Source organism: Adiantum capillus-veneris, chromosome 3 (genome assembly GCF_014529385.1).
Source record: "Adiantum capillus-veneris isolate H3 chromosome 3, ASM1452938v2, whole genome shotgun sequence".
Taxonomy (NCBI): domain Eukaryota; kingdom Viridiplantae; phylum Streptophyta; class Polypodiopsida; order Polypodiales; family Pteridaceae; genus Adiantum; species Adiantum capillus-veneris.
The window spans coordinates 60,476,667-60,548,755 of NC_140933.1; the positions used below are offsets into that span (position 1 = coordinate 60,476,667).

The 72,089-nt window shown below is 40.1% G+C and overlaps 1 protein-coding gene across 1 annotated transcript; it reads left to right on the forward strand.

Annotated features, from left to right (window-relative positions):
* The first annotated feature begins 33,982 nt into the window (after positions 1–33,982).
* Positions 33,983–37,532, forward strand: LOC147460997 (pentatricopeptide repeat-containing protein At3g09040, mitochondrial-like). Its single transcript, XM_086508656.1, has one exon. It carries the CDS (start codon positions 34,460–34,462, stop codon positions 36,098–36,100), a length of 1,641 nt encoding a protein of 546 aa, XP_086364782.1. The 5' UTR covers positions 33,983–34,459; the 3' UTR covers positions 36,101–37,532.
* Positions 37,533–72,089: the final 34,557 nt, after the last annotated feature.

Consider the following 72,089-nt stretch of genomic DNA (forward strand, 5'->3'; position numbering starts at 1 on the left):
GAAGAGTTAGATGCAGAAGGGGTCCACGTGAATACAAAATACAAAACAAAAGCAAAGAAGGTCAAACCAGTGGCCATTCTGTTGCCAAAAGAGAGTGATATAGTTATGGAGAAAGCGTCTATGCAACCTATCCTTCGAGATCCAGGTAAAATTGGGAACTCATTTACTGAAGAAACTCTACAAGAATTGAAGATTAATGATGGAGATTTTCTAAATCGATAAGAGATAGAATGTTTTTGAGAAATGTTAAAGAATCATGGGAAGACGTTTTCTTTCCAACCGGGGGAGATCGGTTGTGTTGATCCTAGTGTTGTAGCTCCCATGGTAAAGATTAATGTTTTACATTTGCCTTGGAATCTACGGACTATTCTAGTTCCAAAGGCTCATCTTCCTAAATTGGTTGATCTGTTAAATGAGAAGATTAAGATGGACATTTTGGAGCCCTCTTGTGATCCTTACTCTAACAGGTGGTTTATGGCTCCCAAGAAGAATGGTACATTGAGGTTTATACAGGATATGTAGCTGGTAAACAAGGTAACTATCAAAAATGTGGGAACAGGTCCAGTGGTTAATGATTTTTCAGAGGCTTTTGCAGGAAGAGCCATCTATTCTATGGGAGATTTGTATTTGGGCTATGATCAATTTCAACTGGCTATGGAAAGTAGGGATCTAACAACCATGCGTACTCCTTTGTGATTAGTAAGAATGTGTACCTTGCCATAGGGTGCAACCAATTCAGTTGCTCACATGATGAATGGGATGAATAAAGTGTTGAGGGATTTCATTCCTCACGTTACCATGCCTTTTATTGACAATGTACCAATAAAAGGGTGTGAAGAGGGTGAAAAAGATGAAGCCAAAGATAAGAGGGGGTGCAAACAGTTTTTGGCTAACCATTGTGATAGGATATTATCAAGGCTTGAAGAGGTCAACCTTACACTCTCAGGCTAAAAGTCTATGTTTGGGGTAAAAGAAGTCTTGATTGTGGGACACTTATGTGGACCATTTGGTAGAATGCCCAACCTTGTCAAAGTGGATGCTTTTCAAAATATGAAAGAGACATGCAATTCAATTACAGAAGTGTGAAGATTTTTGGGTGTGTGTGTTTTCTACCTGATATGGTTACCCCATTTTTCACATGTTGCAGAGATGTTATACCAATTGCTCAGAAAGGGACAAAAATTCATTTGGAAAGAAGAACACTCGAAGGCTATTCGTAAACTGAAGAAGATGTTACAAGAGGCTCCCACATTAAGGAAACCAGACAACAAAAGCGAGAAGACAATCATTGTGACGGTTGACACGAGTCCCATAGGAATTGGGTGGGCTATTGGACAAGATGACAAGGACGGGAAAAGGTATGCTATCAGACTTGGTGCCAAATTATTAAGTGCTCGGCAGAGAGCATATCCGCAAGTAAAAAGGGAACTTTGGGGCATAGCAACTTCCCTAAGGCGCAACAAGGAGTACTTTATTGGTGCTTCTATAATAGTGGAGACATGTTGCTTGCCATTACTCGGGATGATCACAAGTTTTTTTACACGAGATATAGCTACGTTGGATTGCATATATTAAGTCAATAAATCCTGAGTTTCATCACATTGCTGATATGTTTTCCAGGGCCAGATTTGAGGATGAAGAAACTATAATTTCAAAAGATGAAGACGTGGGCTTGAGGTTCTTCACCTCTCAAAACTGCATGTAGAATGTAAAAGCATCAAGTTTGCATTAAAATCTTTTGCAGAAGACAAATATGAAGGGGATTGTTGCTAATTTGGAAATATTTGAGTACACTAAAGAGGCAAGAATATTGGACCAAACAAGAGTTTAAGCGAATCCGTAAGAAGGCTTATGGATATTTCTTACAAGATGGGCTTTTATGGAAACATCCAAAGAAGCAAAGAGGAACCCCTGAACGAGTGGTTTGTGATCTGGTAACACAACTCCAAGTACTTAAAGGATTCCACGAGTCATTATGGGCAGGTCAGAGGGGAGTTTGGGCCACTTTTGCTAAAATCAAAAATCGATATTGGTGGAAGGGAATGTATAAAGATGTGGTACACTTCGTTGAAACTTGTAATGTCTGTCAAATGTACTCAAATTGTAAAGCACCACGATGGGTTACACCCAACATATCCAGTGTGTATGCATATCAAATGGGTAGTCGATTTGATCACAATGCCTACAGGGTTATGGCAAATGAGGTATATTGTGATTGCCAGGGAAGATTTGACAAACCAAGTTGAAGGGAGGGCTTTACGAACCAAAGCTACAAGTGCGGTATGCAAGTTCTACTTGAAGATGTAATATGCAGATATGGAAGTGTTGGAAAAATTATTGCGGATAGAGGGGAACTTGATGCTAATGAGGCCAGAGTTTTTTTTTATCGCCTAGGTATTAAGTTATCTCTCACTACGGCATATAACCCGGAAGTGAGAGGGGACATCCCCCCCTTATCAAGGCATTGGCTAAAGCATGCAAAGAGAATATTGGTGATTGGCCTTGATTGCTACCATATGCTTTATGGGCTCATCGTACCACACACAGTACTCTTACAAGGTTCATGCCATCAGAGTTAATGTATGTCAAAAACCTGTTATGCCTCTTGAGGAGACAGTAGCTACATGGAGTATATTGCCTTGGGATACGGAGATGAGCAGAGAAGGTCTACTTGCTTTGAGGATTCAACAACTCGAAAGGAGAAATGAGGATGTGGAGACTGCAAGGAAAAAACTGAGAGATGCTCGTTCAAATAACAAGGATGCTTTTGACAAACGACACAAGCTGAGACCGAGCCCTATTCAAGAAGGGGATTGGGTTCTTGTTTATGATAGTAGTTTAGATAATCAATATATAGCTATGCGCAAAATGGTTAAACGGTGGTTTGGCCCTTATGTGGTCAAACATGCTTGGCACAAAGTAAAAGGTTCCAATTGCTGGAAAATGTGTCAAAATGTATAAGAAAAGGGATGCAGAGCTTCTAATTGGAGATGGAGAATTCAATTTATCTGAAGATAGAGATTTCAATGATGAAGATGCATCTTCTGATGATGATGTTGCCTTGGAGAACTTCTAATGGTTGGCACATACCAGAGGATGTGCAGGTTCAAAGGGGGTGGATGTCGTGCCACTTTGCGGGCAAGATGAAAGATATAAATCTACATGAAATTTTAATTTTTGCCAAACTTGTGAACATTAATAGCAGTTGTTATGTCAGCAAGAGATCGGAGATGTATGCTTTATATGGGTTTCTAGACCAAGATGGAGTCCAGAAAAGGCCAGACAGGTTGAAAGATCTGCAATCAGAGCTTTGGATGCCAAGTTATCAGCAATTGAAGTTTCGTCGAGACTAGTACCAATGAGACCAGTACTAATGAGACTCATACCAATATTACCAGTACCATAATATTCGTACCAGTATTACCAATATCAATGAGACCAGTACCAGTGAGCCCGATACCAGTATTACCAGTACCAATGAAACCAGTCCTAGTATGACCAGTACCAATATTACCAGTACTACAATGACACCAGTACCGGTGATACTCATACCGATATTACTAGTACCATTCATATCCATACCAGCATTACCACTACCAATGAGACCAATACCAGTGAGGCCGCTACCGGTATTACCAGTACCAATGAGACTAGTCCCAGTATGACCAGTATCAGTATCAATGAGACCAGTATCGATGACCAGTATTTCCAATACCAGTACTTACCAGTACCAACGAGACCAGTATTAGTGAGACCGGTACCAGTATTACCAGTACCAATGAGACCAATCCCTGTATTAGCCGTACCAGTATTATTAGTACCAGAAATACCCGTATCAGTACTAGAAGCACCAATGAGACCAATACCAGTGAGACCAGTACCAAGATTCCAAGTTATCAGCTGTTGAAGTTTTGTTGAGGCCAAGTTTGTGTCGGGTTAGCCGCCAATATAGCAAAATAGTTGCACCAGTATCCGTAGAACACTGAAAATCTGAGACCAGTACCAACTCACAAGTATTGAGTCGTGGAGCTTTAAGACAAGCTAATAACAACATCTATAAAAAAGGGGTAGTGCACATGAGAAGGGTCCAAAAAATAGGGAAAAGCAAGGATTACACACGCCATGGAATAGCTAAATAAAGATGGGGGGGCTAAAAATAAGAGGTCTCACGTGCCCTAAGGGGGTAGTTTCTTTTGGGGATAGTTATGGTTATTGGGCTAGAGATTTTTGGAGAAGGAAAAAGGAAGAAGAAGAAGTGTACGATAGGGCTTAGGAGGTGAAAATTTATCTGGTCGAAGGAAGGAAGGATTCTTGGTGGAAACTCACGCTCGATCTCAGTGTAGAAAAGTTCACAAGGGAGAGCTGAAAAAGGAAGTTTTTTTTTAATAAAACCAGAGCTCGGAAGAGATCAAGGGAGGAAGAAAGGAAAAGGGAAGGATACCAGAGGGAGAATCAACAGGGAAGAGTTTTGAAGGCGATCACAGGTGCAAAGGGGTGGATTTTGAAGCTTGGATCACGGCCAACTTGTGATCATTGCGAGCTCGGGTGCATGCCGTCAACGCCGGCTTGAGCATGTGACGGGCAAAAACCGAACTTATGGTCGGTTGGAGGGCCAAGCAACGAGGTTTTTTTTCTTTGAAATTTGTTAGGCGGAAGAGCTATACAGTGTGAAATTTACTTGGCGATTATGGATTGTTTCCACCTAGGGTTGATTATCTGAACAAGGGTTTTCAAATCAACAGGCATACTGATGACAACGTATGCAACCGATTTGTATTAGGGGTTTCAGATACCAAATCAATGGAAGCATTTGTTGATTGCCAACGTCAATTAAGTGCCAATATCTTGTCTAAGTTGGATTTTAGCCATTAATTTTGTTTTGATCTGTGATATTATTCTTGCAATTGCTCTATAAGCATCTCTATATTGTCTTACTAACACTAAATCGTCCCTAACTGCACTGGTTTCCCTTGGTTTAAGGCTACACTGACTATCCATCTCAGCCAAAAGCCCGACGCTTTCCCTGTCGACCTCAAAGAGACGCGCACTTCACCCATCGTAAGCCAACCCACCTCGTGGAGGTCGGTGCAACTCTTGCGAGAGCAAACATTTCAAAAAAAGATGCCCTATCCTTCGCGCTCAACTAACGCATATCAGACCTACTCTGGCTTCTTCCTCGGCACTTAGCTCTCCTCTCGTTTGCCTCCAATCTAGTACACATCCCCCCCCCCCCAAAAAAAAAAAACCAAATTAACTTCCCAAATCAATAAAGGAAATTTTTTCCCTTTCCTTTTCTCCTTCTCTTACTATTTAAAAAGACACGGGTACATCCTTTGGCTCCGTTTTAAAACAAATGTTTTAATTTTTTTAAAGATTCGGAAGTTTACTAAGGTTTTGGGGGAGATTGAGGGCCTAGAGGGGATAGAACTAAAGAAACGCAACACTCACGGGTAGCCCGAAGTGAGGGCCTCACGCCGGGGGGGGGGGAGCTGGGCTGCTGCTGAAGGAGGGGGTGCATGTGCTAGCTCCACATCATATGTATCTCTTTCAATTCACATTAGAACTTTCCAATTGGAAATAGTGCAAGCTTGTACCCACTGGTTCTTCCCATGCAAAACGATCCTCCCCATTGAGGATCAATGATCCATGTCAAAAGGCAGACATTCATCTATAACATCGGATCGTGGATGGACACAGTTGTGATCTCCACTTGTGATGTGATTACAATGTGATCTTGTTATAATCGCAATGTGATCCTCATGTGAGCCACACATGGGGTGTAATCATAATTCGATCCCTATTTGAACCTCATAAACGACAAAAATCACCATTTACTTTATATTCTCTAGTCATCATACCTCTATCAAGTCGCAAGCAATAGCTTACTCGTAAGGTGATTGCATACTAGCCTTGTAATGGCGAGTTCGAGCCGGATGGCATTTTTACCTTTCGAAGGGACCAATAATTTCATTGTGATTCTCAAATCATTCCCCTTGCCCATCCAATGGCTTTGGATGCACCTTATGGAACTGCTTGTGTGAAACACACACACACACACACACACACACGCACACACGGACACACGCACGCACCACAAAGAGAGAGAGAGAGAGAGAGAGAGAGAGAGAGAGAGAGAGAGAGAGAGAGAGAGAGAGAAAGAGAGAGAGCTCTGGTGAGACTCAACACCCCCGACTTGAGAGGTTGAGCCGTGTAGACATGCTCCCTGCTTGGTACAGAGAGAGAGAGAGAGAGAGAGAGAGAGAGAGAGAGAGAGAGAGAGAGAGAGAGAGAGAGAGAGAGACCTGCATCGCTTTGATGACACAATGAGAAGCGAGGGAGCTCAAAGCTGCCCCGCATCTTGACACACACGCACACGTGCACACACACACACACACACACATATATATATATATAGGCACTTATGTCATCCACAATGCTACGGCTATGCCAGCACATAGTGACTGAAAAAAAGCGTAAGAATAATGGAATACATAGGAAGATTCTACTTTAGTGGAATACCCATGTTCACTCTAGTGGAATACGCATGTCCACTTTTACTTTGGTGAAATAACACATTTCATTTTGCGGAATGAGCACTATATGAAGCTTGTAGAGGAAGCCACCCAATCTCCTATAAAATAGAGACTCCCCTTCATTGTAAATTATCTCGAATGAGTCTAAGTAATCTCATAGTGAGCGCAAGAACTCTTATATGGGAATATATGATATCTCAAGAGAAGCCTAGCCTTATCTTGTAATTCCTATATTGATCCCTTGCACACCTTGTCCATACTTTGTATGTTGAATACATCTTAATATACTCCTTCCGCTTGCAGTCTTTATAGTGTGAGTATTTTGGTATCAGAGCCTAGTTAATCTCTTGTTTAATCTTTTATTAAGTTCATTGAAGGTTATATTTTTTTACTACCAAGAAGGTTAGCAAAGCCTTTTTCTCTTTTACAACGCCTACCAAAGAATCAATTGGTGTTTCCGGTATCGTGTCGTGAGGCAAGGTCGCGTGGTCCAACGGTCGTCGCAGGCATTTGAGAGTATAGCCACAGGCAACAAATCCTTGATAAAATCCTGCAATAAAGTCCCGCAAAAATTCCCGCAGTAAACTCCTATCGCTCAACTCAATTTCAAGTAAACTTCAATGGCATTCTTGAACAGATCTTTGTCAAAGTGACCAAGTCTTTTGCACACCTCTCTATGGCAGTAGAAGAAGACGAACCTTCTGCTCAATGAAAAATCCCACAACTTAAACCCGATCAAGTATAGAAAAATAAAAACTTATTTAAGCTTACAGCCTCCACTGTCTATCTAGATAATAGGCCAATTGCATCTATACCCTTAGACAATCAAATGCATTTTATTAAGCTTACTGAGATCCTCCAACATGACAAAGCAGAAGCCCTAAAAAAGGGTTATCACTTTGTTCATCTTGGCTGTGTACAAATAGGTATAAATCCTCTTTTTAGAGTGGGCCTAGATGTATCATGTCTAGTAATGATTTTAAACACCAAACACAAAAATTCGCAAGATCAATTCCTTGGCGGAATCGAAAGAAACCTTGTAGACAGACCAATCTATTCTCAAGTTCGCCCAAACTATAATGTGTCCCTAGACAACCCCTATTTTGGCGGAGCCTTAACTCTTGCAATAAAAAATGTTGGTTGTGATCTAAAGCATCTAACTCCCAATGTTGAAATAGCTTTCTCTGTTTTAGGGAGAGCAATTAACTCCGAGTTACCAGCAATATATAAAGGTAAATTAACAGCAAGTGAGAAAAAAGATCATAAAGGGCAGAGCATTATTATGCGCTCAAATGATCATTCTCAGATGCTTTGCTATGATCAAATTGTTTGGTCCGAAGTAAAACTACCAAAAAACTGGGTAGTAGATATATAGCCTACATTACATAAAGAACTTATAAATAGAGTTCTATGCATAGATAGTATAGATTCCTCTAATTATTTAATTAGTTCACAAAAGCTCATTTCTTTTGTTATTGTACATAAAGCCCCTACAAAGTCTAGAGCTATGCGACTTAAGGATTTCCAACATTTGGAAACCTTTGAAAATAAAGATAAAACCTTTTGCAGGCATTGTTTAAGACTAATTAGAAGATTAAACTCTTCCTCTTCTGCTTTTACTATCCAGTTTTGCATGATCAAAGGAAAAGATTTTATTGTCTCTAACACTCATAAAATCTCTATAGCTCCTTATGTAACTATGCCTGGTCAAGCAAAACCTCACCCTAAATTGCTTCAAAGCAATTACCATACTGTCAAGTTGCATTTCCTTGAAAAGCAATTGAATGATTTGCATAAGTTAGTTACTGAGTCTACTCATAAACTTGCTCATATGCAAATTCAATTACAAAAATTGCTTGACACATCTCCTTCCTCTGCACATAGAGATTTGATTTTCCCCTCTTCTCTAGAGCTACCTTACTTCTCTTTCTATAAACCCTCATATCGTCGCTCTGGTCACTCTGGCAAAAATATGTCCTTTAATTCTCTTGAATGTTGACCAAGAACAGGATGGTTCTTCCGACATTGAACCGGGGTGGGAATACTTGAAAGCTGTGGAGTAGCTTTATCACCAGCCACAAAGGGGCTTATCTGATGAAGATGATAGATATCTTTACACTCTTGCTTGTTGCCACAAAAATCACAACAACCTAATTGATAATGCAAGTAAACCGCCATCCATAAAACACAAAGGTGTAACCATAGAATCCATCGACTAAAAATGGACTGAAGACCAACTCAAGCTAACATGGGATATGTCAATGGTAGAACATAGAGTTGTATTTAAACATTATGGTCTTGCATTTATCCATGGTGACTGGGATCAGTTTGATTCTTTCTATGATGAAACAATTTACAATGGTCTTAAAGCAAAAATCATTCCTGACAACCTTCCATCTCCTTCAATAGAATTTGATAGCCCTTTTTCTCAGGAAGAGTCAGAAATTGATGATTCACAAGCCGCAATCCCTCTGGTGCCATTACACATGGAAAAAGATGAACCTATGGATGAAGCCTCAACAAGTGCAGCCCAAGCTCCTAAACATCCCCAATTTGTGCGAGATATAAAAAAGGTAGGTGATTACCTTTTATAACATTGATATTTTAGAACAGAGGACATCATTCTTGTTCTAGAATATATACATAATTGGATCTATCAGCAAATGTTATTTGGGCAAATGCGACAACAAACTACAGTAGAAGCTGCAGTTAATGGTTTTATAGGTATCCTAAAACGGTGGTGGAAAATGTTACCTCCAGAGATCAAAAAGTCTATCTTATGAGCTGTTGGTAATACATTGCCTCTCTTACTACTAATAGAGAGCATCTACAAAGAATTCATGGGACATCAAGAGGATCAAGCAACACTGGCCTTACAAGCCTTTCATGAGGCTTAGATCTGTAACTTCTCCTCTATCTGGGATTTTTGTATTTATTGCAGGAACCTGATATACAAAGCAGGAAAATACCATTCTAGGGAAATCAAAGCAGAATTTGTGCATAAACTACCAAAAGCCATTACAAAGCTCCTTATTGAGAAGCTGGATAACCAAAATTAAAATCTCCAAACAACAACTCTTGGAGATATAATCCAAGCTCTACAGGTGGTCATACAAGAACTCTGTATTCAAAAGCAGGCACAAAAAGAATTGAAGGACTCCAAACCTTCGAAGAAATTCTGCAAACAAAATTACTACTCCAGAGATTTTGGATGTGCAGACAATAAGAAAAAATATTCCTGCAAGCAATTAAAGAAGGGAAAGAAGGAGAAGAATTATAAAAAGAAAACCAAGCACAGGGTTTTCAAAAAATGTAAGTCCACATCTTCAAAGAATGATAATAAATGTTTTATTTGTGGTAAACAAGGTCATTGGGCTTCAAAATGTCTAAAGAAAGAAAAATCAATAGCATTCAAGAATATTATTCTTGAAGATGGATATAGCTACTCTAAGATATCTTCCTCAAATATCTCTGATTTCGAGTTCAGTATTGCTCAACTTGAAAGCAAAATTCCTTCAACAAAAGAAAGTAGTTACGACTCCGATTCAAGCTTTTAGGATTGCCCTAAAGCAATGAATGTCATGAACTTGGAAGACTTCATGCCTACTCCCTTCAACCTGCAGCAATGGAAAAGGCTTCCCAAAGGAAAACAAAAATTCCATCAGATGAATCTGCTTCAGGCAATTCAGATTCTTTGTTAGAATCTAAAAAACCAGGTAAAAAGACCTTCTCTCAACAAAAGTCTAAAGAAGCATCTACTTACCAAAAGCAGCTCAGACATGCTCTACGTGAAGCTGACAAACCTAAAGCACCATCTTTAGAATGAATGATCATTCCAGTTTGGCCACTAAAATGAAACTAAAACAAATCAAAGCAAGTCAGACTCTCTTTGATCACAACTTCATCAGCAATCTGGTCTCAAGCAAAGTCAAAGCTTGACCTTTCCGAGAATTGTTGCCAGGAAGAACACCCTCCAATTCCTCTAGTTCTTGATGAAGAAGCTTCTGATTTTCCTCAAGATATTCCATCAACATCCCGACATAAATAGGATCACTCTTATGAAGAATTTTGTCAAAAAGTGCAGGAATTGCACCAACACGAGCTTATGCTAGAAAAACAGCAAGCTCTCCTTAGATGGGAAGCTGATATAACTGCGTGACGAGAAACCATTTTCCTTTCTCGAGGGAGGGGTTGAGACTTCTCAGTTCTCTCGAATATCCCAATTCCATGGGATATCTTGCTACCAAAAGAACAAATAGCTGAGCCAACTTTAATAGGTAGCCAACTATTCGTAGAGGATATTCAAAATCTTAAAGATATCCTACCTTCAAAAGTAGACATCATGTTGATTGGCAAAGCCCCTTTCAAAATAAAATTACCCCCCAGCTTCTTTGTCTAAAGATACATGATCAAGCTCTTCATCAACTAAAGGTAAAGAGTCTACAACTAAAAACAATGTCTCTATTACAGTTCAAGAAATTAGTGAAGAACAGAGATAATATATCTTGGAATCTCCAGCAATAAGTATTGATAGTATTCATGCAGAAGATCTACCATTTCTAACTGATGTAGAAAAGGTAGACTCCTCTATCTATTATTCCCACAAAAAAGAAGAAACCATTCTAGATCCAGAATACCCTCTCGGACCTCAGGCCAATAAAGATAAGACCAAATGGATCAATACCAAAGTGGCCATACTTAGATCATCATGGTATGGAGACTGGAGAAAGTTTTATGTTAACTATGCAGAGTTGGATTTCGAAGCCGAAATCTCTGAAGAAGCCGACCCTCCAAAGCAATTGGATGCTAAACAAATCAATCCAATTAACCTTGAAGCCATAAAGAAAGCATGGATCAATCCAATCGATGGACAGGTTCAGCAATGGATTAATGATCCTACAACAGAGCTTCAAATCTTTGCTCAAATAATAGATGATAAGAATACCCATGAGAAAATCTGAGAAGAATCATCTATACAGAGAAATAAAAAAGATAAGCAACCATTAGAAGAATGGTTCTACCCAACAAACGCCCAATCAAAAACCTCTGGCCACTCAAGTTTAGTTCTCTCTAAACTTGACAAACTTATAGAAGACATTGATGACATCCACACCACCATGTGTCACAACACAAGCTTGATTTTGAATAATCATCAAAGTCTTACCAAGATCACCAAACGGGTAAAGGAGTTCATCTCTTCACAACAAGAAGAAATTCAGGAACCACTAAATGGAGATAACAATCTCTCACCACTAAAAGGAGTCTCCATTACTATAATTTTGAATACCAAATTTCAAAATTGTCTCAATGCTATATTAGATATAGTTGCCTCTCCTAAACAAAAGGTTTATTCCTAAAAAATACTGGGAGAAATTATATGAACCATTTCTGATTAAATGTGCTAACAAATCTGAAGAGCCGATAAAAAATCAGGTAAAATTATGGTTACTGCTTGGAAAGCCAAAATATCTATCTTTGCCTATCTCTGTTCTCAGCCAAGTCATGATATGATCATTGGCAATGATATTTTGAATAGATTGCAGCCTATCACCTTCAACCACAAGTATTTCAAATTATGATGGAAGGCAAAAGGTCATCATGTAACTATCCTACAACAACTTCAGTACACCATTCCTTCACATGAATGGCTAAATGTATATCTTAACGAGTTTAACCTAACTCAAGCAACCTCTCCAACTAAATCTGCAACCCTACTACAAGCAAATTACTATCTGGCTAACGGAAGCACATTCTGACCCGACAACAACCAACACCTATTCTGACAAACCCCCTGGTGTGCCAAGTTGGACTACAAGTAAGAACACATCAAAGGGGCCTGCAACGTCCTCGCTAACATCCTCAGTCGTCTCATCCCACCGGCCAGGTGGAATAATATTATTTCCCCTCCACTAACTCCTAGTGACCTAAGCATTGATGTCATCCACAATGCTATGGCTGTGCTAGCACATAGTGAGTGGAAAAAAGCGTGAGCATAATGGATTACATAGGAAGATTCTACTTTAGTGGAATACACATGTTCACTCTTGTGGAATACACATGTCCACTTTAACTTTAGTGGAATAACACATGTTCACTTTGTGGAATGTGCACTACATGAAGCTTGTAGAGGAAGCCACCCAATCATTTATAAAAGGGAGACTCCCCTTCATTGTAAATTATCTCGAGTGAATCTAAGTAATCTCATAGTAAGTCTAAGTCATCTCATAGTGAACGCAAGAACTTTCATATGTGAATATATGAGTGTAAAGATCTCTATCATCTTCATCAGATAAGCCACTTCGTGGCTGGTAATAAAGCTGCGTGAACATGTGTTATTCCACTAAAGTGAAAGTGGACATGTGTATTCCGCGTCTAGAGTGAACATGTGTACTCCACTAAAGTAGAATCTTCCTATGCATTCCATCATGCTCACGGTTTTTTCCAGTCACTATGTGTTGGCACAGCCATAGCATTGTGGATGACATCAGTGTTGAGGTCACTAGGAGTTAGTGGAGAGGAAATAATATTATGCCACCCGGCTTGTGGGATGAGACGGCTTAGGATGTCAGCGAGGACATTGCGGGTGCCTTTGATGTGTTTGTACTTGTAGTCCCACTTGGCATAGCAAGAGGCCCATCGGATAAGGTGTTTATCATCGCTGTCATTTTTTGAAGTAAGAACTCCAGGGAAGTTATTGAGATCCATTCGAAGAATGAAAATGCGTCCTAAAAGAAATAGCCTGAATTTCTTGATGCTTAATTTTGCAACAAGAATCTCTCTTTGAGCAAAGGTATAATTTTGTTCTGCTTTCAGGAAGGAATCACCTGCAGACCATTATTTCTTTGTTGTTAATTTCTTCACAAAGGACTGCTCCCCATGCTTCGAGAGAGGCTTTGGTGTAGAGGATAAGTTGTCCATCACCAGGTAGCTTTAATGGGGGTAGTTGATTGCAGATCATCTTAATTAATTTGATGGTTTTGCTATGCGAAACCTCCCATTGTTTAGAATTGTTTTTCTGCAAAAGCACCTTAATTTTCTTTGTGGGGTGGCAAGGTAAGGGATATTCAAATTGATCCAATTTAGGCATCCAAGAAACTGTTGGAGCTCGGTGATATTTTTCAACTAATTTGGAGTATTAGCAATTTTGGCTAATACATGCTCCTGTGACTTTATACATCCATTACAGATGGTCATGCCTAAAAAGTCTACTTCTTCTTGAGCAAAGCTGCACTTTGTGTAGGATAAAACAAGACCTGTTTTTCTCAGCAACTCATACAATTCCCTTAGATGTTCTATGTGCTCTTTCATGGTTTTGGAGTATATAAGGATGTCATCTAGATATACCAAACAAAATTTCTTAATAGGGCCAAATATCATTTCAACTCTGAGTTGGCATTCTGAAGGCGCATTTGCTAATCCCATGGGCATCGATATCCATTCATACATTCCTTGGGGTACCACAAAAGCTGTTTTGTACCTATCTTTGGGATGCACCTTAAATTTCCAGAATCCTCTTTTAAGGTCAAATTTGGAGAAGCCTTTTCCGCCATTTATTCTTCTAATCAAGTCTTCCTGAAGAGGGATAGGAAAATTATTTGGAACTAAGAATTTGTTCAGAGTCATCTGATTGGAATTGTTGTTTTCCTTTGGAAAACCTTTTCCATTGTTGCGGGTTGAAGGGAGTAGGCATGAAGTCTTCCAGGCTCATGATATTCATTGCAATAGGGCAATCTTGAAAGCTTAAGTCGGAGTCGTAACTGCTTTCTTCTGTCGAAGGCATTTTGCTTTCAAGTTGAGCAATACTAAACTTGAAATCAGAGATATGTGAGGAAGATATCTCAGAGTAGCTATATCCATCTTCAAGAATAATATTCTTGGATGCTACTGATTTTCCTTCTTTGGACATTCTAAAGCCCAATGACCTTGTTTACCACAAATAGAACATTTATTATCATTCTTTGAAGATGTGGACTTACGTTTTTTTTTCTTTTTGTCTGCACATCCAAAATCTGTGGAGTAGTAATTATGTTTGGAGAATTTCTTCGAAGGTTTGGAATCCTTCAATTCTTTTTGTGCCTACTTTTCAATACAGAGTTCTTATATGACCACCTATAGAGCTTGGATTATATCTCCAAGAGTTGTTGTTTGGAGATTTAGATTTTGGTTATCCAGCTTCTCAATAAGGAGCTTTGTAATGGCTTTTGGTAGTTTATGCACAAATTCTGCTTTGATTTCCCCAGAATGATATTTTTCTGCTTTGTATATCAGGTTTTTGCAATAAATACAAAAATCCCAAATAGAGGAGCAGTAACAGATCTGAGCCTCATGAAACGCTTGTGAGGCCAGTGTTGCTTGATCCTCTTGATGTCCAATGAATTCTGTGTAGATTCTCTCTATCAGTAGTAAGAGAGGCGACACAGTACTAGCAGGTCGTAAGATAGAGTTTTTAATCTCTGGAGGTAACATTTTCCACCACTGTTTTAGGATACCTGTAAAACCATTAACTGCAGCTTCTACTGCTATTTGTTATCGCATTCTCCCAAATAAAAAGAATGATGTCCTCTTGTTATAAACTATCAATGTTATAAAAGGTAATGTCATCTACCTTTTTTATACCTTGCACAAATTGGGGATTTTTAGGAGCTTGGGCTCCACTTGTTGAGGCTTCATCCATAGGTTCATCTTTTTCCATGTGTAATGGCACCAAAGGGATTTCGGCTTGTGAATCATCAATTTCTGACTCTTCCTGAGAAAAGGGGCTATCAAATTCTATTGGAGGAGATGGAAGGTTGTCAGGAATGATTTCTGCTTGAAGACCATTGTAAATTCTTTCATCATAGAAAGAATCAAATTGATCCCAGTCACCATGGATAAATGCAGGACCATAATCTTTAATTCCAACTCTGTGTTTTGCCATTGACATATCCCATATTGGCTCGAGTTGGTCTTTAGTCCATTTGTAGTCAATGGATTCTATGGTTACACCTTTGGGTTTTATGGATGGCGGTTTACCTGCGTTATCAATTAGTTTGTTGCGATTTTTGTGGCAACAAGCAAGAATGTAAAGATCTCTATCATCTTCATCAGATAAGTCACTTCATGGCTGGTAATAAAGCTGCTCCGCAGCTTTCCAGTCTCCCCACCCGGTTCAATGTCGGAAGAACTATCCTGTTCTTGGTCAACATTCAAGACATTAAAGGACAAATTTTTGCCAGAGTGACCAGAGCAACGATGCAATGAGGGTTTATAGAAAGAGAAGTAAGTAGCTTTAGAGAAGAAGGGACAATTAGTTCTATATGTGCAAAGGAGGGAGATGTGTCAAGCAGTTTTTGTAATTGAATTTGCATATGAGCAAGTTTATGAGTAGACTCAATAACTAACTTATGCAAATCATTCAATTTCTTTTCAAGGAAATGCAACTTGACAGTATAGTAATTGCTTTGAAGCAATTTAGGGCGAAGTTTTTCTTGATCAGGCATAGTTACATAAGGAGCTATAAAAATTCTATCAATGTTAGAGACAATAAAATATTTTCCTTCGACCATGCAAAACTGGATAGTAAAAGCAGATGAGGAAGAGTCTAATCTTCCAATTAGTCTTAAGCAATGCCTGCAAAAGGTTTTATCTATATTTTCAAAGGTTTCCAAATGTTGGCAATCCTTTACTCGTATAGCTCTAGACTTTATAGGGGCTTTATGCAAAATAGCAGAATAAATGGGCTTTTGTGAACTAATTAATAATTAGAGGAATCTATACTATCTACACTTAGAACTCTATTTAGAAGTGTTGTTTGTAGTGTAGGCTGTATATCAACTGCCCAACTTTCTGGTAGTTTTACTTCGGACCAAGCAATTTGATCATTCACAGCGAAGCATCTGAGAATGATCATTTGAGCGCATGATAATGTTTTTCCCTTCATGATCTTTTTTCTCACTTACTGTTAATTGCTCTCCCTAAAACAGAGAAAGCTATTTCAACATTGGGAGTTAGATGCTTTAGATCACAGCCAATAATTTTTATTGCAAGAATTAGGGATTCACCAAAATAGGGGTCGTCTAGCGACACATTATAGTTTGGGTGAACTTGCAAATAGACTGGTTCGTCTGCAAGGTTGCTGCCAAGGAATTGATCTTGCAAATTTTTGTGTCTGGTGTCTAAAATCATTACTAAACATGATACAGCTAGGCCTGCTCTAAAAAGAGGATTTACACCTATTTGTACACAGCCAAGATGAACAAAGTGATAACCCTTTTTTAGGGCTTATGCTTTGTCATGTTGGAGGATCTCAGTAAGCTTAATAAAATGCATTTGATTGTCTGAGGGTATAGATGCAACTGGCCTATTATCTAGATAGACAGTGGAGGCTGTAAGCTTAAATAAGTTTTTATGTTTATATACTTGATCGGGTTTAAGTTCTGGGATTTTTCATTGAGCAGAAGGTTCGTCTTCTTCTACTGCCATAGAGAGGTGTGCAAAAGACTTGATCACTTTTGACAAAGATCTGTTCAAGAATGCCATTGAAGTTTACCTGAAATTGAGTCGAGCGGTAGGAGTTTATTGTGGGAGTTTATTGAGGATTTGTTGCATGTGGCAATATGTTAGGTAAAGGCCGTGCTTTGCCCGTGTCTGCCAGCCACTGTCTGGCTGCCCACATTTATCTCCTTATTCTTTACACATACAAAGAATAAGGAGCTCTCACTCACATTCTCACATGGTGCTCACACAGTGAGATTTGGGAGCTCCACCCCACATCTTGTGTCGTGCTCTCTCTCTCTCTCCCTCTCTTCCCTTCACACTCTCTATGCACGCGCACCGCATACGCGTACTCACAATTGGTATCAGAGCTTTGGCTTCGCGACAGATGGAGTGCTACAAAGAAGTGAGCGCTATGGTGAGCTTGTTTTCGATGGAAGCTTGAGATCAGTGAGCAACCACCAGATCTGTGCTCATGGAAGCTTGAGAGACATTCCCAAGCTTGAGGGAAGAGTGTGTTGCAAGTGTGTATGGTTATTTGCAGCCATACTTGCAGGAAGAATGCAGATTTTCATTTCCGCAGGTCATTTTTCGGGCTCCAAATCAGTATTTTTTGCATAACTTTTGCATATGGATTGCAATTTATGCAAGGTCAGGGTATAACCTGGGGTTTTGGCATGCTCCGGACACAATGGTAATGTCCATTTGAGCTGATTTTGACCTCTGGAATTTCTACAGCAGCAGCAAGTTTTTGCTGCGTTTTTGGGTCGAAAACAGTGTTTTTGGCACATCTTGCACACTCGGACTCAGATCTATATGATCTAGGGGTCTACCCTAGGGTTTGTCGACGTTCCGAATGCAATGGTGATATTAGAGTTTTAAAATTCTGATCTTTGAATTTTCTACAGCAACCTGCCGTTTTTGAGACACAAAAGATTTGACAGTTAAGGGCTTGTATACTGCAAATTGTTGTGTAGATTGCGTCTGGGGATATGTACGTCACATTGTGGAGTCCATTGGGTGCTGATTTAACTTGAAATTGTTGATGTGGTTCTTGGACTAAGGCACACCGTATGCAGTTTCTCGACACATGGTTTTGTGCTGATGTATGCTCTATGTGGGAACAGATGTGGAGATGTGGAGCCATCATGGCTAAGTATTTTGGATGCATGGTTGATGCTCGTAGTTGAGCACTTGTTTATGCGCATCCATTGAAGCTTGTTTATGCAAACAGGTTGACAGGTTTTGTCAATATTCCGTTGAGTGGTACTCCGACTAGAGCATGCTTGCTCTTTTTATGACTTTGTGAGGTGATTCCGGACGACTACATTCCCGGATTTGGCCATTTGGCCATTTTGTGTTGTCTCCATTTGCGGTTTACTGTTGAGTTTTTGCTCCAGTTACAAGGGAGACTCTGCCAAAATTTTGTCAAATTTGTTTGCCTATTGTAGAGGCTTGTGAGCTTAATAGTTTCTCACTTTGTCTGCTTGAGATAGTGATTTGCTCTCAGGTGGGAGAGTTTTGTGATCTCGAGCATTATTTGCCATTGTTTGGCATGGCCATGAGAGGCGATTTTTGTTCACAGCGACTGACATGTTGGTATTGTGGCCATAAGGGGCATATTAGGCGTCGTTGCTTCAGGCGTATGAGGCAGCAGAAGAGGCAGATGCATGGTGCTACTATGAGGACAAATGCTAGAGTGTATGCATGTGACGGACATGTCACTTTTGAGTCTAGCTTGCCTTCAGACTACTTTGTGTCTTGGGATAGCATATTGTCTACTCGTTTTTTACTAAACGAGCACGCAGTTTTTCACATGACACCACGTCGTGATTTGTTTTGCTCTTGTCTAGTGGGAGACTTGATTGTGTGCAGTTTGCTGATGGTTCAACATATGACATAGAGGGTGTTGGAGATGTATGCATGTCTTTACCTAGCGGTGCATTGCTTACGCTACGAGATGTACGTTATGTATCAGGACTTAGTTAGAGTCTCATTTCAATGCATCAGTTGCAGAGTAGTGGACATTGTGTACTACTTGGAGAGCAGTCATTTTAGATGCATAGGGGATCATTGGTGATAGCGAGAGGTGCTAGCAGTGGTCTGGTATACCCTTTGCATATTTCTGACACACGAGGCGGTGTAGTCTCAGTGTATTTGCAGCCATGTTTGGAGTGAGAGACGAGGTGTGTCTGTTTTGCGGATGTGCTGCATGGAGAGCAGGTTGTGCATTTGTCTTGTGGTGATGTTCACGCAGACAGTGGTATCTCTGGGGATACACAGCTTTGTCAGTCATCAGTTGAGGTGACATCAATTGAGCCAGAGATCGATGCATTGTTCTATGATGTGTCAGATACATTTGAGGGAAACAATGTCCTTCAGAAAGCTGTATGTGATTGTAGTGGTGCTGATTTTTTTGTTTTGCAATCATTCTCAGCAGGTATGCCTTTGCTAGAGGATGTTGACATGGTGATGCATAGTCAGGTGGTTCCTGATGAGGACGCATATGGCACTAAGGTTGCTGACAGGGATAGGTTGGCACACATAGTGCATGTTTTGTCGGCTTTTTCGGGTCTCTCATGTCTGACCTTTTGGTCTCTAGACCTGATCTTGCTTATGTAGTTGGTGCATTTGCAGTGAAAGTTGTCAGTCGTACGATGACTGACACTGGCATTGTGCATTGTGGAGCCATGCAGGCCGTCACTCGATACCTGCATCATGAGTGTCATCGTAGATCTAGCCCTAGTGATATGCATGTTGCATCTACACTAAAGGAGGTTTGGAGTGAGCCAGTGGGCATAGGTTGAGAGTCGTCTTCTCTCACCTCTTGTATATACTAGTTGTAGGCTAGTCTTCTCGCTACTTATCAGCACACAACCTTTTGTGGGAGAATGTTAGATAAAGGCAATGTGTCTCACCGTGCTTTTCTCATGTCCGTCGGCCACTATCTGGCTGCCCACATATATCTCCTTATTCTTTATACATACAAAGATAAGGAGCTCTCACTCACATTCTCACATGGTGCTCACACAGTGAGATTTGGGAGCTCCACCCCACATCTTGTGTCGTGCTCTCTCTCTCTCCCTCTCTTCCCTTAGCACTCTCTGCACACGCGCACCACATCCGCACACTCACACTATACTCTCAAATGCCTGCAGCGACCGTCGAACCACGCGACCTTGCCTCACGACACAATTTTGGAAACACCAACTGATTCTTTGGTAGACGTTGTAAAAGAGAAAAAGGCTTTGCTAACCTTCTTGGTAGTAACAAAAGATAACCTTCAATGAACTTAATAAAAGATTAAACAAGAGATTAACTAGGCTCTGATTATGGATCTGATACCAAAATACACACGCTATAAAGATTGCAAGAGAAAGGAGTATATTAAGATGTATTCGACATACAAAGTATGGACAAGGTGTGCAAGGGATCGATATAGGAATTACAAGATAAGGGTAGGCTTCTCTTGAGATATCATATATTCACATATAAGAGTTCTTGGGCTCACTATGAGATGACTTAGACTTTGTATGAGATAATTGACAATGAAGGGGAGTCTCCCTTTTATAGGAGAGTGGGTGGCTTCCTCTACAAGTTTCATCTAGTGCTCATTCCACAAAGTGAACATGTGTTATTCCACTAAAGTAAAAGTGGACATGTGTATTCCACTAGAGTGAACATGTGTATTCCACTAAAGTAGAATCTTTGTATGTGCTCCATTATGCTCACACTTTTTCATATTATTTCCTCTCCACCAACTCCTAGTGACCTAAGCATTGATGTCATCCACAATGCTACGGCTATGCTAGCACATAGTGACTGAAAAAAAGTGTGAGCATAATGGAATACATAGGAAGATTCTACTTTAGTGGAATACACATGTTCACTCTAGTGGAATACACATGTCCACTTTTACTTTAGTGAAATAACACATGTTCACTTTGTGGAATGCGCACTACATGAAGCTTGTAGAGGAAGCCACCCAATCTCCTATAAAAGGGAGACTTCCCTTCATTGTAAATAACATCGAGTGAGTCTAAGAAATCTCATAGTAAGTCTACGTCATCTCATAATGAGCGCAAGAACTCTTATATGTGAATATATGATATCTCAAGAGAAGCATAGCCTTATCTTGTAATTCCTATATCGATCCCTTGCACACCTTGTCCATACTTTGTATGTCGAATACATCTTAATATACTCCTTCCGCTTGCAATCTTTATAGTGTGCGTATTTTGGTATCAGAGCCTAGTTAATCTCTTGTTTAATCTTTTAGTAAGTTCATTGAAGGTTATCTTTTGTTACTACCAAGAAGGTTAGCAAAGTATTTTTCTCTTTTACAACGTTTGCCAAAGAATCAGTTGGTGTTTTTGAAATCGTGTCGTGAGGCAAGGTCGCATGGTCGCGTGGTCCGACGATCACCGCAGGCATTTGAGAGTATAGCCACAGGCAACAAATCCTCAATAAACTCCAGTAGTGAATTCCCGCAGAAATTCGCGCAGTAAACTCCTACCGCTCGACTCAATTTAGGTAAAATTCAATGGCATTCTTGAACAGATCCTTGTCAAAAGTGACCAAGTCTTTCGCACACCTCTCTATGACAATAGAAGAAGCCAAACATTCTGCTTAATGGCAAATCCCAGAACTTAAACCCGATCAAGTATATAAATATAAAAACTTATTTAAGCTTAGAGCCTCCACTGTCTATCTAGATAATAGGTCAGTTGCATCTATTCCCTCAGACAATCAGATGCATTTCATTAAGCTTACTGAGAGCCTCCACTGTCTATCTAGATAATAGGTCACTTGCATCTACTCCCTCAGACAATCAGATGCATTTCATTAAGCTTACTGAGATCCTCCAACATGACAAAGTAGAAGCCCTAAAAAAGGGTTACCACTTTGCTCATCTTGGTTGTATACAAATAGGTGTAAATCCTCTTTTTAGAGCAGGCCTAGATGTATCATGTTTAGTAATGATTTTAGACACCAGACACAAAAATTTACAAGATCGATTCCTTGGCGGAATCGAAAGCAACCTTGTAGATGGAGCGGTCCATTTGCAAGTTTGCCCAAACTATAGTGTGTCACTAGACGACCCCTATTTTGGCGAAGCCTTAACTCTTGCAACAAAAGTTGTTGGTGGTGATCTAAAGCATCTAACTCCCAATGTTGAAATAGATTTCTCTGTTTTAGGGAGAGCAATTAACTCCGGGTTACCAGCAATATATGAAGGTGAATTAACAACAAGTGAGAAAAAAGATCATAAAGGACAAAACATTATTATGCGCTCAAATGATCATTCTCAGATGCTTTGTTGTGATCAAATTGCTTGGTCCGAAGTAAAACTACCAGAAAATTGGGCAGTTGATATACAACTTGCACTACAAACAGAACTTATAGATAGAGTTCTAAGCTTAGATAGTATAGATTCCTCTAATTATTTAATTAGTTCACAAAAGCCCATTTCTTCTGCTATTGTGCATAAAATCCCTACAAAGTCTAGAGCTATGCAAGTAAAGGATTGCCAACATTTGGAAACCTTTGAAAATAAAGATAAAACCTTTTGCAAGCATTGCTTAAGACTAATTGCAAGATTAGACTCTTCCTCATCTGCTTTTACTATCCAGTTTTGCATGATCGAAGGAGAAGATTTTATTGTCTCTGACACTGATAAAATCTTTTTAGCTCCTTATGTAACTATGCCTGGCCAAGCAAAACCTCGCCCTGAATTGCTTTGAAGCAATTACCATACTGTCAAGTTGCATTTTCTTGAAAAGCAATTGAAATGATTTGCATAAGTTAGTTACTGAGTCTACTCATAAACTTGCTCATATGAAAATTCAATTACAAAAACTGCTTGACACATCTCCCTCCTCTGCACATACAGATTTAATTGTCCCCTCTTCTCTAGAGCTACCTTACTTCTCTTTCCCTCATTGCATCATCGCTCTGGTCACTCTGGCAAAATGTCCCTTAATGTCTTGAATGTTGACCAAGAGCAGGATAGTTCTTTTGATATTGAACCGGGGTGGGAAGACTGAAAGCTGCGGAGCAGCTTTATTATCAGCCATGAAGTGGCTTATCTGATGAAGATGATAGAGATCTTTACACTCTTGCTTGTTGCCACAAAAAGCGCAACAAACTAATTGATAACGCAGGTAAACCGCCATCATAAAACACAAAGGTGTAACCATAGAATCCATCGACTACAAATGGACTGAAGAGCAATTTGAGCCAATATGGGATATGTCAATGGCAGAACATAGAGTTGGAATTAAAGATTATGGTCTGCATTTATCCATGGTGAATGGAACCAGTTTGATTCTTTCTATGATGAAAGAATTTACAATGGTCTTCAAGCAGAAATCATTACTGACAACCTTCCATCTCCTCCGATAGAATTTGATAGCCCTTTTTCACAGGAAGAGTCAGAAAATTGACGCTCTGGTGCCATTACACATGGAACAAGATGAACCTATGGATGAAGCCTCAACAAGTGCAGCCCAAGCTCCTAAACATCCCCAATTTGTGCAAGGTATATAAAAGGTAGGTGACATTACCTTTTATAACATTGATAGTTTAGAACAAGAGGACATCATCTTGTTCTAGAATACATGCATAATTGGATCTATCAACAAATGTTATTTGGGAAAATGTGACAGCACACTACAGTAGAAGGTGCAATTAATGGTTTTACAGGTATCCTAAAACGGTGTGGGAAATGTTACCTTCATAGATCAAAAACTCCGACCTGTTCGTAATGCATCACCTCTCTTACTACTGATAGAGAGCATCTACAAAGAACTCATTGGACATCAAGAGGATCAAGCAACACTAACCTTACAAGCCTTTCATGAGGCTCAGATCTGTAACTTCTCCTCTATCTGGAATTTCTGTATTTATTGCAGAAACCTGATATACAAAGCAGAAAAATACCATTCTGGGAAAATCAAAGCAGAATTTGTGCATAAACTACCAAAAGCCATTACAAAGCTCCTTATTGAAAAGCTATATAACCAAAATCTAAATCTCCAAACAGCAACTCTTGGAGATATAATCCAAGCTCTACAGGTGGTCATACAGGAACTCTGTATTTAAAAGCAAGCACAAAAAGAATTGAAGGACTCCAAACCTTCGAAGAGATTCTGCAAACAAAATTACTACTCCAGAGATTTTGGATGTGCAGACAAAAACAAAAAATGTTCCTACAAGCATTCAAAGAAGGGAAAGAAGGAGAAGAATTATAAAAAGAAACCCAAGCATAGGTTTTTCAAAAAACGTAAGTCCACATCTTTAAAGAATGATAATAAATGTTTTATTTGTGGTAAACAAGGTCATTGGGCTTCAGAATGTCCAAAGAAGAAAAACTCAGTAACATTCAAGAATATTATTCTTGAAGATGGATATAGCTACTATGAGATATCTTCCTCAAATATCTTTGATTTCGAGTTTAGTATTGCTTAACTTGAAAGCAAAATGCCTTCGATAGAAGAAAGCAATTATGAATCCAACTCAAGCTTTCAGGATTTCCCTATTGCAATGAATGTCATGAGCCTGGAAGACTTCATGCCTACTCCCTTCAACCCTCAAGAATGGAAAAGGTTTTCCAAAGGAAAACAACAATTCCAATCAGATGAATCTGCTTCAAGCAATTCAGATTCTTTGTTAGAATCTAAAAAACCAGGTAAAAAGACCTTCTCTCAACAAAAGTCTAAAGAAGCATCTACTTACCAGAAGCAGCTCAGAAATGCTCACGTGAAGCTGACAAACCTAAAGCACCAGCTTTAGAATGAATGGTCATTCCAGTTTGGCCACTAAAATGAAACTAAAACAAATCAAAGCAAGTCAGACTCTCTTTGATCACAACTTCATCAGCAATCTGGTCTCAAGCAAAGTCAAAGCTCGACCTCTCCAAGAATTGCCGCCAGGAAGAACACCCTCCAATTCCTCTTGTTCTGATGAAGAAGCTTCTGATTTTCCTCAAGATATTCCATCAACATCCCGACATAAACAGGATCACTCTTATGAAGAATTTCGTCAAAAAGAGCAAGAATTGCGCCAACACGAGCTTCTGCTAGAAAAACAGTAGGCTCTCCTTAGATGGGAAGTTGATCTAACTGCACAAGAAACCACTTTCCTTTCTCGGGGGGGGGGGGGGGGGTGAGACTTCTCAATTCTCTCGCAATACCCCAACTCCACCTGCTCCAATTTCATGGGATATCTTGCTACCAAAAGAACAACTAGCTGAGCGAACTTCAAAAGATAATCAACTATCTGAAGAAGATATTCAAAATCTTAAAGAGTTGATAACCCTGTTCAAGCAACCCAAGCCTCTTCCAGCGGAAAGAAAGGAGTCTATAGAAATGAATATGACCAACGAAACACAAATCATCAAAGATAATAATGTGGCCATCCCTATTGTTGGATTACTAATCAAGCCGAAAGGTTTTCAAGCAATTGCTCTTGTAAGACCTAGGGGACTAAGACGTAAGATCCTCCTCCCTACCACCCTTTATATAGGCCTAGCTCCTAGCTCTTGCCCTAAGCGGATCCCCAATCCACACTGGTCCAATCCAGGCCCTTGGCCTAGGTCCCTCACCCCCTAGGTTGGGCCTTGCCCCGTAGGACCCTTGTCCTGACTGCTCTGGATGCTTTAGTGGATACAGGTGCAGGAGGAAGCTTTGCAAAAAAACTTTATTCCCGTCAACAATGATCAAGCAATATGCAGAAGTCAGGCAAGTAAAATATGGTAACGGCTCCAAGGCAACAATCAGAGAATATGTCTAGCATGGATAGAACTAGGTAATGCCAAATTACCTATCAGACTATCTTTACACAGTTCAAACATGTGCTATGATCTAGTAATTGGATTCGACCTAGTGTCAAAACTAGCCCCTAGCACATTCACAAAAACCAGCTTTCATTTCTCTTATTTGGGCAAAAGGTATACTACTCCAATTAAGTAGAGAGCCACCTATGCTATTAATAGCTATTTAGTTTCCATCAATTACTGTGATAGAAAATTTAGAGAATGGTTCCAAAAAGAAAAAGCAAAATATAAAACCCAACTAGAAGAAGTAAAAGATAAAATCATGCAGAGAACCTCCGACAACCCATTAGCTTTCTGGGATGAAGAAAAGTACATGATCACTCTCCTTACTATCCCTGAAGTTAACCCAACCAAAGCGTCACACCCAGGAATGTCAATCTCAAATAATGAGCTTTGTCGCCGAGAAATAGAAGACCTTTTGCAGGAGGGAATAATCCAACCCTCCAACTCAAATTGAGCCTGCAGAGCCTTCTACGTCAATAATCACAGTGTACAGAAGAGAGGAAAAAAGAGGTTAGTAATTAATTACAAACCTCTGAACAAATTCTTAGTTCCAAAGAAATTTCCTATCCCTCTTCAGGAAGACTTGATCAGAAGAATAAATGGAGGAAAAGTCTTCTCCAAATTTGATCTTAAAAGCGAATTCTGGCAATTTAAGGTGCATCCCAAAGATAGGTACAAAACAGCTTTTTGGTACCCCAAGGAATGTATGAATGGATATCTATGCCCATGGGATTAGCAAATGCCCCTTCAGAATGCCAACTCAGAGTTGAAATGATATGTGACCCTATCAAGAAATTTTGTTTGGTATATCTAGATGACATCCTTATATACTTCAAAACCATGAAAGAGCACATAGAACATCTAAGGGAATTCTATGAGTTGCTGAGAAAAACAGGTCTCGTCTTATCCTACTCAAAGTGCAGCTTTACTCAAGAAGAGTAGAAATTTTAGGCATTACCATCTGTAATGGATGTATAAAGTTACAGGGGCATGTACTAGCCAAAATCGCTAATACTCCAAATCAGCTGAAAAATATCACCGAGCTCCAACAGTTTCTTGGATGCTTAAATTGGATCAATTGAAATATCCCTTACCTTACTGAAAGGGCATAGGGAGATAGACATGCTGATAACCACTCAACCATACCTATATATAGGCCCTTGGCCCTCCTATACATAGCCCCTGTACCGCATGTGTATCCATCGGCCCTTGGCCAGGGCCGTGCCCCCCTATAGTCCTACCCTTGGCATGACATTACCCTCCCCTTGGAGAAGCGTTTTCGTCCGCGAAAACAAAAGTGGTAGGATCTTCATAAGAACACTAATGTTTTCCAAAGTGGTATCTGTCATGGATCCAGTTGTTTGTTTGATCAAAACACGGTACAGTAAGAGTAACATCGTGATTTTGCACATTGTTGTCCTTTTGGAACAATCTAGTCTGTAGAGTCCATTTAGAATGCACATGAGCATGCTTTAAATGAGTCATCACAACAAAGATGTACCTGAAAGAGTACCGCTTTTCACTTTTCATGAAAGTAACTTGCTGACATAACTCATCAGCCAAGTATAAGTCCTTGACTTTTTCTCAAATTTCATTAGTAAACAACCCCACCATAACTAGTGTTCAAGGTTGAGAACCTGATTTAAACATGAAGAGACTAAATCTAATCGCAAAAATGCTTTATCTGATGGTAAGCAAACTCCAAGTAGAGCAATAAATTCTTATTAATTGGATTGCATGGTGCTAATGTATGCACTTTGCATATCCTTTAGCACAAGATTATACTATAATTTTCCTATCCCCTTGGCTAACTGACAGTACTGAGGTGTGTTTCCCCCACGGTTTATAGACAGTCGTCCCAGATGACTGAGAATCAACAATGTACCATCATGGTTAACTTGAAAAATCCACAAGCACCCAAACCGAGCCATGACCTCTGTTGGTGATTGGTAGACTCAAAAGTAATCTCATAGAGATACTGCACATAGAGTGCAAAATGCTTCATAAGCAACAACTGGATGAATACACATGCCGTTCCAAATCATCTTTTGCTAAACACTAGGGCCCATAACACCTAGTGTGCATGCATTTAGCAAAAAACAGATTCGGACCTGTATATCCATGATCATTCTTGCCAATACTTATGGCAAATGTGATGCGCCTAGCACACATTAAAGAGGAATGTAAATAGTTCTGAAAAGAAACTAAATACTTTCAGTTGCAATCATTTGCAAGCCTTGTTGAAACGTCTGAACCATAATAGAAGGTGAGACAATGATCACTTCTAGGTACAAACAATGAAACTTTTTCATTAACAACTCATAGACTTTCTATATGTAAAATAACCATCTATAATGTTGTTTAGCAGCACTTGTACCTTAACAAGTCTTTCTAAGTATCCGAAAATTTCTGGCCATTGAAATTTCTCTTGATACGTCGTGCTGAAAATGGTCTAGAAAACAAATGGGACCATCACCTAGGGACATCATCGCGATACATAATTGAAATAGCGGTGCTAGTGTCTGTCCCAAAGACTCATATTCTCCACATGTGGAATATGTCTCAAATAAGGATGTCTGAAAAAATGACATCCTACAAGTACAAGATGTACTTGTGTGTGGAGATAACTCCAAACACTCTACGACGAGAGTGAGAGGGACCCTCATTAGCCTTTCTCCTACACTGGCTAAACCGAACTCCTTGAGTCCCTAGAACATGTTGTATCCCATGTGACAACATGTTCCAAATCGAATCCGACAAGTGGGTGCATAACAACATAATGTACATGGGACACTACGGCCCAAATACTTGTTCCAACCTACCCTTGGCATGGCCCAGGGGATTAAACTAAAAGTTCAGTTACCCGTATTCAAATGCATAGGAGCATGCCTCCCACCTGTGAGAAAACCAAACAACATTGCACTGGAAACCATGGGAGTTGCCTTCGCAATCCAGCCCATTGGGTAAAATCTACTTAGTCAAACCCCTTGGTAAGACCCTTTGTAGGAACTGCTCAACTAGCAGGTAATGATAATCAACATAGTCAACCGTGTACAAAATGATGAGAATCAACTTGAAAAGTTGAAGTTGTCCACTACCCCCTGGTAGATTGCGGACTTCTTTTCTTGAAAGTACAACTGGGAGAGATCAAACTGTGATGCTGAATGCCTATGGGGTGATTTAGTAAACACCTGCTGGGTCGTACCCAAAACCGTGATGCCATAGACACTCATAGTGCTAGAGAGAGAGCAAGAAATCCACACAAGTGAGATGCCTAGCTCGTATGAACAACCATGCTGCCTCTAGATTCCATGGTATAGATTAGCAAATGTGAGTTTAAGATTATAAAAAAACTCAACTTGAGCATCGCACCAAAAACATGTAGTGCAACAATAACCACCCAACCATACCTATATATAGGCCCTTAGCCCTCCTATGTATAGCCCCTGTGAGCGTCGCACAAAAAACATGTACTGCAACAATGACACCCTAAACATTCCTAATGACAAGACTTGTGCTTGTCCATTAACATCGATGTGTTCTATGTGTACTTTACCGGACAGATCTGTTCGATCTTAAGAACAATCACCCAAGGAATGCGAATGGTTGGGTCTTACCCGAGATCTGGCAATGACTCTTAGCCAGCATGTGTGGCTCACAGCCCTTATGGCCATTAGTGTTCAATTAACGAACCGATGAAGACTAACGTAGATGGCATCTTGCCCTATTTCTAGTTGAGATTTAAAGCACCTTGGCTCATGCTGACTCCCAAACAACATATTCAAAAAATCTTCTTAGAAAGTTTTCATTATTCTTTGAGAGAAATAAGAAAGAGCGAAAAGAGCATGCGGGTTGAGGAAGGTTTCTTAACCTAATGTAGTGCGTACCCAATCCATGTGCTCGTGTGCATCTTATGCCTGGGTTGCAGCTTATTCTATAAGCATACAACAATCTGCCTGTATGACGTTCTCATCGAGAGAGGCAATAGGAAACACAAGTCAAATCTTGACTATGTACCGTGTATGGGTCGTGTGACTGTACAAGAATGACTTAAATATGGCACTTTGCCTGTGAATTAAGTCTTAAGTCTTAGATTTAGGTTCCTTTTAGTGTTGTTGTGCGTTGACAGCAACAAAAAGAAATCATGTTTAAACTTAAAAAGCATGTTGAAAGAATCCAGAGGTTTCCTTGTCCTTGACAGAGTGTCTGGTGTTATAGCGGAAGCGTAATCTATGAGATAGTGGAGTTGAGTCCACTTGACCAACATGCCTTGCATGTGAAATTGTAAGCCCTTGGCTACTATGATGGCCTCAAGTGTGAGAGTCGAAACCATAAGTGCCTTGCACAGTCTGCATTGGTAGTGATGCATCATAACATGATGTCAACACACCTAAATGGGAATAAATTTCTAATCGAAACAGGCCCCCAAACTGGCGTGCCAATGCCCTTGATACCAAATCAATAGGCAATAGCATGGCATGCGTGAGAATCCTTGCTTCATGTGAAATTGTCAAAGCACTTTGCTTTACACAACCGACAATATTTTCCAAATGAAATGTATAAACATGGAAAAAATAGACAAAACTGAATATGGTCTAACCTGTCATCTTGCTGTAACCAGTTGTCTTGAGATGTCAAGGAAAAGCTTTCTCAAATGTAGCTCATATCTATTGCGCGAGAGAGAATATACATCTTCGTGGCATGTAATGAAATATCCTGCATGCATATCGCCATATCTTTCCCAAGTTTGTATGCTCATAGCATATGTCAAATGTGGGAAGTCTCAATGTAAGATGCATAAATTGAAGCCTTGCTTCACATAGGTACTTATGAAGTTCCTGAGAGCTCATAGCTACAATAGACCTCGTCTACTTGTAGATTGCATTAAGTACTCCTGTCGACAAATCTTGCCATCAATTTCAAGAAACACTGACCATTTGTCGGCCATGCCGATCATCCATGCCGCTGGCGATTGCCCTAGTCATGGGAAAAAGGGTGTTGTTGGTCCTGCAAAGAGTCGGTCATGCCGAACAATTTTGTACCGTTCATCAAGTCGAGGTACAAGCCGTGCTGACCTTCATGAGGTCCGAGTAGTCTTGTCTGGCCCTTGGCCTGACATTACTCCATTTAACCGCCGACAAGCATGTGTTGTCGAGGTTTTTGTGTATCCAAGCCATGCTTGATATAGCTTTGCAATTAATCATTGACATTTTGCCAATAATATATGCAACAAAATTTTAATGCTGAAGATAACTGTCACAAGCCTTGCTTGTGCTTGGATTGCCTAAAGTCCGTTGCAAGATAAAACTGTGCAACATATTTTGAAATATTTTCCAAATAAACTGAAAATTTAGACGTACCTGATGAATCACAGGACTCACTTGCCACATGTTGTCCAACTCTTGCATGATGTACGAGCATGCATGTCATGCGTGCGTTTCACATCCGTACGAATAATCAGTGTTAAATCTCGAGCCATGCTCGAGTGTCTCAATCAGCGCATCGAAGATCCTCAAAACGATCAATATTATGGACTGCTTAGCTTGATTACGGTTGTCCTTATCGTCGCGCTTGCTTAGATTCCAGTTCTGCATGACTATCAATGCACCGTGCAAATAGTGGCCATGCTTGATTAAAATAAAAAATAAAAATCTGAATCATAGTATGTACTACGGACGCCGATCAGAAAACGTGCTGCCGTGGTTTCGGCCTCCCCCAAAACGGCAACTTGCCAAGCACAGGAGAAGGAATCTCATTGCCTATGATGCTTGGTACTTCAAGAGGTAGAGGGGAGTTGCCGACTGTGGGCACGCTCCCTTCCCTCTTTTTATTTAAAAAAAATAACCGAAATAGGGTTTTTAAGAAAAAAAATACCGTTATGCTACTGTCGACGATGGCGAGGTTCCTGAGATGCTCATAGCTCTCTCTAGGGGGCTCAAAAAGCCTACAAGACAGAGACGCAAAACGTTGGCCTCTGCAGCGCGATCCGAACAAGCCGAGGCATGCGAGATTCGGTGAAGGTCGACGAGATCCCTCCTTGGCCAAGCCGCTGTGCACACGCCGTGGTTGTTTCAGCCTCCCCGCCTAGGAAGAGTGTCTGCACACGTGCGGAGCTTGGCCTTAATCTCCCCGCCTAGCAAGAGACGCTCTCGATAGTTCTCCATCAACGATAGAGAGAGAGAGAGAGAGAGAGAGAGAGAGAGAGAGAGAGAGAGAGAGAGAGAGAGAGAGAGAGAGAGAGAGAGATGCACAAGCATGCAAGGCCCCCTTCTTCCATAGCTGTCCCCCTTGAGCTCTGATACCAGTGAAAGGGCATAGGGAGATAGGCATGCCAATAACCACCCAACCATACCTATATATAGGCCCTTCGCCCTTCTATATATAGCCTCTGTACCGCATGTGTATCCATCGGCCCTTGGCCAGGGTCGTGCCCTCCTATAGTCCTACCCTTGGCATAACACTTGCCACCCTCACAAAGAAAATTAGGGTGCTTTTGCAGAAAAACAGTTCTAAATAATGGGAGGTTTCGTAGAGAAAAACCATCGAATTAATTAAGATGATCTACAATCAACTACCCCCATTAAAGCTACCTGGTGATGGACAACTTATCCTCTACACCGATGCCTCTCTCGAAGCATGGGGAGCAGTCCTCTGTGAAGAAATTAACAACAAAGAAATAATGGTCTGCAGATTCGCAAGTAGTTCCTTCCTGAAAGCAGAACAAAATTATCCCTCTGCTCAAAGAGATATTTTTGCTGCAAAATTAAACATCAAAAAAATCAGGCTATTTCTTTTAGGACGAGTTTTCATTCTTCGAATGGATCTCAACAATTTCCGTGGATTTCTTACTAGGAAAAATGCCAGCGAAGATAAACGCCTTATCCGATGGACCTCTTGGTTTGCCCATTGGGACTACAAGTACGAGCACATCAAAGGCACCCGCAACGTTCTCGCTGACATCCTAAGCCGTCTCATCCCACAAGCCGGGTGGAATAATATTATTTCCTCTCCACCAACTCCTAGTGACCTAAGCACTGATGTCATCCACAATGCTACGGCTGTGCCAACACATAGTGACTGAAAAAAAGCGTGAGCATAATGAAGCACATAGAAAGATTCTACTTTAGTGGTTCACTCTAATGGAATATACATGTCCACTTTTACTTTAGTGGAATAACACATGTTCACTTTGTGGAATATATATATATCTATCTATATATATATATATATATATATATATATAGAGAGAGAGAGAGAGAGAGAGAGAGAGAGAGAGAGAGGATAACTCCTCCCAGTTTCCACCAAACCAAAGAGCATTTGCCTTTTGTTTTATCGTAGCAAGAGCATATTTAAAGATTCCATTTTGTGCACCTTCCAAGTTGCCCATCAAAACTCCAATGCCTAGATTTGAACCACCGCTCATTCAAAGTGAAAGTGACGACCCTTACAACGTTGGGCTAAGCCATGTTGATGGATCCCTTGGCTGCACAGCTTATGGATAGTCTTTACGCACGCCTTGGTTGTGTGGTTGCCTTTCGAGGCTTGCCTTCCCACAGTTTCGCGCAACCTTTACCCCTTTTGTTTGCTATCAAGGGTAAAGCCCCCCCCCCTCTCACTAATTGACACTTCCTTTTGGGAGGTGGGATCAATGGCTCACGATCACTGGTTGATTGTGACTATTGGATTGCTTAGGGAATGCAAAAGATTCCCACTTTTCCGGATCCGAAGCTTGAACCCGCTACTCTACCTCCCACAGATTTGACTCTAGCCACTAGGCTATCACGATTATGTGTGTGGTAAGTTTATAGATCATGACGTCGCGGACAAGTTTACATCTAGTTCACATTGAGTTTACATTGAGTTCACACCAAATTTGGTGTGGTGTGCAAACCCTCCCAAGTTCACACTTTGTTCACGTCCAGTTCACACCAAATTCGGTGTGGTGCACATACCTCCTGAGTTCACTCTTAGCTCACACCTAGTTCAAATGACGATCGGATGGTCCAGATTGTACCGGCCATTGATCCCACCACCTCCCTAGGGAGATGTCAATTAGTGACGCCCCCCACCCACCCCCACCCCCCCCCCCCCCCCAAACAAAAAAAAAAAAAAAAAGGAAAAAAAACACACAAAAACCCACCTCCCCCGAGAGACCTCGATCAGGTTTCCCTCTACGGGGCATCTTTTAACATTCCTCGCGATTTTGAATTTGTCAGGATGACCAGCTTCACCATAGCTTAGGAAGCACAAACACCACAGACAAAGAAGATTGGAGAACATGCAATGGCTTAGCACAAATGGAAGCTCTGCAGTGAAAAGGGACAAACAGCCCACGCATCGTACCTGGAGTTGCCAAGAAAATACATATGAGACGTGTAGCGGCGCAGCTCGGAGCCGAAGAAGAGACTTGCGATGGGGGTCGCCGTTATGGAACGGTGTGTAAGAATCGCTGTTTTGGTACACACACTTTTTTGTAAATTTTACACACACACACACACACACACACAAAAACTCTCTCTCTCTCTCTCTCTCTCTCTCTCTCTCTCTCTCTCTCTCGGTTTTGTGTTCACAGGGCACCGCCAAGAAAGCAGCAATAAAGGCTACACAAGCAAACATGAAGAGGAAGACAATGTGTCTCTCTTTTGTGAGCTCACTTAAAGACTGTGTTAAGAAGAAGGATTTGTACCAAGGCAGTAGGATCCATGCTGATATTCGTGATAGTGGGTTACTTGAAAAGAACGAATACTTAGGGAACATGTTGGTCACTATGTATGCCAAGTGCGGTGCACCTGTGAGGGCCCAACAAGTCTTTGACGAGCTTCCTGTTCGGGACGTCGTCTCTTGGAGTGCATTGATCACAGCATATGCCCAGCAGGGCCAGGGCCAGGAAGCTCTAGGCTGTTTCCAGCAGATGCAAAGTGAGGGCGTCTCTCCAGATGCAATCACCTATGCTTGCATCTTGAAGGCATGTGGCTCTACGCAAGATGCTGATATGGGCACAAAAATTCACGCTGATATTGTTAGTCAGGGGCTGTTGCAGAAAGATGTCGTGCTTGGCACTGCCTTGGTTGACATGTATGCGAAATGTGGTTTACTTCGGAAAGCACAAAGAGTGCTTGAGGAGCTTCATGTGCGGAATGTTGTCTCGTGGAATGCACTAATTGCGGGATATGTGCAACAGGGGCATGGCCGGGAAGCTTTGGACTGTTTTCAGCAGATGCAAAGCGAGGGCCTCTCTCCAGATGCAATCACCTACGCATGCATCTTGAAAGCCTGTGGCTCTATGCAAGATGCTGATATGGGCACAAAAATTCACGATGATATTGTTAGTCAGGGGCTGTTGCAAAAAGCTGTTGTGCTTGGCAATGCCTTGGTTGACATGTATGCCAAATGCGGTGCTCTTGAGAAAGCACAAAGAGTGCTTGAGGAGCTTCCTGTTTGGGACGTCGTCTCATGGAATGCATTGATTGCGGGATACGCACAACAGGAGCAGGGCAATGAAGCTCTGGGCTGTTTTCAGTGGATGCGAAGCGAGGGCCTCTCTCCAAATGCAATCACCTACGCGTGCATCTTGAAGGCATGTGGCTCTACGCAAGATGCTGATATGGGCACAAGAATTCATGATGATATTGTTAATCAGGGGCTGTTGCAAAAAGATGTTGTGCTTGGCAATGCCTTGGTTGACATGTATGCCAAATGTGGTGCTCTTCAGAAAGCACAAAGAGTGCTTGAGGAGCTTTCTGTCTGGGACATCGTCTCGTGGAATGCATTGATCGCGGGATACGCTCAACAGGGGCAGGGCCGGGAAGCTCTGAGCTGTTTTCAGAGGATGCAAAGCGAGGGCCTCTCTCCAGATGCAATAACCTATCTCTGCATCTTGAAGGCATGTGGCTCTACACAAGATGCTGATATGGGCACAAGAATTCACGATGATATTGTTAGTCAAGGGCTGTTGAAAAAAGATGTCATGCTTGGCAACGCCTTGGTCGACATGTTTGCCAAATGCGGTGCTCTACAGAAAGCACAAAGAGTGCTTGAGGAGCTTCCTGTCCGGAATGTAGACTCTTGGAATGCACTGATTACAGGATACGCCAAACAAGGGCAGGGCCAGGAAGCTCTTGACTGTTTTCAGTGGATGCAGAGCGATTGTATCTCTCCGAATTCAGTTACCTTTACTTTCGTCTTGAACGCTATGCTTACATCTGGAAGGCATGTGTCATTACGCAAGACTCTGACAGAGGTGAGCCACGTCTAAATGGTGGAATTGCCAATTCAGAAAGCCCGTCACTCAAGGTGCAAGGGGCAAGCAAGCAGCACACACGCTAAGCCAGAAAGGTTAGAAAGGTAGTATCTCAATGTTGGTACCAGCCATACAGGTTGAAATTGTGCTTAAATGCAAAAGTCTAGCTAGCGGACAAAGCATAGCTTTACTCGGAAAAAATGCTAAGAAGAATCTAGTCTCTCAGCATATTTGGAGGATACTTTGTCAACCACATCTACAGACCCCATGTAAGTGAATACCAGCAAACTGGAGATTTCTTCATTGCAAACTGCAGCATTTATTCCATTTTGAGGAAACTGAATTTCACATGGCAAGTCGAGAGAATTTACATGTTGATGTGGTCCTTGGTCAACCATGGATGGACCTCCATCGATGTTTCTTATCTATTTCTGAACATGGCCAATTTGAGATGGGCAAGCCCAATGGCTTGGTACTGGATTCCTGAGATCCACCGGTAGCGGAAAAAAGTAAAGAAGCAGATATATCAGCCAAAGTACCCTTCACCCAGGGCCAAGTCTTGGTGGCCAGTCAAGACAAGAAAACAACTCAACAAGGTGGCTCGCTACACAGAAGTCTTTGGAGGCACAAGAATATTATGAAGGCCAAACAACTCCACAAATAGGCATAAAAATAGAGGTCAGGACCATCTCAAAAAATGCCTCTTCTATGGCCTCTTAACACAAGGCACAATAATCTGAAACCAAGGCAATTGTGGCTACCGAAGGACCCAGAGTTCACAAGGCAGAGGATCTTTAGTCCTAAAAGAAAAATACTACGCTTCAAAGGAGGGTTCCCCAACTCCGAGCCATCCCTCCCAAGCAATTGCAAAACCGGGCGATATTAGATAGAGCCCCTTGAATTTTAAATAAAAGGGGCCGTAGCTTTGTGAGAGTTCAATCAAAAGCTTTGGGCAATGCTACATTTATGTCATGGTGAAGAGAGTTGCAGCTTTGTCAGCAACCATAAGCAGTTTTAAACAACCAAAATTATTTTCTTTTGTAACCTCCATAAAGAGAACGTATTTTGCCTAGCAATGTATGTGGGATTGAGCACATATGATAGGGTTTGCATAATTCTAGTAAAAGCAATATGCAATGTCATCAATAGTGTAGCATGATCACCTACAACATGGGAGGATGTTTTTGTAAGGTAGTACAACCACCACAAAAGGAGATTTTTTCTTGGCACAACTTACGCTCATAGAAAGGTATACCTTAAAACAACTCATGTAAAGAGATCGAGATGAGCTACCTAGCACACTTCTATTTCCTTGATAACCCCATGTCCATGCAACATATTCCTTCTGCACATTCACCTTTGCACCTCCTCAAAGTAGCTTGATGGATAAACTAACGAGCTTGAGATTTCAAACCAGGCATTGGTAAGAGCACATAATAGAGGTGCTTACAAGGCACATATGCAAGGCATTTATTTTCTCTTTTCTACAAAATCCTCACATGTATATCTAGGAAAATCTGACAATGTGACAGAGTAAGTCACATCTTTGGCAATAGATTTCTCTGTATTGAGATATAAGATGTGTTTCACTACAAGGCTACAATCACCTCTCTAACCAACTGTGCAACCATGGTCCTACCAAAATTGACTCTATTTTCAAACTCTTTTGTTAGTTTTGACTTCGACTTCACTATCTTGCCATCTCTTTATCTTGGACGGAAAGCACTTGGCACTGTTGTTGTATTCACCCCTACATGTATCTGCACAACTCTCTCTCCCTTTTGCAACACAAATTCATTGGCTTGCAATTGATGTGCTTTATGAGGTATCAAATTTGTGCCTTGTGTTGAAATCTATACACCTAGTGCAGAACTCGGTGGTCCAATAATCATGTCATGAATCTTCTAAGTGTGCATGTTACTGGTGTTGCAAAACAACACTTGCAAAAGATGAATCATGATTACATTGCTATACATTGTTGGTTTGAAGCTACTTGGATTTTCTTTCTAATTGTTGGGTGGAGGGGTGAACCTTTGAACAAGCATGGCTCTGTCTTCCATGTGTTTGCACCATAGTGCACAATTTAGACCAGCCTTGTGTCCATGTCTAACAAAGTAATTGCATCTTAAGAAAACCACATTTTGTTGATGATACCCTTTTGCTACCACTATGGTCTCGAAAACTTTCTGAGTGGTTAATTGAATGGCTTGGAGTCCTCTGTGGGTAAGAATTGTTTACCTATGATGATGTCCTTGGTGGCATAGATCCCATCATGGAGTTGGCTATGTTCTTTGGATTGCACCAACATTGAAAGGTTGAGTGACCATCCTTCTCATATATTAAGCAATGAGGTTTGTCTTTTTGGGACTAAGGTACTACACTTGGGCTTTTAACTTTTCTAGCAATTGCTCCTAGTTTTATTTTTCCCTTTCTTTGCTTGTCCTTCTTGCTCTTATTGTTCTTGGATAGTTTTTTGTTCTTCTCCTCTTCTTGGCTTCATCCTCTGAATTTGCATCCTCAACTAAGCTATATGTGTCACTATCTGAGCTATCACTATCATCAAGTGATGTGTTCTTTGTAGTGGCACTAAGCTTGGTATATCCTAGCCTTTTCTCTAACCTTGTAGCTGATTCAACAATATTGTATAGGCTTCCATGAAACTCTACATTAACTACTCTTGTTTTATTGGAGCCTTGTAATCCCTTAAAGAAATGCTCTACCAATGTTTCAACTACTGGTCTCGAGGGATTAAGCATGGAAAACCTACCGTATGACTCAAGTGCAAGGGAGGTTTTTTTTTTCAAAAAGCTAGATAAGCATATAACTTAGGGGTGGCCCCCCAACAATTTCCTTTCTAAACGTAAGAGTGTGTGTGTGTGCATGTGTGTATGTGTGTGTGTGTGTGTGTGTGCGTGTGTGTGTGTGGTGGGGGGGTGTGTTGTATTTTGAGAGGCTTGGCTCTACATTGAGGATCTTGGGGTGTGTGCTACCTGGGGCATCAATCATGGCAAACTTACTGTTTCTCGTAAGTGCAGGGGAGGGGGGTTTTCAAAAAGCTAAAAAGTGTATAACTTAGGGGTAGACTACCCAATAATTATTGTGTGTGTGTGTGGGGGGGGGATATAAGAGATAGAATGTATTGAAAGGAGAGAAATGTATCTTCTCTCTATGAAGTCTATCAATAACATACATCACCATTGACATATATATATAGATATAGAGTTTCATGAATACAATAGAGGCCAAACTTGCTAGCACAATTTTTGTAATTCTCATTTGATATCACTTGAATGTTAGTTTTTGAAACTGAAAAGTCTAGAACCTTTTCACATAAATCACCTTAGGTTACTATGTACTCACACAGGTACTGTTAAGGTTATTGGAAGCTTAGGAATAAGAAGAATCCCGTGAAGGTATATTAACATGAACTAATGCTTCGAGCGAGAGAGAGAGAGAGAGAGAGAGAGAGAGAGAGAGAGAGAGAGAGAGAGAGAGAGAGAGAGAGAGAGAGAGCTTCGTCTCATCCTTAGCATCAACGGCCTTTGATGAACACTCCCTAACTTTGATTTCTTCTTTTGGATTTGGACTTGTTTTGATAGGTCAAATGCCCAACCCTTGGTCTGTAGCAGTTTTCAGTCTCACATGTTTTGATGTCTTTTGGCCCAAATTTGCTCAATTCTTTCCAAAACTAAACTTGTAGATATGTTTCCTATATATGCACTACTGATCTTGAAACATCGAGTCAAGTAGTCACTACGGGGACATGGATCGCAAAGCCAAACTAACTTTTCTTGGTGCCATCAGAATTAGCATGACTAGTAGATGCTATGGCATCATTTTTTTTTGGATTTGGACCTCTGGATTCGAAATTAGGTCAATTCTTGCACTTTGTCTGAGTACTTAACAGTTCTGGGCTTTTGGCTTGGTTCTTGATATCTAGATTCAGCTTTGAAAAGACCACTAGGCTCCTTATGACTTGCTCTAGCTATGGTGCAAATCTGGTCTCAGTCTGTGATAGGGGGACATGGATCGCGATCCATGTACCCTTGTGTCATAATGCACTGAAACTTGGCACATAGCTTGCTCTTGGTCCCCATATGTTATCTATATGATTTTTGTGTGGTATGGACTTGATTAGGTCAATCAAAAGTCAATCCTCATGTCTATATTAGCTATTTTTTTTATCTTGAACTGTTTTGACACTTTTGATGAGTTTTTTGAACTCTTTTGACAAACCTCCTTGGGGAAGATTTGTTCACAATGGTCTCTGCTAGAGACTGGTGTAGTTATTGTCCAAAAGTTCAAATGGGGGTCATGGATCGTGATCCATGTTTGGTCACTTCTAGAGAAAAGTGATCCAAATTTTGATAGCTTATGATGTTTGTAGCCCGTTGATCAAATTTTTTAAAAATTTGAGTAAATTTTGCTTAACCAAAGGGTGAATTCTCGAGTCTGCTGTGACAAATTTGACAATGTTCTGTTCTTGACTCTTTTGATCACTTTTTACACCTTTTTTGCAAATGCTTCTATTGGAAAAAATGTTCGTCTATGTCTCAGCTACTGCTCAAATCTCAACCAAAAATCTTGATGGGAAACATGGATCGCGATCCATGTTCCATTAGACCTAAACACCAAATTTGGTCTACTGATTACTTGTAGTGTCAATAATCTGCTCCACCACTTATTTTTGGAATTGGACAACTTTTTGTAAATCAAAAGCAAGTCTTTTTATGTGTCTCTGATTTTTGACTAGTTTCTACTTTTGGCTATTTTGACCAACTTCTTTCAGTTTTTTGCTATGGCGCCTTTTGGGAAAGTCGTTCCAAATGGTATCAGCTACCTACTGATAAAATCTCACTCCCAGATGGTCAAGGGAGACATGGATCGTGATCCATGTTAGATCACATCTAAACATGAAATTTGGTCAGCATTATTTATGCACTCCATGGATGTCAGATTTTCATTTATTTTTGGATTTGGATCTCAAAATCTCAAGATTTGCCCAATTTTGTGTATGAAACCTTTGTTTTTGCTATTTTTGCCCTATCAGTCAATCTTGATGTGATTTTAGTATTTTTCTTTCAAACAAACTTGATCTTAGCAATGTCCTACTGATGCAAAGTGTCACTACCAAGTTTCCTGCAAAAAAGGTCCTTGAGATACATGGATCGTGATCCATGTTCCTCCATAGAATCTGCTAAAACTTTTAAATTGCTACTAGAGAGTTTGCTAATGCCCTTGACCAATAAATATTTGAATTTGGATCACTTTTCACGTCTCTACCATCAAATTTTTAGAATTTTAGAGTTATGGTCTTTTCGGCCAAAATATGATTTTCACCCTTTTTTCCCTAGTCTTTTCAGTCCAAATTTAATGGTTGTAGTTTCTACTTACCTTACTTCTATGTGTTAAAATGAAACTAAGAAGAAAAAAAAAACTGTATAAAATAAAGTCAAAACGGAAAACAATATAGCACTCTGAAAGCATAGAAAAAATCAAAGAATGAAATGCTTTTGGCACTCACAACTCTCTTTTCCTCTCGAGAATAGATCTAGCAAGTCCCCGACTTCTAGTTATCAAGCACTAAACCTCGTGTTAAGTTGCTTCACTGCTAAGGTGTAAATGGAATGGAAAGACAAATCTTCAAAAAAGAAGGCTTTAAATATGCACTAGATCACTCACCATCTAAGGTTCATTTCTCATCAAGGGTCCTAATGTTAGTTGGTTTCTACGATCGGACGTTTGTAGCATAGTTTTCTGGAACTAACATAATATGTCAATACTCAGGGAAGTGACTAGGATGGGGCACAGAGACTCTTTGAGGTTGTCAATCTCAAGAAGTGAACCTATCAAGCAAACACACCAACTCAACAAGCAAAGCTATCTGGCACTAACATAATATGTCTATACTTATGTAAGTGACCTGGATGGGGCACGGAGACTCTTTGAGGTCAATCTCAAGAAGTGAACCTATGAAGCAAACACACCAACTCAACAAGCAAACCACCACTCAATTATGATCAAAAAATATTCCTATGTCCTTTCTCACCGCTTTAGGTCATCTCGTCATTTTTACACTCAAACAGACTCAAAATGCAACGAAACTTTAGGAGGAGGTCTAAGACACCTAGGGGTACTATCCTACCAAGTCTGATTGTAATCGGATAAGGTGCCAAAATCACAATCCATCATGAGAAATGATAGGTAAAGGTGGATAGGTTAGGGTATGCTCATCTTCTTGTTTGATGGTTAACTGGTTGTATGCTGAGAACCCCTCCAGAAAACTATAAGATTCTTTCCCTGAAACTCGCTCAATCACATGATTTGTTATTGGTAGGGGATAGTTCTCTTTGATGGTAGCAGTATTTACCTATTTGAGATTCACACAGACTCGTAATTTTCTATTTTTCTTGGATACTACCACAATAGGAGACACCCAATCAGTGTGTTCAATCTCATAGATAAACTCTGCACCGTTGAGCTTGTCTATCTCTTCCTTAATCTTTTTGAAAAATGTCTCACTGTATGTATAAAACGTTGTCTGCGAGGTTTGGCATCAGTTGACAAATTTTTGGATCTATTCTCTTAAGATGCTTTTACAACCATGCAAATACATCTCTATATTGTCGGAACATTGCTATCAATAGCTGCTCTTCTTCTTTCCTCGTAAGGTTAGTGGCAATGTATGCCGGCTTTGGATCCTCTCTTGGTTCTGCTAGGTCTATGCACTTGGATTTTTCTGGCCTATCGTATGAGGTTCCAGGTTCTTTGGGGTCTCATTTTGGCTTTTGAACTACAATTTTTCTGTCTTGGATATTTGTAGTGAGAAGGTGCATCAAACCTATCATTGGTGGATTCTTCCTTAGTCTCCAACTCCATTGTCTAAACTTCTTTCAAAGTTGGTTTCAATTCTTTGTATCTTTGTTTGCGCTCTGTTTTTGACAATTTTGTTGCTTTTGCAGAGGTGTTCGGGGGTTCTAATTTTGATTTGCTCCTCTTTTTCAAATTTCCTCTTCTTATTGAGATAGGTTTCATGAACCTTCTCGAGATCTTGTATTTAAGGCAATCAATTGCTTCAACCAGCTTTAAATATTGCATTTTGTTTTTTAAGAGAGGTATGGGTTTTGATCTTCTTCAACTTTGTTTGTTTGCGTGTCTTTCATGGAATCTCCTTTGTCTTTATGGTATTTTGGTTGGGAAAATTGTAAAAAACAGCTAGTCGATCCCTGAGTTTGATGTCTTATTAGAGCTACTAGAGCACTCATACCCCACGTCATTCTTTAAAGGTTTGTTTTGGGAGTCTTGGAATAATTTCTCATAGTTCTCGATAAGGTCTCTTATGGAGATCTCATCCACTATGCGTCTGCAATCTGTAACTCTCTCCATGTCGGGTTCTTTTGTAGTATTTGCTGGCATCCAAATGGTTTGAACATCTCTTCCACAAAAGGCTCTGGTACATACACATTATCCTTTATTGGTCGGTCAAGAATGCATGCAATCTTCCTTTCTCAGACTTCCACACTCCGTTCTGTACATCCAAATATGCACTTTGCTTTGCAGCCAACCAGGTATCTTCCCTTCGTGTTTAGTTGTGGAATTTAACTCTTCCCTAGGGGTTCGCTCGACATCTCTATAACTATTATCTTTGACATTGATTTTTGTGTGACCTCTTTGTGTCTCAAGTAGATATAGCCATAGCCCTATTTTTGTACAATTTTGAGCTGATGCATGAATGGTCTGCCCAATATGATATCAAAATTGCTGCTCTTGTCAAAATTCATTATAGCAAAGGTATGCTCATTGCCACAAGAGGATACAATGATTTGTTCTAATATTCCTATCGGTCTCTCCATGTATCCATCCGCTAATTGCTGTTTCATTTGGGTTTTCCTTAGAGCAGGCTTTTCCCATTTTTCCCACATCCCCTTGGTTGCTATGGAAATTCCAGCCCCACTATCTAATATTGCAATTGTCTTTTCTCCTTTGTATTCCATAGGTAAGATCATGTTTCCTTTTTCTTCCTCATCTACATTACACATGGATGTTCACAAATACATCAAGAGATGTGATGTGTGTCAGCGTACCAAAGTACTGTTAAGATGAGATGCCTCTAGGACCAATGATGGGAGCCAGAGATTTTGCTAAGTGGGGTATAGATTTTGTGGGACCAATTTTACCCCCCGCTTACAAAACTCATACCCAATATATCATTATGGCTATAGACTATCTCACAAAGTGGGATGAAGCTAAGGCCACACAAAAAACAAATGCAAGGACCACTGTTTCTATACGAAAATATCTTTGTTAGATACGGCCTACCCATAGAAAATTTTAGTGATCGTGGAACACATTTCCTTAATGAGGTTATTGAAAATCTTTTGAACAAATTCATGGCAGTTTATAGAAATTCTTCTCCATACCATCCACATGCTAATGGACAACAGGTTGAAGCTACAAATAAGACTCTATGCATGGTTTTGACTAAAATAGTATTCGATTCAAGAGTAGATTGGGACCAACAGTTACACGCTACACTATGGGCTTATAGGGTAGCCTAAAAACAAAAAAACCTCTATTGGAACAACACCATACAACATGGTGTTTGGCCTTAACGCGATCTTGCCACTGGAGTTCATGATCCCAACACTAAGAATAGCAACACTGGAGTTCATGATCCCAACACTAAGAATAGCTAAACAACTCGGATGGACAGGTCATGAATTGTCTTCTAGAGTCGATGATTTTGAAAAACTAGATGAGCTTTGCCTGAAGGCCATAGCCTCTATCTATGCTCAGAATAGGCAACAAAATGAGAAAAGCGTGTACGCTTATAAGAGTTTAAAACAGGAGACTATGTCCTGGTTTATACATTGAAACAACATGCTAAAAAACTTAAAAAGAGAGGGATGGGATCCTTGGTGATCACCGATATATCACCAAGTGCAGCCGTCAAGCTTGCTACATTGGATGGTGAAGAAATGCCTAATTGGATTAGTGGTTGTTGCCTTAAAAGATATCATCTACCACTAGGCCAGAGCATGATTCAACAAATCAAAACGATCTCAAGAAAAGCAGCAGTAGTCAAAGAAGCTCAAGAAGAAGCAAAGGAGTGCATGGCAAAACAGAAGCTTCTACGACAACAGTAGTAGTATGGACCACCACTACGGATCAATGTGATCAAAGTGATAGATTTTGAAGAGGCGCATACAATGGATCCAACCATAAAAGTCAAGCTTGGAGGTAATCAAGTGGAGGTAATGGCAATCCTAGATTCCGGAGCTCAAGGAAATTTTATTTTCTGCAACCTATACAAGCAGTTGACACTTGAGGGACAACTTCAAGCAAAACAAGAGGACATTCAAAGTTATTCAGAGCACTCAATCAAAGCATTGTTATGGATGGTGATACATGTGAAAATTAAACAATACCTCTATCCGCATAGGTTTTATGTGGTAGAAGATAAGTCAATGCATCATTCATTATTGCTTGGTTAGCCATGGCAACGAAAGTAAAACGTAAAGACTGATTGGAGCTCTAATACAATCAACATTCAACATATGCAAGAAAATCAAGTGGTTCCATTTGCAGCAGAACCAAACCACAAACGGGTGGGGATGGACTCAGAAGTGAAGGGCAAAAAACCCTTCTCTACACCAACTCAACAATGGATTTCAAAGAACAAAAGAAAGGAGGTTACTACTGTAGAGCAAAGCACCTGGAATAATCTCACGGATCTATCCGGCAAACCCACCAAGAAACGGCGGCCACTGCAATCAAAAAAAGAACCTAAGCAATTTTGGGTTAAGAAGGCAGAGGTTGCACAATTTCTGCACACCAAGCTTACAACCACCAAAACAAGGGAAACTGGTAAACCCCGACAACCAACCGAAAAGTACAATCAGGTTTGGGTACCAAAGAAGTTGATTGCTGCACAAGGTCATCCAATGCAAATCTGGATTCCAAAGGGACACAATAAAGAATTCCCTTCAGTACAAACCCCTTGAATCCTCCCAAAGTAGTCATTAGAATCGTGGCGAAATAAGCTACACACAGGTACTTATAGACTTCAGTTTTGAGTCTTACTATACACCGAGCGACATTTCCCGAGCGAACCAAAATCCGAGCAAATATTGACGGCAGCATGGGCCCATCTTGTCCTATGTGGTGTGGTTTGAGCCTCATCCTGAACATCAAGGATGGAGCAGAGGGGGGCATGCCACCTAGGGACCATGTCTATAGTTCTCTATGAGTCCCGATTTTTGTCTTCACGTCCTTATTCAAGAGATGTGACTCATGAGGCTTTGACTCCAAGAGCTGTAGGGCACATACATTTTGCATACTCTCTATCTCTCCTCTCGCATCCCCTTGCTCTTTCTCTCTTGCTGCAAATGTTCTCTCTTATCTCTTTGACCATAGCACACAATATTGTGTCTCTCCTCTCTCTCTCTCTCTCTCTCTCTCTCTCTCACACACACACACACACACACACACACACACACACACACACACACATATTGCACATGTGCTTGTGAATGTAATCTAAGGTGGAAGCTACTAGAGGAGTCGGGAAAGCCCCAAGGTGCAGTGTAGGAAACTTTGATCATTTAATACTCAGAGTTTTTGAGGAAACAAAAGCCTAAGTTGTTATCTTTACAGGCTTTCCAACCACCAACCACATGAGAATCTTTCTTCAAGGGGGGCTTGACTAAAAAGAGGCAACACACACAATAGCCTACTAAGGCCATTTGGTGGATTTCAAAGGGGTGGTAAACCACAATTGCGACTCGTTGAGGATTGTGTGCACATCTATTCACAATCGGCACCTGCCTGGACCGCCAACATTTGGCCTCTCTCCGCAAGTCTCACCCTGCCCTCGAACAACCTTGACAGCCCTTGCATTTGGTTGGCCGACAAGCAAGCTTCACACAACACTATATCCACCTGCTGATTCTAGTCCCGAGTCCCACATGCTACACCTCCTGCTCGCGCTTTGACTTGTAGAGACGCCTTGTGCTATTCAAGATACCAAGATGCACCTCGTGCTTGTAATCAGCTACTGCTCGGTTAATCGGCTCAGTTGTACTTACTTCCATAATCGGCTACCCTACAGCCCTATCAAGCTCCTACGGTCCTACCATCAAGCCATGTACTGCCAAACTTGACGATGATGTGCCACCTTGGTAGCCTGTCGGGCCTTGTGCAGCCCATATATCCATGATGATGCAAATGCAAGGCAATTTGCGATTCTGACTCACCTCGTCTGCAGCTCAATACACAAGTGTTACTCAAAGCAGCACGGGTCCCATCTGGCTCCAAGTTGCCCACCTTTCAACACCCTACTCCTGCCATTGCGACATCATCATCGCGCTGTGCAGTGCATCACCACACACAAAATAAAGGTTTTGTTTCTTTTTTGGTATTTAATCTTACTCACATACTTGCAAAATCTCGGCTTAGCAGAGATTCCCACGAGCCTTGCCCTTTAAGTCTCACATTATCCTTTGTGTTGGCCCTACACAAAAGTCTTAAAATTTTGTAACCCCCAAATCAAAATATCTTGAATCTTGAAGCATATTGAGAGTGTTGTGAAGAGGTGCTCCATGAAATTGGAGAAAGACTTCACAAATAATTTGTAAAAGCCTTTGAGTTTGAGTGCTCATGAGGACTAGACACTGCTCTTATCAAAGAGTAAGACCTGGGTACGCCACAATGGGCAAAAAAACATTGACAAATTTACCGGCCAAGGCTTCTACATGTGGTAGGAGAAAACCAAGGGCTACTTAATGCAAAAGCAGTTATGGTCTGTTGTTAAGCCACTAGTTGAAGGTGACTCACATCACTTGACCACAACTTTGTGCATTATTTGGATGATTGCACCATTGCACACAAAGCATGAAATTCCTTAGAGAAGCACTTTGGTGCTATTTCCAAGCATTCTAAAATTGTATTAAAGATGCAACTTATGGATTTCTTATGGATCCGGAAGAAGATGTATCATCTCTCTCATCAATAGGCTCAAAAGTATATGCACACAGTTAACGTTTATAAAATGCCCATTAGAAAATCAAGACCAAATTGTTGTGCTTCTCAAAGCTGTGTCTGAAAGAGATTTCAGAAAGATCGTAACAATGCTTAAAGAGGAAGACCCAGTTCTTAAACTTGAAGATGTAATAAACCTCTTCAAGAGCACAAAAAGATCAAGACAAAATACAGGTGATTGCTGCACTTCTAAGGCCAACCAAAGTAAAGGAGGTACAAGCCTTCATGGACCATCGTGGATATTATAGACGTTTCATATACATGTATGATGTTATAGCTAAGCATCTTTATGCGCTTATCACTAAGTTTGAGTATACGAAAGAATGCGAGAAGGCTTTTCAAAAATTGAAGGAGGGGTTAATCTCTGCTCCAATTTTTCAAACCTCTGATTGGAACAAGATCTTCCATGTTCATGTGGATGCATCAACCCATGTCGTAGGATGTATATTAGCTCAACCTGGAGATCTAAACATGGATTTTTCCATTTGTTACTCCAAAAGGCAACTAAACAGTGCAAAGAAGAACTATACCACTACAAAAAGAGAAGGCCTATGGATGATCGATGCCTTTAGAAAGTTTAGATACTACCTTCTTGTGAACAAGTTTGTTTTCTTTGTCGACCACCAAGCACTATTGTCCTTGGTAAACAAACCTTGTGATATGGTAAGGATTGTTTGATGGTTTATCATATTGCTTGAGTTTGATTTCATCGTGGTCATCAAGAAAGGTACAATGCACCAAAGAGGAGACCATATTTTGAGTTTGCTCCATGGCAAAGCTTCATATTGATGATGACCTTTCAGATTCTTATCTGTTAAACAATGAAATGGTTCCAAGGTGGAGCGAAGAAGTCATTCTTCTACTCTCACCATGGGATCATTAAAAGTAAAAAGACAATCGTCGATCATTAATTAGACAAAAAATCTCTAGGTTTTAGCTGGACAGCTTTTCAAGAAAGGTATTGACAATATCTTAAGACTATGTATAGAGCTGAATGAGCACGAGCAATACTTGAGACTTGCCCATATACAACACACGGGGTTTCATAATGAGAAAAACACAAACATTCCAAAGACACTAGTAGACTTGGTGTCTACTGGATAAACATGGGATAAAGCATCCATGATTACAGAAAATCATGTGAAGCCTATATGAGATGACCGCTAGTGAAACACGCCACACTCTTTAGAGCGTCCAAATAGAGTACTTACTTTATTGAGTACTTAAAAACCAAGAGCTTCCCGAAGGGCTTTAGTAACGCACGGATGAGAACTATAAATGAGGAAGCGACACACTATGTGCTAATCTCCAATCAACTGTACCAAACGGGAAAAGATGACTTATTGAGATTGTGTGCTACTAAAGGCACATATTTATCCATCCTAGAACAAGCTCATGTAGGCCAGCCATGTGGACATTTTTCGACTGACAAAACAGTAAAGTTGATACTTCTTGAAGGAATATGGTGTCCAACCTTGTTCACAGATGCGGAGACATATGTAAAACGGTGTGATGAGTTCCAATGCACTAAGGCACCTCTTTGGAGAGATGAGATGCCATTATAATCGATAATAGGATTTTGATCTTTTGCCAAGTGGGGCATAGATTTTGTAGGCCCCATAATACCTTCTGCATATCGGTCAATATATTATAGTAGCAACATATTATTTGACAAAAAAGGGTGGAAGCAAAAGCAACACAAAAAAATGATGCACAGACTACAACACAGTTCTTATTTGAGAACATTTTTACTAGATACGGCCTACCCATTGAGATTGTGAGTGATCGAGGAGCCCACTTTGTGAACAAGGATATGGATATTGTTTTTGCTCCAAGATAAATGCCCGCAATGAGGCTTCTAGAGCTTCCACTACCAAAGATCCAAAAGAGGATGCTCATTGCAAAGGATCACCTCTCTCCTATGCTTGGGGAAAGGTAAGGGATCATGATGCCTCCATCTTGTTTTACCCAGCTCTACTCACAAATTCATATCAATGGAGTTGGTCACCAAGTTGGGCATTCAAGCTTTTGAGATGGGAAATACCATAACGGCTGACACTGCTTTCAAGGGACAATAAGCCTCCGTTACTCCCTTGATTGGGAATTTGAGGCTTCATGTCCAAAGCTATGTTGACAAAGAAGAATTTTGTATATCTCCTCTCCAACATGAGGATGCTATCCTAGGGGCACCATGGTTCAACCACATGGCTGCCAACATGAAGTTCCTTGAAAGGAGAATCTACTTCACCTACAAGGGAAAGAGCATATATCTAGATTCTAGTGAGTTCGGTCGTACTATACCACTTGTAAATCCTCCTGCTTTTCATAAATCAATGAAAAGCTTAATTTTTACGTACATGATTTTTGTTAAAGAGTCCCTAAAAGGTCCTAATGTTTCATCAAATGTAAATGGTAGGAATCAAGAAGAGTTAGAATTGTCTAATTTTCTAAAAGGATTCCAAGATGTGCTCATCGATGATATCCCTATGGACTTACCTCCAAAACGAGGGGATGATGACCATCAAATTGAGCTCCTACCAGGAAGCTCACCGCCTAACAAGCCTCCTTATCGAGTTTTTCAAGCTCAACAAGATGAGATCATGAGGCAAGTACAAGAATTGGTAGACAAAGGGATGGTGAGGCATAGCTCTTCTCCCTTTTGTTCTCTAGTCCTTTTAGTGCAAAAGAAAGATGATACATATTGTATGTGTGTGAACTATCAAGCACTAAACCATATCACTATCAAAAACAGATTTCTCGTGCCTCGGGTAGAAGATCTATTTGATAAGCTACAAGGATCTACCTACTTCAGTAGGATTGACCTTAAAAGTGGCTATCATCAAATAAGGATAGTGGATGAAGATATCCTAAAAACCGCGTTTCGTACAATTTTTGGTCTTTATGGATATCTATTCATGCCTTTTTGCTTGACTAATGCACCAGCCACGTTCAATCGTTTAATGGAAAAAACTCTTTAGACCCTACCGCAAATTCACTGGAGTGTTCTTTGATGATATCATCATCTAATCCAAGTCCTTGGAGGAACACAAGAAACATATTCAAGTGTTTTTTCAAGCACTAAGGGAGGGGGGGGGGGGGGGGGGGCAAGCTTTTTCTCAATCAAAAGAAAAGAAAAATTTTCCTTCAAGAGATTCAATACTTAAGTCATATTATCTCTCAAGATGGTATCCGTATGGATCCATTTCAGTTAGAGCTAATAAAAGCATGGCCTAATCCAAGGAATCTACATGAGCTAAGAAGATTTATTGGTATGTGTGCATACTATAGACGCTTCATAGCAATATTCTCTCAAATAGCAGGACCATTACATGACTTAACAAAGAAGAGCTTTAAGTACTCGTGGACTGCTAAGGAGAAAAATTGTTTTGACAAGCTAGAAAAGAAGCTTACCTCCCAACCACTCCTTATGCTTCTGGATCTCTCAAAGCCATTTGAGGTCCAACGCGATGCTTGTGGTGATTGCCTTGGAGCAGTCTTACTTCAAGAAGGACATGCCATAGCATATGAGAGCCGAAGGCTCAATACATATGAACCGGTCTTAGGCATTTATGAGAAAGAGATTTTAAATGTTCTACATGCCCTAGACACATGGAAGCACTATCTATTGGGGACTCCATTTATTCTACAAACTGACCACCAAAGTCTCAAGTACTTTATGACGCAAACCAAGCTTTCCGACAAACAAATGAGGTGGGAAAATTTTCTTTCGCAATTTTATTTTCATATTGCTCACATTACTAGTAAGCACAATCAAGCGGCCGATGCACTTTCACGATGACCAAAAGTTAATGCAGTGTCTATAGCTACTCATAATGATCTATCTTTTATGATAGATGAGTGTGCTACTGACCCTGACTTTAAAGACATAATGTCAGGCCTTGCTTTAGGGAAGAAAGAGGAACGATTCACCTTGTAGGATGATCATATTCTCCATGGCAATAGGCTATGTATTATCCACTCCCTTCGTGATAAAGTTATGTATGAATCTCATGCTCCTCCCTATGCGGGGCATAGAGGCATTCAACCTACTCTTCAAGGAGTAGAGATGTACTTCTATTGGCCTACCATGAAAGTGGACATACAAGAGTATGTTTCAGAATGTGTGGTATGCCAAAAAACTAAGTATGATAGAGGGAAGAAACCTGGATTACTCTAGACATTGCCAATCCCTAATTCACCATGGGAGAGTATATCCACGGATTTTATCTTTGGATTATCCAAGTCTGGGAATATGGACATTAGTCGACACGTTTAGCAAGCAATCACACTTATTCCTGTCAAAAAGACTATTAAGGCACACCAAATGGCAACTCTCTTTATATCTTAGATTTTCAAACACCATGGATTTCCAACATCCATCGTGTCATATAGAGATCCTAGAATGACCAGTAATTTTTGGAAAGGTCTCTTTGAAAATCTAGGTACAAGATTGAAGTTCTCTTCGGCCTATCACCCACAAACGGATGGCCAAAGTGAGATAGACAATCTTACGATGCTCGATCTACTAAAGACTTATGTTACAGAAGTAGATCAATGCTCACAATGGGAAAAGTACTTATCTCTTGTAGAGTATGCGTACAATAACACTGTCCAAACTTCTACGGGAAAAGCACATTTTGAAATCATAGAGGGAACACCTAAAATTCCCTTGCTACTTAAAGTACATGGGAAGATCCTTGCTGCCGATGAGTATAGTCCTGACCTACAAGAATCTTTTCAAAAGATTATGGAGGCTATATCCATCTCTCAACAAAGACAAAAATCTGCTGGTGACAAGTAGAGAAGGGCCTTAACGTAAAAAAAAGTGATTGGGTTTTTCTTATGTTTCCCAAGGCTCGATTGAGGAAAATGACGGGCAAAAATCCTACGGGCCATCAAAAGTATTATGCTAAACTAGCAAAAAGATACTATGGTCCTTTTCAAATTTTGAAGCCAATCAATGAGATGGCTTATCAACTCAAGTTGCCCAACCATTGGCTCATACACAATGCTTTTCATGTGAGCCTACTTAAGCCCTACAAAGGAGAGCCACCAAGTGAACCAATTATTGAAGACCCTCCCAAAATGGAAGACCAAGGAGAGGTGCTACAACCCAAAGCTATCCTTCCGCACGAAGACAAGGTACTACGACATGGTAAGATTATCTAATGGTATCTTATTAAGTTCAAAAATTATCCTTTTGAAGATACTAGATGGATGCAAGGAATACAACTTAAGGATAGTATGAACCTTGTCAATGCTTACAATGCTACATTAGAGTAAGAAAATGTAAAAATTTATTTTAATTGACCATTTTTTTTTGTCTTATAAGACTAATTCTCTTTTTATTGTGCACATATTTAAGTAGTATGCAAACTTAAAATCATGTTTGTGATGACGACGTGTTCCAAACACCAAATAAATTAGTCATCCATCTTGGAATGATGTCGTAGGGAAAAAAGGTATCCTCTACCCGCTAAAAAACATTGACTAATAACTAAGGCTTAATCTCTTCTACCTCATAGTCGAGGATAAATATGATTTTAAGAGAGAGTTAATGTCATAAAATCTAATATCTAACCAACCCAAATGATTTTGTCATATAAAATTGATCACTTAATGTGGGAGAATAAACGGGAACAAGGGTTAAAATATAAACATGTGCTTATAGATCTATCTCAACACGGGGCCAATGATGGTAAAGGGGTCCAAATGAGAGATGGTTTGTCAAAGAGCAAGGCTAGCCAATGGATCTTAAAGACCTTAGGGTTAGCTTCATTGAAGACCTCCAAAGGTTAGCATTAAAAGTGCTTCGACCTTAGGTAAGCTAGGACTGTGCTTGAGATGGGAACCCGGCCTAAGCTTGAGGTGCTTGTCGTGCTTCTTGACTAAGGTGCTTGAGGGGGTAAGGTGATCCAAAAAGTCAACATGATCCCTACTCAAGGGGGGACAAGCCCTCATTCTAAGGGCTAGAGAGAGAACACACACACCCTCACACAAGGCCAGCTTGGTACTAAGAAGGCAAATAGGACACTTGTCAAGCTTCTCTTCATGTTGCCGTCATGGTGTGCCTAAAGCCTATAGGCTAGCCTCCCAAGGGGTCCAATGATAATTTAGTTGATATAGTTAATTGTCTATGAATTTATCAAGTCCTCTCCCTCAAAGGGGAAAGGGGGACACTTGTCTTAGGGCTACCCTTGTTGCTTGATATGCACTAGGCCTGTGATTGGCCAAGCTTGAGTAGGTCCAATCAAATTCCAGAGGGTGCTAGAAGAGGGGGTCAACCAAAGCAAGAAGGGGGCTATCTTGGGGGGATATATTCTCTCCCACACACACACACACACACACACACACACACACACACACACTCTCATTGTGTGTAGTACAAAATGCAAGAGCTTCATCTCCTTCTCCAACCTAGTAGAGAAGTTGAGAGCCTACACCAACACTCTTGGCTATGGAATCCAAATCCAACCAAGAGCCATGCTTCAATGCTTAAGCTTGTGATCTTCTCCATATTCATTACTATGCTATTATGTATGCTAGCAAGAAGAGTGATGATAAGTGACAAACTATTTATTTCTCCTATAAATGTTTCTTCTTCCTCTTCCCTACCCTCATTCCCCGCTAGCTCTCTCCACCTTTCAAGGTGTTTGAGGCCTTAGGACCAAGGCTGGGGATAGTTAATGCTTTTTACAAAGTCTATGTTATGCTTGTGATGCATGAAGCTTTCCATATTCATTGCATCACCTAGGTCACAAGGAACACAAAGATTATGTTGTACCAAGTCTCTCTTGATGGGAGAATCTATAATACAAAAGCATATTGGAGGGGGGACCAGATCCAGATAGATCTGGTCCTCAATTGTTGTCAAGTTCTCTAAACTCTCTCTCTTGCAAAAGTATTGTTCATGCCAAGTTAATTAAGTACTATGATTATGTTGCTACCATCAATAAAGTTCACCCTCTATGTTCTCAAAGTAGTCTCACAAAAATTCTCTCTTCAGTTCTCCTAATTCCGCTATTCTCAAAGTTCATAGGCCGTTTCCATGACGATTTCAATGAGTTTGAAAGAATTTTTAACCTAGGTTTCACAAACTTTGAAACTTTGAATGTTTCTCCTTTGGCACCTTGGTTTCTCACACATCTGCTCTGAAGTTCAAAATCAACATTTATGTACTATTTTGACATCCTTTGCCCCCCTCTATTTCCCATGTATATGGTTTCTGATTGTCAATTTTTGAGGTCTGTTAGAATTTTCCTTGGAGGTACATGGATTGCGATCCATGTTCTGAGGTCAAATGCTCCCGATCAGGTGATGTAAGCCTTCTCCTTTGATGAGATGTTGGTGATATCATAAGGTGCCATCCCCCACTCCTTTTGGACTTTTCTACGGGGCATTCTGTGACCAATTTCAAGCTTCTTTTAGAGTTTTGAGATGATCAAATGGTTGTCAAGAAAAGGAAAAAAAGAAAAATTTGACAAGAAATGAGCATAACTTGACTACTCCAAATTTGACCAAAATTCACCAGTGCATCTAGGACAACTATAGTCACTAGGGCAATAGATCATAGATGAAATCTGGCTCTGAGATACATGGATCACAATCCATGTTGGAGTACATTTTAATGATTTGATGATACCACATGGTAGGGCACATCATGGTGATGCTTTGGTCCAAAAACTTTTGGGTTTGGATCATTGGTTAAGATTTTAGGTGATTTGGTGATCCATTTTGTGCCCAATTTGCATGGCATGCTCTTCTTTGCTACCTCTAACCATAGGTTGAGTTTTGTCCTAAATTTGTCATTAGGGTACATAGATGTGATCCATGTTGGAGCATGGGTTGTAGATCCAAGTAGCATAGTGTGTTCTTGGGTTTATGGGGAGTCTATTGCCCATTTTCTTTTTTTATAAAGGGTTTTGGGAACATGGATCATGATCCATGTTCCAAATCCTTAAATTGCAATTGTGATTAGCTGGGCTGATTCTTCAAAGTATTAGGAGCTTACTGATGAAAAAGTTTTTGATTTTGACATATGTAGCTACCCACACTTGCCTCAAACAGTTTGCAAATTTTTCACCGCTGATCTAATTTGTGATGTTGATCTGATGTTTTTGGTGTAGTGTAGCATATACACAAATGTTCTCACTGGGCTACTGATCATACCTGACAAATTTGGTGCAGTAAGAGCCGCAGCAGGCAAAAATGCGATAGAGAACTCTAGGTTTCCCGACTCTCTCTCTCTCTCTCTCTCTCTCTCTCTCTCATTGAATGCAAATGAGCTTGATTTTGCCCCATTTTGACTATATGTCCCCGACCTACCCGGAATGCCCAATGCATACTTACCTTGATTGCTCATATCTTTCTGTCATACCACCCGCGGTTCAAAAAGTTCATCATTTGGACATTCCGTCACCAAATGGCTTCTATTCTTCAGTTTTGATCCTTCATAGGTCGGCCCAAAATCCGATCGGAGACAAACCTTTCCATATTTTCCATGTCTAAAGCCCTTGCTTTATAGATTTGGAGTTTGCTTTTAGAACTCGATTTCGACTGTCCTGGTTCAACTTATTAAACTTATTAAATCCGATCGGAGACAAACCTTTCCATATTTTCCATGTCTAAAGCCCTTGCTTTATAGATTTGGAGTTTGCTTTTAGAACTCGATTTCGACTGTCCTGGTTCAACTTATTAAACTTTTTAACTTTTTAGCTTGAACTTCAAAGAAAATGACAATAATTATTATTATTTGGCCAAAAACATGCCAATATTATTATGCTCACTCATATATACATACTCTCAGTATAGCATCTTATTTCTCATGAATTTCACAATACGGCTCAATAATATGCCTGCTAAGAAATACAAATTTTTAAAAAAGCTCATGAAAAAGGCAAACAATTAACAAGAAAACATTATATACAAAATTATGATCATCTTGCTGCTAGTCCGTGTTACTCTCCCCATCCCATTTTGAGTCATCCCAGACGAAGATGTGGCGTGGTGCATGGGCACAAACTATGTGTCTATGCAAGGCTGTGTAATGTGGCCCTATTATGTGAATTAAAGAGATGCATGGGTAAGAAAATATTGTGCTACATGTAAGTTCTAAATTTTTTGTTTATTGGTTAGTGTTGGCGAGGTTGCTTTGAAGCTACGAGGCCCGAATAAAAGGATTTGAAGAAGAGGCGCTCCTTCTTTAATGGTGGAGACCCGTAAACATGACATGATATCCTCTTTGGTTGGTGTGGCTTTTTTTGGGATCCATTTTATTTGCTTTGATGAGAAGTGTAATAATGTTATTAATTTTGCTGTAGACATTGTTTTGGTTTCCATTTCCAAGTGGTTGTTGCGGGGTGCTTGTGACTGGGTCGGATTGGCTTTGATATCCAATGAGATGTGCCATATTGGGCATGAGAAGCTTTGTGTTCTTTAGGATAATCAGGAGTGGTGGCTGAAGAAGTAAGTTTGATTAGTGGGGGTTGAATGTGAGTATAACTACTTTTGGGAATCCAAATTTTCTTTGGGATTTGATTGCATCATGGACTTCTTGACCCAAACCTTTCTAATTGCCTTGGTTGAACGCGATGGTGTAGGTTTAGGTTTTTCCAAAAGAGACTAAATCTCCTAGAAGTGATCTGTTTGCACTAATGCAGTGGTTTGGAGCCCGAAAAATGACCTTCGAAAATCAATTTCTACAAACCTACTGTGGTTTGGGTTGATTTGTAAGAACTAGAAATCTTCTATAAGCTCTCTGTATGAGTGCTCACATATCGAAGATCTCCAACAACTGCTACGACCACAGTGCTACAGATCCACCCTTGCGCTGCCTCCCCGACCAAGATTTGATACCAATTGTGAAGATATGGATCGGAGGTGTGCGTGTGTGTAGTGAAAATGGAGAGAGAGAGAGAGAGAGAGAGAGAGAGAGAGAGAGAGAGAGAGAGAGAGAGAGAGAGAGAGAGAGAGAGAGAGAGAGAGAGAGAGAGAGAGAGAGAGAGAGAGAGGACGACACAGGGATAGCTCTCAAATCTCACTATATGAGCACAATGTGTGAATTAATGAGAGCTCTTTATTCTTTGTATGTATAAAGAATAAGGAGTTACATGTGGGCGGACGGCCATTGGCCGATGGGCACGGGAAAAGAATGATAAGGCATGCCTCCTTAACCGAACACCTTTTTCCCTTCCTAAAATGATGCGATCTAATATTATAGTTTATCAATAAATGGCAAAATACCTTACAATAAGTACATTTAGAGCACTCATCAGACCTGTGATCTTTTGATTTTCATTTCGAACACTAGGTATCTCCCTTGCAGATTGAATGTGTGATCTTGGATATATCTGTAATCCATTTTGACATCGCCTCAATCTTCTTCATCCATGATCCTTTCTTCTGGGTTTTGACGTAATCATGTGACTCACTATCACACAAATTGGAGTTGCAACTGGACTCTGACTCCTCAATCAATGTTTCACTTTCATTTGAGTCTCTCTGTCCCTTGTGGCCCTTTTGTTTCTTGGCCTATTGCTCTAGTTAATTCTCTTTGCACCACATCATTGAACTTCTTTGTCGACCTTGGTACATTCTCTTTTTTAAGATTTTTGCTTCTAAAGCCACTGAGAAACCAAGCTCGCATTCTTTTTTCTAAAGAAGGCTCGTTCAGTTGCCTGGTAAGCTCTTTTATTTTCTCAACATAGCTTCTAATTGAGAGTGTATCCTGATTAATCTTATCCAGTTCACATAAGATATCCTTATCACCTCTATTGTCAATATACTCCAAATGAAATGCCTTGATTAGCTTGCTATACGTTCTAAGCTTGCAAGCTCGATAGTGGTAATACCACTTCCTTGTTGTGTCCTTCAAGGGTTGTGGACAGGTGCATCCTCATCGATGTCCTGTAGTTCAACAGATTGTTCAAATGTCTATATGTGGACATCGGGATCAACTTTCTTTCCCCCACCCTTGAATATAGGAAAATGATGCTTCCCACTCATCCTCATCGATGTCCTTCAATTCAATGTATTGTGCTCAAATGCAAGTATGTGGCCATCGGGATCATCTTTCTTTCCCCCACCCTTGAATTTAGGAAAAGAAATGTTCAGGTCATTTGAGTGCTCAACATGTCTAGTTTTGTGATGGTGTGATTCATGATCAATGTGTTTGGATCCCTCCTTCGGCTTCATTTTTTGTACTCTAGTGCGATGCTTACTATAATGATCAATGTCCACATCCCACTCATTTTTGTACTTGCCCTCATCTATTTTATGCGACTTGTGCAAGTGAGGATGTCTCTCCAATCTCTTTGAATGCCTTCTCCTTGATTGAGCTAAGTGCTAGGAACCCTTGAGTCCCTCAGTCTCCCTCTCATTCAGGTTAGCATCCATGTCATTTTTGAGGTCAAGTTCGTGTTCAAAGCCTCGCTTTGACTCCTTAGCCATTATGTTGATGTGATCCTACTCCTCCACGAACAATGTTGTCAGTCTCCTTTCTCTTATTGATCTTCTAGGTGGCATTGTAGACTTTGGCTAAGTCCAAAATCTAGCTAGGAGATAGCTTCCTTCTCAAGAGCTTGAGCTCCACCACGTTGATTGCCAAAATGGAATGAGTTGGTCACTTTTGATAGTTATCCTAGGCTAGAAAATTGGAGTTAATCAAACTAGATCACATGGAAACCAAGTCTAGACTTTAAATAACACAAGGAACAAAATGGAAAGTCGAAGACAAGAGATTGGAGCTAATATGCATTTAGGTATTGAAAAGTTAAAGCTACAAGAAATCTCTTTGATTCTTAGAGAAAATGCCTAGTGATTACGAAGGGTTAGTCCTACAGTACAAAATGACTGCCTGCAAAATGAAGAAATGGTTCCTATTTATATGCACCCGAACTGAAATTTGATTGGCTTGTTTCCATCATCTACATGCACCACCGTGCAATGAAAAATATATCTCCTACACTAACATATGTTACCAAATTGATTGAACGGGCGTCCGCATGGTCGAGAACCACATTTGTACTCTATTATTGTTTCCGAGGTAGTGTAGCTACACTGTGTGTAAATCCTGATTTTAGAGTAGCAAGTTGATTCCCTAAGTTGTAATTCTATCATGATATGTGTAAAGGCCCATGTGAGCCAGCGACTAGCCATTTAGAAAGTCCTAGGTATAGAATTCAATAACCTTGATGTGAAAAGGAGGCTTATCTTTTGAAGAAGAGAGCTCCATTGTACGTACGCTCAAGCGACTACGAAGCTCCAATTTGTAACCATCGCAACTAATGATTGGGTAATTTGTTTTCAGTTTTGAAACTTGGATTGTGTTCCTCTTTTCTTATCCTTTTATTCAAGTGTAAACATAGTCAGGTTTTTTGAGGTTTGCGACTACGCAGTAGTGAGCCTAATCTTTAGATCCGAGTGCTTAAATAACTATTTTTTTATGTTTTGACCATAGGAGAGTGTTCCTAGAACATAGAGTGACCATAGGAGAGTGTTCCTAGAACATAGAGTGACCTTTCTAAATAGTTTTGTTGCTGTTTTTAGGACCTTTTTTGTTGGGACGCGGGCGTTTTTTGCATCTCTTCTGTGAACAACTTCTTCCACTTAGAAAAGTGATGTGTCAATCATCCATGTAAAGAACCTCTTACAATCCATGTGTAAAGCATAGCCACTTGTGTTTATGCATAGGCACCCACATACCCTTCATGTGTCAAAAGGCTACTTCTTTGTATTTACCTATATAGAACCATATTATGTTCAATAAAGCTAAGCCTATTATTTTGCAACCATACTCTATTGTATTATGTGCCCAAATCAAACCCTAAGTTAATTCTACTCTAACCATGCTTATGCTGTGAATGTCACCCTAACCTATCAAGTGGTATCAAAGCCAACGGTTCACACCTAGGTCTAATTAATCCCCCTTCTCTCTCCGTGATCACTAGCATCACTAATTAAGCTTGGGCATGTTCTTGTCAATGCCAATGAGCACTACCCTTCTTGATTAGTGAACTTTTGATTAGTGGCGCTCAAATAATCGTGTGCGTGTGTGCAATTCTCAATTATTATGCTTCTTTGTGTTCATTTTTAGCTTACTTTACTGCACCATCACTCAAAATCCAGGCACCATTGCTTTATGTGATGTATGTGTGTGTGAAGCTATCGCCAAGAGCTATCGTACAAATAACCACTATCCGACGAATAACATTCACTCGAATTGCGTCTCGCATGTGCGTTTAATTTAGCGCATCATTATTTTTTGGATTTTATTTTTCAGACCTGCAATATCCAAAGCAACTATGTGTGTCTGTGTGTGTGTGCGCTAGTACTAGAGTGGTTATAAATGCACTCACGTGTTTGGAGTGAGCCAATGTGCATAGATTGAGAGTCATCTTCTTTCACCTCTTGTACATACTAGTTGTAGGCTAGTCTTCTCACCACTTATCGAACACAACCTTTAGTGGGAGAATGTTAGGTAAAGGCAATGTGCCTCACTGTGCTTGAGCTTGTCCGTCCGCCCACATTTGTCTCCTTATTCTTTATACATACAAAGAATAAGGAGCTCTCATTAATTCACACACTGTGCTCATACAATGAGATTTGGGAGCTCCACCCCACATCCCTATGTCTTCCTCTCTCTCTCTCTCTCTCTCTCTCTCTCTCTCTCTCTCTCTCTCTCTTTCCATCTTCAATACACACACACACGCCTCCAATCCATTCCTTCACAAAAGGATGTTCCAATGATTTTACTAACTATCTCGGAGGTGCCAAAGACATATGGAATATTGGTACCAGAGATATGAAGGCCAATTACAATTATGGGCCTGAAATAAGATGGCACCAGGCACCAATGGCATGGGACAAGGTAGAGATAACTTCAGAAGGAGGAATCTTAGTTGCTACCATTGTGGAAAGTATGAGAACTTTGCAACCTAATGTTTGGATAGTGTGAAACCAGAAGAATCTGAAACGAAACCAACTGCACTAGTTTTAGTAAGAGAAAATACCAAAAGTGATAGAGTTGTAGCTGTTGATGATTTTCTAGATAAACCTTGCAGGAAACAAAACAAATTGATGAGCCTTAGAGATAAAAAAATAGTGGTCTATATGGAAAGCTAAGGGTAAGGCTAAGGAGGTTGATGTAAGATTAGTAAGGCTCCAGAGATATAGGATGAATCCTAATTATGTCAACAAGGTCACCTCAAGGAAGAATAAATATATTGTCATGGACACATGCTATGTCAATAAGTGGGCAGAGGCCAAGGCATTACCAAACAACATTGCAAAGTCAACAACATGGTTCTTGCATGAACACATAGCTTGCAAATTTTTATATCCAATCGCTATAGTTTCATACCAAGGAGCTCACTTCATCAATGAAACAATTCAAATCCTAACTGAAATAATCTTTGTCAAGTATAAAAAATCAACACCTTACTATCCTAGATGAAACAAACAGGTTGAAAGCAATAACAAAATGATCAAGACGATTGTGACTAAAATTTTCCGAAAGATTAAAATATTTAGACAACATTGTGGACCTATAGGACAACTCACAATGTTACAACTAGAATATCCACCTCGAATGGTGTATGGCACGAAGGCAATAGTACTAGCCAATGGAGTTGACAATTTCCAACCTTAGGATGTCAATCAAACACGATATGGATTTTAAGTCAAATCTAAAAAATAGGATGGATGAGCTACTGAAGCTAGATGAGATAATATAGAGGGTAATCTTGGAAAAGAAAGTTGTCCAACAGAGAAGGAAATTTTGGCATGATAGTAAGTTGAATGTTAGGGAATTCAATAAGGGGACGTGGTCTTGCTATATCAATAACAGCTAGGCTAGACTACAATACCTAAATTGAAACTAGCATGGTCGGAACCATATAAAGTAGATTAGGTCTTCTCAAATACCACAATCCAACTTAAGGATTTATCAAGATCACTATTGCCAAGAGTCTATAATGGGGCTAAGATCAAGTTGTATTAGTACTCTAGATCAGAGAGCCTTTAACTCCAAAGGAACACAAGCAAGACTATGATTCTAAAGATGAGCTAATGGAGACCATAGGTGGTGGGAACAATTGAGACTCATAGAAGTGATGCACTTGTACTATCATGACACTCATAGAGTGTCTGGCACCTAGCCTCTTCATCTTTTGGGACATATACCCTACCTTTGTAGAGTAAATAGCCATCATTTATGGAAAAATTCTTCCACTTGAATCCTTATAAAGCACCGATTGATGCTTCATTCTCATTGGAAACCTCTTGTTCTAGATCGCCTTTTTAGATGGTTTTCCATAGTATCTTAGAATATGCAAGATCGACCTGGAATTTTCCTCTTAATGATTTAAGCAAATCACTATCGAATTGAATAAAACTCAACTCATTTATCATAGGCATATTGCTAAGAAAGTCTGCTACCACATTATATTTCCCTTTATGATATTTGACCTTATAATCAAACTCTTGTAAGATTTCAGCCTATCTGGCCTTATGAACTTTCAACTTTGTTTTATTTTAAAGCCACTTAATGATTTCTTGATCAAGAACTATTATAACCTTGGCACCATATAAATAGTGCTTCCATTTATTTAATGTATGGAAAATAGCATGCAACTCCCTCTCATATGCTGAGTAATTTTGTTGTGCATGGTACAACTTTTTACTTTCAAAATGCTATTGGTTGACCTTCTTGAGTTAGAGCTGCACCTACAAAAAAATTAATAGTTTGTCTAACCATAAAAGGTTTATGTGGATCCACTATGTATAAAATTTGACCTATAGGTAATGCTACCTTTAATTTTTGAACAATTTTCTTTTGGTTTTCCCTCTAAAAAGTCTTGCTAGAATAATTTAAAGAGATGTTTTTCCTATTGATTAACCAAAGGGTTTACCTCCTAAAAGAGGTGAAGTAGATAATGTAGTTGATTTCATTCAAGACGCAAAGCATATATGTAAACAACATTATAACTTAGGACAAGAACAACACTTAGAAGTAGAATAACAATTGCAAGACTAGATAAAGGCTTTATTAAACCAAAAAATTCTCCGTGGCCTTTCGTCAATCTTATTGGTGAAGAAAAAATATTGTTCTATGTGACTTTGTATCTATTATAGAGCACTCGACAATCTCAAGTTCCCTATGCCTAAAATGAAGGATCTTTTTTATCAATTATAGGGAGCTGGTCATATCATTTCTAGAGATGGATCCAAAAAATTTCCAAGCCATTTTGCAATGACTTGAAGCTAAGAATCTAGAAGAGTTGCAAATCTTCTTAGGGATGTTTGGGTTTTATTATAGGTTGATTAAAGTTTATGCCAAGATAGAAATTTCCATGACTAACCAACTCAAAGGAGAGGGAAAACCTTTGGGTGGGGGGAAAACCAAAAGAAAAGTATTCAAAAACTAAAGGTAGCAATAGCTACAACTCCAATTTTATACATAGTGGATCCCAATAAACCCTTTGCTGTAGAGACATACACATGCTTTACATGCTATGGAGAGCAAACAAGCTACAAGCTATGGCAAAGAAAACCTCTAGCAAGGAACACACACACACACACACACACACACACACACACACACACACACACACACACACACACACACACACACACACACACACACACACACACACACACACACACACACACACACACACACACACACACACACACACACACACAGCAACCACAACCCCCCTTTAAGGACTACTGCACTACCTCGTGCATTGGGATTTTTCCATGTTAAGAGGCAGTTCCTACAATAAGCCATGCTCCTATCTCCATGTAGTATGTTTATGCCTTAATATAGGATATGTCAGATTCCTTGCCGCTTAAGGATCACTACTGTGTAAAATTAGAAGAGAGACCTAGTGAGTTCAAGGACCTAGTGCTTGTGGACTAGAATAGTGGTATCAGATGAGGGAATAACGATGCAAGGTCCCTATATTGTGGAAAAATGCGGAATGACAGACCAAAAATACAAAGTTGATGTTGAACGGGAGGATAAGCCTCCAAAGCTGGACATTTTGAATGAAAAATTAAGGCGCATAAACAAAAAAAATGAGTCAATACGAATAACACTTATGAGGGTTTGTACAAGTACAATAATGGAGAGAAAATGCTCTGTCACAAGTGTGATGAGCCCTACATCAAAGCACAAATGATTGTATGTTTTTACATACATTGATGGTAGAGATACCGATGTAATTAATGCTTGACAAGTATGGGTGGACATACTCTGTAGTAGACCATAAGGAGCTTGAGAGATATACTTACTTTCGAGGCCCACTCCATTAGTATTATGTCACTCCTAGCACATTGAGACCTACTATATTAGAGAGAAGACCAGAATTGAGAAGATTGAGTATGGATAGAATAAAAATTTCTGACTCATTTGGTCAACCACACTTTTTAGTGTTGTCATTAGAGGAGCTACCAAAATCACGATCTATCCCAAAAAATGTGCAGAAAACTGCAACAAAACTATTCAAAAAGGTATCTCTATGGCTTAGAAACACTCTTCCAAGATCAAAACATAAGAAAAAACCATTTTAGTACTCAAATCTATGCATTTAGCTCTGAAATAGGTTGTTGCAAACCACATAAAAAATGAGAATGATACACTTAGATTCAAGAGAAAGAGACAAGGAACACAATGCACTACTATGTTTGATTACCAGATAAAGAGAAAGATTGATTACAAGTTGTAGTAGAGCTACAGCTCTCAATCGACGTCCAAAAAACTCCTTACAGATAATGATAATGTTACTTTTGAAACCAAGGGTTTTGACCCAAAGACTTGGGACCCTTTTCCACGGACATTGGTAACTATACAAGGCTTGTAGGTTTTGAGCTGAAATAAGAGAATAATAGGCTCGATGAATACACTTCAAAAATCATTACATTTTGATTACAAGGCTTGTTTGGAAAAAAAGATAGAACACAATGAAGTGTGGCTTGTAGCCGGCTCTTTATGCCCATCCGCTACATCCTCCAAACATTCCCCCCTTCCTATTTGTTGCACGTCCTTGTACAAACTTTCTTTGCATCTTTGTCAAACTCTGATCTGGATGTAGGTGCCATCTCAAACTGTACTACTAATCTAAGGTTTTCTTGTCAAGTGTTCGGGCGAGTTTCTTGAATTTTTGTGCTCTAGCTTCTATCTTGATCTTGGCTGTCATTTCTCAAAATGGGTTATTATGGAGAGTATTCTGATATGCAATGTGTCATACGAGAAGTTTCTTTGTCATGGGGTTGACTATTGATGAGTCAGTCTCAAAGAATCTTGTCATGAATGCCTCTTCAAAGGTTTGCATGTAGCGTGAAGGAAAAAACATGACTCGTGCATACAACTCCATGATTATGTTTCTTCTTGGAACTTCAATTTCTAGATTCCAACACAACCCTTTGGTTCCTTCCACAAAGACTTGCTAGGGGTGTTCAAATCCTTCAATACTGTGATGCATGTAACTAGCATTTTGGAAATCTTTACACTACAACACGCTGCGTAAAAATCTACATGGATATCGACGACTCAAAGCTTATTTTAAAAGTAAAATACTGTGGAATAAACATCAGAATAGACATCGGTATGGTGTCGTTGATATATGCACCGATATATGAGTTTTCAGAATAATCTATGAAATGGACACTGGAATAGACACTAAAATAAGTGTCGGTATCTTATTTTATTATACGGTCGCCTGTTTCGATGCCTATACCAGCGTCTCCACCAAAAACTGTACTGATGACAGAACCTACAAAGTTTTTTTTGATAGAGAGAGTTGGGAACTGATGCTGCATGTACTGCAGCAACAAAAAATAGCCCTCTCTGCCCAAAGGAAGAGTGCACAAGCAACCACACTCCACCTACAACTTGACTCTAAAGAGTGAGTGTATACAAAATTAGCAAAATTGTAACCATAACCATAACCATAACTTGCTTGACATACCATAACCATAACAACCATACCATCATTGAAAAACCATAACCATAACCATAATTTGATTGCCAAATCATAACCATCATATGATTGCCATACCATCATTGCAAAACCATAACCGTAACTTGATTGCCAAACCCTAACCATGCCATGCTTGCCATACCATCATTGCAAAACCATAACCATAACATGATTGCCAAACCTTGACCATAACCTTTGTGCCATACCATAATTGCAAAACCATAACCATAACCTAATTGTCATACCACAATCAATCGCAAACGGAATGCAAAACCATAAACATAAGCGTGAAACTATACATGTATACAATCACTGAGTAAGATTGTATCAAGAAGACCATAGCTACAAAAAAGACTGTATCAAGATGAGTGAGTAAGAGTGTATCAAGAAGACCCTCATGGTAATGCCTCCCCTATCAACGACCTTTCCCTCCTCCTGCAAAAAACTGGGTCAAAAGGGCCACAAGTCCATGCTTGTATCCATATTTCTCCTCTTGGCCTGTCAGACGGCGCTTCACGGCAACTTCCTGCAAAAGTATGGTTTAATCATGAGATAATTCTTCAAATAACATATACATATTTAACAATTTAAAGCATACGTATAAAACTTACAAACTCATGTCGAAGTGTGTCATATCCTCCACTCCCAAGATGTGATGCTCCAGCAGACTCCAAACATGCTCTGGTTGCATCTCTCTACTGCTGAAATCTATTGACAGATTGTCTTGTGTTTCTCATGCAATCCCCGCCCACTCCTCTGTGTCCAATCATGCTGGCTTTGGACTGCCGCCACTGTACCTATCTCTCGCCTCTGACCGACGGTGTGACATTGTGGCCTTTGCCATGCCCAAAATCCAGTCATTCGAGACTGGAGCGTACCCCTCTACCGGCCTGTACTCTCTGTGAATGGCCTTGACGATGTAACTCTTTATTTCATCATCTTAATTATCCCAAATATCCATCACAGAGTGGCCAAACTGAACTGTACAGAGGTGTCGAATCCTCTGCCACAACAACCCCATCCCTGCTCTTGTACACCTTTCTAGGATCATGCTCGTGTGATCCCCAAGGTGTACGTGGTGTGCCAATCAGTGAGCTATCTACTGAAGAGAGTGGTGGAATCTCTCTTGGTGGTGTGGACGCATCGGTAGAACCACTACCATAGCAACCACCACCTTAGAATGACGCCTACTTTGTCTCGAGGATGAACCACCTGTTGATGTAGGGGACACACTTGACTGAGGTGTGGGTTCGGCCGCTGTAGGGGGCACACTAGTCCTAGGCGTAGGGGCAGCCATAGTAGGTATAGAGGAACCAACTCCCCAAACATTCTGTGCGTATCTAATCTGCTCTGGTGAGAACTGTGTAAAAAAGGAGCCCATCTGCTCGGGTGACATGCCGGTCGGAGTGACAGGAAAACTAAAACTAGGAGAGTACGTATCATCGTCATCGACCATGGATACAGATACACAAATAACACAGATAAAATAAGTTAGTTTACAAAAGAAACACTTAATCAATACAAATAACAAAAAAACAAAGCTGCAACACAACTCAATGAATCTATCTAGTATTGTAGACTAATAAATAGACTTTTACAAAAGAGTTCCTAGAAAAAATCAGTAGTTAATCTCTCATCTTCTATAAGATCTGATGCACCAAAGATGTCTATCTCAATTTGTACTTCTGCATCTTTGTCATCAAACTCCACTTCTTTGTCACTATCCACATCAACTTAGTATTTGAAAGTGCTTCTCTAGGTTCAAGCGTATGCTCACTACTGACCTCCAACTCAAAATCAAAACTTATATCATTCGTTGGCCCTGCACTTTGCTCATGAATTAGCTCTTCAACCTCAACTTCCAATCCTTCACACACTTGCTTGCTCCATGGATCAACTTGAACAACATAGAGCCAACGCCGTTTAGAAAGATCATTTTCATCATTTTCTCTCCATAGTGGATCTAGTGTGATCATCGTTTAGACAGATCATTTTCATCATTTTCTCTCCATAGTGGATCTAGTGTGAACACAACTTGTTCATAATGCTACGGAAGTTCAAATGTATCTCATGCATCTGTCCACACCCGTCTAGAGTCACTTGAATCAATCCACTCTTGGATAAAAATATCAAACTTTCTAAAGCTAATCTTCACGATATCTTGGATGTAGACAAAGTATTCAAGCTCGCTAGTCTTTGCGTTCTCAACCCTGGCACTAATCCTACTTTCTTAGACGAAGCTTGGGCCTAACACCACTATTGAAGGTGACACTGTGTTCGTCTATCCGTTGCACTCTAAAGTGTTTCCCATGAGACCACAAAGCTCCATATTTGTGATACTATAGCCACAAAATTGAAACAAACTTAAAGTTATTAAAGTAATGTCATTATGTGGAGCTCAAAAAGGAAGTTGTGAAAATTTACATGCCAATCACAACCCCTTGACATCTCCTCTTCCTCTTCAGTAATCAACACTCCATTCCTCTTTGCCTCTAAGATTGTCACATCTAACCACCGCCCAATTGGAAAGTCATGCAATTTTTGAAGATGATCTAGAAAAGGAAGGTTTCTAATGGCATGGCTGTGCTTGAATTGTAGGCGATTTGTGATGATGCATTGTCCCTGCGGCTCGTCCCCTATCACCTTGACGTTGACCTCAATAGTCCACACTCGAGGCATCTCTGGATCAATTGAGCCCAAAAATTCACTAATGAGGACAAGAGACTCTTGTACAAGCCATCCTTTGGCCATGCTACCCTCTGGGTGATCCCTTTGATGAACCAACCCCTTTAAAGTCTTCATGAATCTCTCCAAGAAGAACATCCACCTACTATGGACTACCCAAGCAATTGCAAATTCATCGACCACATGCACAAGTACATGTATTTGGATGGTACAAATGTTTTTTGGAAAGTACTTCTCCACCATACACACTGCTTCAATAGCATTTAAGCGTGCTACATCGATGTTGTCTTCTCTTATCTCTTTTGAGCTGATCTAGCGTACCAAACTCACGGATTTTGTAGATTATTCTTCTAATGTCATCTGTCAAACAACCATTTATGGAAATTGGCAAGATAAACTGTAAAAATTTGTGCCAATTGTGGGACTTAAGACCACTGAGATTGTCATTTCTCATAAAAGCCGTTTTTAAATAACGCGTGCACCCAGTGGGAGTCTTGAATGAAGATATAGTCTGCTTCACTTGTTGCTGTTCTGCACAACTCAAAACCCATGGACCTTTTGGTATAGAAAACTTTCCATTGGGTTTAAGTCGATGCCACATCTCTGGAATTCAACCCACAGCTTGCAGACCATCTCTTTGGGCCTTGCTCTCCCTTTTTCCAGTGATGGTTTTCCATATGATCTCCCCCACATTCTTGAAGGTGGGCATTGGGTCAAGAAAATGATCAATTAGCAGGTCACTCTAGTACAGGAGTTCATGGAAAATGGAAAGTCTTTTCATTCCATGTGGCATGAAATCTCCCCTCTCCAATCACATGTTTTTCCAATCGCTCGCTTTTAGTGGATGCATGTCATGTTTGCATATGTTTGGTCCACGTAGCTCATGTCCTTTAGGCCAAAATCTACCATGCTCCCCTTGTAAACTATCTTACTCAAATGATCAGAGCCGCGGAAGCCAAGTCGAGGACCACATTTTGGACATGCATGATTGCTCGAGTAACTCAAGCCTGAAAAATCATAAACTTAAAATAAAAAAGCGTTGGCATAGCCAATAATAACATGTATATGAGGGTTTCAAAGGCACTTACCTGAACACTCATAAAAACCTGGCCATTTGTGCCTGGTCCACATGAGAATGCCTTGCACATGCACATTTTGTTGTTTGATTGGTTGGGACATATCAACCACATCGATTCCTGTCCACAAGATTTGGAGCTTTTCTATTGCTGTGTAATTTCTTGGGACAATCAGTGACAACAATAGATGGCCCTTCTTGATAGCTAGCCATGATGGAAGATTATAATTAACCAAACAAATAGGCCACGTGCTCCATGATGAACTCTGTATTCCAAATGGGTTTACTCTGTCCATTGCGAGACCAAAGCGGATACATCGAGGCTCATTCTTAAATGAAGGCCAACTTTCCTCTATGTGCTTCCATGCACAAGAGTCAGTAGGTACCTACATCACATCATCTGTCGATCTAGTATTTGAGTGCCATGTCATTTAAGCGGCTATAGACTTGCACCTGAACATGCTCTTTATTCTTGGAATGATAGGAAAGTGTTGAAGAACCTTTATAGGAATAAACTTTCCTTGTGTGTCCTCTCTATACCTGTTTGATCCACAATTGGGACATTGTTCCAAATTTACATACTTATTACGAAAAAGTAAACAATCAGTAGGACATGCATGCATTTTGTGATAGTAAGAAGATTTTTAGCAGCTGGACAGGACATTATTGAACTATAATTTGCACTTTATCATGCTTAAGATACAATCTATTTACCTAAAAATCTTTGTGACGGAGGCGTCAGACCACCCATAGATAGACTGCAAATTAAGCATTGCCAAAGCAATACAGAGAACTAAGATTTTTGCACCATTGTAAAGCGGTATACATGCAAGAGTTTTTATCATATCGTCCTCTTTATTGTTGCTATCATGCCGTCAATATGGACCAGATGACTGAGGTTGGTTCACAATATTTTCTGGAATGTTGCCGTCTTCTATGTTTTCAATGATGGGATCCATGTCAAAGAACGCGTCTTACATCTGTTCCATCTCTTTCTCTTGAAATGCCACATCGGGTATTGGTTGGGAGGAGGACTCAGTCGATGGCTGTTCGTTTGAAAATCGTCTTCTTTGGATGAAGTTGGAGCAATATATACTTATGGAGGTTGATCTATTGTCTCTTGACCATGAGATCAATAATGCAGGTCTTGTTGCTCTATGGGAAGAGACTGTTATTGCATATGTGCTGGTTAAATTTTTTTTGTTTCGAAAGATCTGATGCT

Excerpts from the sequence above, each read along its gene's own strand:
- LOC147460997 (XM_086508656.1), top strand. The coding sequence starts at position 34,460 with ATGAAGAGGAAGACAATGTGTCTCTCTTTTGTGAGCTCACTTAAAGAC.